At 44.3% G+C, this 72089-nt stretch overlaps 1 protein-coding gene and 3 non-coding genes across 4 annotated transcripts; 2 read left to right on the forward strand and 2 right to left on the reverse strand.

The window, feature by feature from the left end:
- Window positions 1-3330: 3330 nt before the first annotated feature.
- On the reverse strand, window positions 3331-28129 carry LOC138436236 (neuroblastoma breakpoint family member 4-like). Its single transcript, XM_069581921.1, has 12 exons — window positions 27952-28129; window positions 25890-26004; window positions 24613-24827; window positions 23509-23560; window positions 18544-18758; window positions 17544-17595; window positions 16728-16903; window positions 15668-15719; window positions 14751-14917; window positions 10674-10901; window positions 8291-8490; window positions 3331-4462 (listed from the first exon to the last, which is right to left on the reverse strand). The coding sequence occupies exons 1-11, from the start codon at window positions 28127-28129 to the stop codon at window positions 8300-8302; spliced, it is 1641 nt and encodes a 546-aa protein (XP_069438022.1). The 3' UTR covers window positions 3331-4462; window positions 8291-8299.
- Window positions 28130-49072: 20943 nt separating this feature from the next.
- On the forward strand, window positions 49073-49236 carry LOC138431007 (U1 spliceosomal RNA). Its single transcript, XR_011253493.1, has one exon. It is a non-coding gene; the product is annotated as a U1 spliceosomal RNA (small nuclear RNA).
- A 21308-nt stretch (window positions 49237-70544) lies between these two features.
- Window positions 70545-70709, forward strand: LOC138431051 (U1 spliceosomal RNA). Its single transcript, XR_011253514.1, has one exon. It is a non-coding gene; the product is annotated as a U1 spliceosomal RNA (small nuclear RNA).
- Window positions 70710-71468: 759 nt separating this feature from the next.
- On the reverse strand, window positions 71469-71540 carry TRNAC-GCA (transfer RNA cysteine (anticodon GCA)). The gene has a single exon. It is a non-coding gene; the product is annotated as a tRNA-Cys (tRNA).
- Window positions 71541-72089: the final 549 nt, after the last annotated feature.

Raw genomic sequence — 72089 nt, forward strand, 5'->3', positions numbered from 1 at the left:
TTTTCACTGAGGGGAAACATGCTGACATAATTATAGATGAAACATGATGTCTGAGATTTCCTTTAAAAAATATAGGAAATGGTAAATGCATGGATTGTAGTAAGACAAGTTCAGCCATAAGCTGGTCATTGTAGACCATGCCTGACAAAGATGGGCCTGTTCTGTTATGTCTACTTTTGTGTACTATTGAAATTTCAGATTTGAACAAGGATGATAGGAGAACACAGGACCACCGAGAACAATAGCAGCCGAATCTCTCAACATACAATTCCAAGGGGTAGGGACTAAGAGAGAGAGTCAAGGCCACCACTCAGAACCCAGCCCCAAACACCCAGGGCCCAGGGAGGCCTGTGGGCGTGGCTTGGTCTGTACTCAGCTTGGTCTGGCAGCCACACAGCAGCAGAGGATCAACAAGGACCCTGCACACAGAGGAGAGCGCAGCAGAGAGGGCGTACTCCAGACAGAGCTCAGGTAAAGTAACTCACAGAAAGAGCACGTGGATCAACTCAGAGGGTGTCTGCGACATGGTTGGCTCTAGCTCTGGTGACTAGGGAATTGATAGGAAGGGGTTTGACAGTGCACAGGACCGAGGGTGACAGTCTTGAGGAGGCACGATTACTGGGATCAGATGTGAGACTGAGCTGAAGGCAGCATCCTTTGCACACTTGTGGTGATGAAAAAAGAACGGTGCAACTGGCAGAAATGAAATGTCCTACTGGAAGAAATAGAATCCCCAAATCAAGAGACACACCATGCCTTTCCCCCAAGCCTTAGCTCTGCTCGAATAATTGCACAAAAGTTAGGAAGTTAAGTCGCTCAGTCGTGTCTGACTCTTTGCAACCACATGGACTGTAGCCCACCATGATTCTCCATTCATGGGATTCTCCAGGCAAGAATACTGGAGTGGGTTGCCATTTCCTTCTCCAGGCAATCTTTCCGACCCAGGAATTGAACCCAGGTCTCCTGCATTAGAGGCAGACACTTTAACCTCTTAGCCACACAGGAAGAGCCATAATTGCACAAGACAGACCTAAAACAAAGAAATCAAGTAAGCCACTCAAAGCACTAATCCCTTCTGACCTGGAACAACTGTTTGTCATTAAGGTAAACCTAGTCATGTGAAAATGAAAACTATATAGCTGACGTTTCTTCCAAGGTGGCAGAAGAAAAAAGTGTCAAATGAGAGTCAAAAATTTCAGCAAGTGAAAAAGTTGCCTCAAAATCTATCAAAAAACCTTGGGAAATGTAAAATGGCATGCATATTTTGATTTGTTCTGAACAAAGCACTTGTAGATACATGCACATGGAAAAACCTTCAATATTTTATGTAAGAAATACAGAACACGAGATAGAAGTAGACAGGAAAAAAGAAAGGAGAAATTGAAACTGGCAGAGATTTGAAAAATTAAAAGTAAAATTCCTTGAAAACAAAAAAGGCTGAATGAGGGAGAACATATTTATCCCAGGTTATAAGGGACACTGCATTAAAAATGAAAGCATCAAACAGAATAGAAATGAACAAAAGATAGTGAGCAAGGATCAGAGAAAAGTCATAGAGACCTAGTGGAAATAGACCTGGAATGGTCAGTTCTAAGACCTGTCCTAGTAGAGTGAAAGACTTTTTTTAAAAAAGAAAAAATGTGCTGAAGCTCCAGACCACCCTTTGCCCTCAGTGAAGAAAAATCAGGTTACATTCTACATCTCAGCAGAACATACAAAGTAAGATATTATTTTTTTAAAAAAATCAATAGAACTCATTGTGGACAAGTTCTTTATATTTAGCCAAGGTGTCTGTACTGTATCAAAGCAACAGAAAACTAGTATTAAATATATCAAACTTAAGGAGCCCTCAGTCCATCATGAGAAATCTTTAAAGATGAACTCTGCTCATCAAGAATTGACAGGAAACTATGAGTTTCATATATCTGGTCATCACTTAATATATGTGATTGTAAATTTAAGCCACTGTGTCAAGGGCCCTGCTCTGGGGGCAGCCTAGGTACACCCTCAAACTTCTGCAGGGAGGCTGTTGGTACTCCCAGAGTAGGACAGCCATCCTGTGCTACCAGGAGGTCAAAAGGACCCAGTGGGCCCTTCCTCCAGCTCCTACCTCTACCCTACCATTAGCACATTAACAAAAAATGGTAGAAAAAATATAGTATATAAAGGGTATACATTTGATTGGGTTGAAATAATACAATAAGGTAATACTACTATAAGGTAGGTAAAGAGAGAAGAAAAAAGCAGAAAATGTCCTCAAGCATCACAGTACTAAAAAGTTGAAGCTAACAGATAACATTTAAAACATATACATCAAATACTAGAAATAAAGTGAAAGTGAAAGTGAAGTCGCTCAGTCGAGTCCAACTCTTTGCGACCCATGGACTGTAGCCCACCAAGCTCCTCCATCCATGGGATTCTCCAGGCAAGAATACTGGAGCGGGTTGCCATTTCCTTCTCCAGGGGATCTTCCCGACCCAGGGATCGAACCCAGGTCTCCCACACTGCAGGCAGACGCTTTAACCTCTGCACCACCAGTGCTAGAAAGATGACAAAATACTAAAGGACTAACGTGTCAAAAATCTTAGTGCATTAACTAGCTATCTAGGGCTTCCAAAATACCAAGCAAAAGACACACACCCACAAATATGCATTCAAAAAGAAAAAAAAATAACAGAGAAAGAAACACAGAAGATACAATCTACTACAAATGGTAAACATAGATGAAAAGATGTGAGAGGAGTTTAAGATACAAAACTGAACAGGAGAAACAAAGGGGCTTCCCTGGTAGCTCAGCTGGTAAAAAATCTGCCTGTGATTCAGGAGAGCCTGAATCGATTCCTGGTTTTGTAGGATTCCCTGGAGAAGGGATAGGATATTCACTCCAGTATTCTTGGGCTTCCCTGGTGGAATCCGCCTGCAGTGGTGGACACCCGGGTTCGATCCCTGGGTTGGAAAGGTCCCCTGAAGTAGACCATGGCAACCCACTCCAGTATTCTTGCCTGGAGAATCCCCACGCACACAGGAGCCTGGCGGGCTACAGTCCATGGGGTTCAGAGTCGGACACAACAGAGCAACTAAGCACAGCACAGCACATGAGAACAAGAGTATTGATATTAATAAAATCAATCATGTTAATAATGGCTTGTGGATGGGGGAGGGGTGGGAAGGAGGTTCAAGAAGGAGGGGACATTTGTTCTTATGTTTGATTCCCATTGTTGTATGGCAGAAACCAACACTACATTGTAAAGCAGTTAGCCTCTAAATAAACATAAATGCAAGAAAATAGTGGATCATAACACTGAATTTTAAAAAAGCATGAGTCCACAGTGAAACAAAAATATTTTTAATAATATGTTAGGGGTAGGGATTGTCTTTTCCACAGTACAAAGCTGGCAATACCACAGATATGATAATTGACACACATCAGGGATCAATAAAGGATGGTAAAATTTTACAGAAAGAGCATCATAGAATATGATATTCAGAGACTCTCAGAATACCAGTCATCAAATTACTCATTACAGACACGAAAATCTGTCTTTTCAATGAACAGATCTTATAAGCCTCCGCATAACAGTGTTTAATGCTAAAATAATAATAGTGGTGACAGGTAAAGTGGACACTCTTAGCCTCCAAACAGGCTACCCTAGGAAGCACACAGCATGTACTAGATGGTGTTCTTGGCAAAAAGGGTTCACCTGAACTTAATCATGAGGAAATGATCAGACAACTGCAAAATGTAGACCTTGGAGTAGACAATTGACCTCTCCTCTGCAAAGAAGTCAATGTCACGACTATCAAAGACAGCTACAAAAAGATGAGGAGATGCTTGAGTTTCCAAAGGACTAAAGAAATAAAGTAACACAATCTTTTTAGTCCTTTGGAACCTAAAACATCTCTTCTCCTTTTTGTTGTCTTTTTGGTGTAAACATTGACTGTTTGAAGAAAGACAGGCCAGTTTTCTGGTTCAAAGGTCTAAATTCTGCAGTTATCTGATATCTACCTCAATATTAAACACAGGATAAACACTTTCATCAAGAACAATCCATAGTAACTGCTGTCTGCTTTGAGCACAGTCCATCTGGTGGCAAAGAATGACCAGGTTGATATGTTGTCTTCTTCCAATTGTTCCCATGCTGGTTTGTGGAGGATGAATATTTAGAGGAGCAAGAGTTAAGTTCTTTCCAAACTCTGTGTCCATCGAAGCATTGATTACCTTACTGAGGATTACATTCGGAGGCTGATGACTGGGATTACTCCCATCAATTCTGTCCCTTGAAGTGGTCAGAGTGGTTGTTGGTTGGGATGTTCATTCTCAGGAAAGGATCCCTCCAGTGTTGCTGAGGTTTAACTTGAGTTTCTATTGTAGATTTTCTCCCCATCAAATGGAAAAGGTAATTCTATAGTGTGGTTTCTCAAACTGACAATATCTCTTCTGAGTTCCTAAAGTAATTGGTATCTGTGAAAGACAGAGGGAGAGAGAAGAAACATGAGTGTTTGTTAGGTCCTGCTGAGCCTGGAGGGATGGCCACAAGGTGACTGGGGCCAGGGGCAGACAGAGCTCCTGTTGACAGGATGAGCTGAAGGAAGAGCCACAGGCTGGCTGGAGAGAAAAGTGAGATCCATGAGTTAGAAGGAATACCTCCCTAAACTTTCATCCAGCCTGTGGTGCAGCATCTAAGGACCCCTGTCCTCAGCCCACCTTGCTTGGTGATATCTCAGCTCAAAGCTGCTTCTGAGCCTTAACTGGATCCCCATCACTCAACCCTCAATAGTCATTTCACTCTTGAATCCCCTTCATCTGTGTGCTTTCCCACATGTTCAGGGATGCACATGCTGAGCATCCCTCATACACAATTAGAAACAGACTGCTATGGGAGCAGAGGATCCTCAACTGAGAAAGCACCCTCTTCTACCTCTTCATCCCTGCCTTCTGAGGAGGAGAAGCAGGCTACCGGAGAGTCCTGGATTGTGAGCACCGATAGGGACCTCAGAAGGAATCCAAGTCCAGTTCCATAATTTACAGAGGAGGAGCTATGTTTTCAAGGATCTAAGGACTATCCAAAACCACATGACTTGTTACTGACAACCCAGGCCACAGGCCCTTCCTACACATTTGCAGGAAGGGAGAGGACAAGAGGAAAGGTCCAATCTGGAGGAGTCAACAGTTAATAGAGGCTGTTTGGTCATCCTGCTGGACAGGAATAAGGCTTTCCAGGGAAATCCTGCTCCAAAGAGACTGAGGAATGAATGGAAAGGGGGGAAACTCAAAATAAAATTCTCAAAAAGAGAGCAGGGTAGGTAACTATGTCTCAAGCCATTTGCATCCCATGGACACCAAAATGCTATGAAGGTGATTTCATTTCATGCTGAATCTACCTTAAGGCATTTCTAGGAATATCCTTGACATCTACACAAATAAAACTCTGAAGTGATAGAGCATTCAGTTTAGTTATACTAAATTCTCATCACCTTTTTCTCAAACTTTTCTCACAGAAAGAGTCTCTCCTAGTATTTTATGTGAGTGTATAGAAAAACATCTACTTCTGCTTTCTTGCCTAGGCCAAAGCCTTTGACTGTGTGGATCACAACCAACTATGGAAAATACTTAAAGAGATGGGAATACCAGACCACCTTCCCTACCTCCTGAGAAACCTGTATGCAGGTCAAGAAACGTCATTAGAACTGGACATGGAACACAGATGGGTTCCACCTCGAGAAAGGAGTATGTCAAGGCTTTATATTTTCACCTTGATTATTTAGCTTTTATCCAAAGTACATCATGAGAAATGCTGGGCTAGATGAAGCACAGCTGGAATCAAGATTGCCAAGAGATATAGCAATAACTTGAGATATGCAGATGACACCACCCTTATAGCAGAAAGCTTAGAGAAACTAAAGAGCCTCTTGATGAAAGTGAGAGAAGAGTGAAAAGGGTGGCTTAAAACTATGCATTCAAAATAAGGAAATGGGGGATGTCATGAAGATCAAAATCACTGCAGATGGTGACTGCAGCCGTGAAATTAAAAGACGCTTACTCCTTGGAAGAAAAGTTATGATAAACTGAGGCAGCAAATTAAAAAGCAGAGATGTTCCTTTACCAACAAAGGTCCATGTGGTCAAAGTTATGGTTTTTCCAGTTGTCATGTATGGATGTGAGGGTTAGACCAGAAAGAAAACTTTGTGCCAAAGAAGTGGTGCTTTTGGACTGTGGTGTTGGAGAAGACTCTTGAGTCCCTTGGGCTGCAAGGAGATCCAACCAGTCCATCCTAAAGGAAATCAGTCCTGAATATTCATTGGAAGGACTGATGCTGAAGTTGAAACTCCAATACTTTGGCCACCTGATGTGAAGAACTGACTCCTTAGAAAAGATCCTGATGTTGGGAAAAATTGAAGGCAGGAGGACGAGAGGACATCAGAAGATGAGATGGTTGGATGGCATCACCAACTCACTGGACATGAGAGTGAGCAAGCTCTGGGAGATGGTGATGAACAGAGAAGCCTGGTGTGCTGCAGTCTATGGTGTTGCAAAGATTTGGACACAACTGAGCAACTGAACTAAAGTGATAGAAGGGTATGTAAAAGGTTAAATATAGCAGGATAAGGTCTACTATCCATTATGGAGTTTTTGCATAAAGAATATATTCAATGGAAAAAAATTTGTTGAACCTGCTGTTCTGAGCCAGTTAGTAGTCTGTGAAACATGTTTAGTGAATAGCCAACTGCAAGTTGCATTTTAACAGTAGAAAAGGTCATACTAAATTTTATTCTTATGGCAAGGGGAGGGTCAATATTATACTTTGGGGTCTATGTAAATTTTTTTTTAGTCTTCTACTATAAAAATTGTGGGAAATTTTAATCCAAACAGAGAGATTATATATCTAACTTGACTATCCTCATCTCCTTTTTTCCCTTTTATCTTCTGTAGGCTGTATGAATAGTTCTGTTGAGAGAAGAATGCAAATTCCCTTAATTGTTGATATTCAGCTTTTTTTGGAAACAGCCACTCATAGGCCACTGCCATATTGGTTACATACATCCTATCAGATCCACCGTGCTTCTAATCCTTGATGCATATTAGCAGAGCTTTGAAAGATACTGATATCCAAACCTCATCCCCAGAACTTTCAAATCGGAATTTCAGTGGATTGGGTTAAGGCATTCATGTTAGCTCAAAACTCAATCCGTTTTCATTTTACAATAGCATGATTTAGAGCTACTCACTAGACCTACACTATTTCACACCACTCTTTTTATTTTCTCCTTCTAGTCCAACGTGGACATCTCTCCACTGGCTCTAAAGATTTTCTGGTCTTTCTCTGTTACTCGCATATAAATAATTGGCCTTCTCAATTGGACTGTCTGAAGCAATGATTATCTTGTATTCTTGTGTAGCTCGCTGAGTCTTCATAAATGTGGCCCAAATTCAATTCAGTATAATATAGTCCTACATTCCAGACCAGATTTCAACTCCGTTCATTTTTCTGGGTTTTGACTAATATGGAGAAGGAATAATGTGAGTAAAACTGGAGAGGTCTGAATGCCTGTCCATCTCATGCTCTATGTATTTTGAAAACTTGGCTTCTGTATCTCCTTTTCCCCAATGTCCTTGTAGGGAGCCATTTACTGCTCTCCACCTAATGCCAGCTCCAGTGAGTTCCTGGAAGCCCCCTGCACATTAGCAAAGTTCTGCTTATCAGAGGCTGAGGGTAATCATGACTCAGGCCAGTCCAGCACTCCCACCCGTGACCCAGGTTCTTATTTTATTTTAGGAATCAAGGCTTTTTCCTTCAGTTCTGGAATTTCTTATTCAGTGGAAAAGCTGAGGGTTAAGGGCTGTCCTAGGTTCATTTCTCCAGAAGCCAACTCACATGCGAGTGATTCCTTAAGACATGATCCTGGAAGAAAGAGACAGTGGACTTGGAGGCAGGGGCAGGGAAAGTAAGGTGAAGAAACCAAGAATGTGTGTCACTTAAGGCCAGTGCTTTCAGAGGCTTAAATGCTGCTATTCTGATGAGGAGGAGCCTGGATCTGGGCTTCCATGTGGCTAATAGGAAAGGTCAGAGGGAATATGAGGATGGTAGCAGTGGGGAAACAGTAGAGGTCAGAGGGGAAACAGGAGACTGAGAAGGAAGGGCCCTGTAGGGTGGCAGCCCCCATGGAAAAGAGAGGAAAGACCACACAGAGGTAGTGTCAGCTGTCGAGTGAACAAATGAGAAAGAGAAAAGTCAGTGGGAGATTGAGCCATGACAGATCAAGAGCATAAGGAAGAAGTGCATGGGGTTACCTCCGTACCCTACGCTTGCAGGCCAGGGAATCTGCAGGCTAGGCTCCACTTGCCAAACAGCGGTTTTCTTCTGATGCCCTTCTGTCTCAGGACACTTAAGCCCTTAATCTTGTTGCGGACTGGATGCTCATGTGTGCTTGCTGTGGAGCCCTTACCTTCCAGCTTGGGAGGGTTCTTCATGCTGATGGAAGCACCCATCTCTGAAGATAAAACCACAGCCAACAGGATCCATTGTTATTCATGATTTACAAAGACTCACTCCTCCACCCACGAAGGACATCAGGTACAGAAAGTGTTCAGGAAGAAGAAAGGCCATCGGAAAGCCCATGGGAAGGTGAAGACATGGAGATAGTTTTATATTTTCTTTTTTGCTGATTTTCCTTATACTACCCAGCATTGTTAAGTGTGCCACAGGGCAAACATGTTTCCAAATGCCATACATGAGCAAGAAAAATAAAATGGATGACAACAAAGTATTCCTAGGTAGTAAAGACAAAGGCAAGACACTCCCACAGGATGCAGGTTGTACTGTTGGGAGGGAAGAGATGAAGCAAGGTCAAAGCTGAAGGAGAACCTCATGAGAGAAAAGAAGTGGGGAAGTCTAACTTGGAAAACTTGTAAATGTGCATCAATATACACTTCATATAGATGTAAACACACTACATATGATATTACACATGAGTTAAATAAGGCATAGACAATATGATAAAAATGGAAGAAACCTCACAAGTGAGTGTGTTTGTGATGGAATAAATGAATGAAGGATTTGAGCTATTGAATGGATCATTCTATTGGCTTCCTGATGAGTTGACTTTGGAAAAGAAAATAGAAAAATAAGCAGAATGAGAAAGAAACTGTTTGGTGACAGGAACTTGGAGACATGGGAGAGGGGCATGGGTGGGAGTCACACTGTGAAGTGGTGTAAAAGGAAAGGGCATTAAAACTACCATTTGCTGCAAAATCTGCTGTGAAGCCTGGATTCATGCTCAGGTCTCCACGGAAGGCGAGCAGGAAACAGTGACTGAGCCAGTGGGGTTCAGTACTGGCTGGGAATGTGGGAGGCCAAGCACAAGAAAAGGAGAGACGAGAGGGAAGAGAAGACAACAAACAACAGGAGACCTAGGGGCTCTTGTCAGGCTCTGCACCCCTGCCCACCCTGAGCACTTTTCTTGAGACTCTCCATGCTGCCACAAGCGGGCTCCTTCTCATCTCAGCTCCACCTGAGGGCCTGGGTCTCTCCTCATTCCTCAGATGAGGCCACAGCCTGAGGCATGAATGCCAGGTAGCGCTAGGCTCCATGGAGGGTAAGGATGAATATGTCCCAGATGAAATGGATGTAAGAGTCTGGAAGGTCTTTTAAGGAAATGTGAACTGAGGTGGACCCAGAGAACAGGAAAACTAGGAGATGGGCATGGAGATGAGTGGAGAGAATGAATTAAATGGAGTGTCATAAAAGAGACTAATGGGTGCACTTCAAGAATGAGAGTAGCCCTTTATTTTAAAATGAGGCGAAAATGATGAAAAGAAACTGGATATATAAACAAACATGGGACTGAGTTGCAGGTCCAGTGTTTACACTGCTATTGAATGTTGCTAATACACTGTTGCTGAATTCTTCTTGCTGAACAGGACACCTTGCAGGCAGGACACCCGGGTTTGATTCCTGGGTCGGGAAGATCCCCTGGAGAAGGAAATGTCAACCCTCTCCAGTATTCTTGGCTGGAGAATCCCATGGACAGAGGAGCCCTGCAGGCTACAGTCCATGGGGTCACAAGAGTTGGACACGACTTAGTGACTAAACCACCACCAATACACTGTTCCTGAGGGCACCCAACAGGAGTAAACTGCCTTGATGACAGATGTTGAAAGGAGAGGAAACTATTGGCCAAGATACCTTTCTGAGAAAGCAAGGGAAGATGGGGTCTAGAGAAAGTGGAGACTATAAAGCTTATGCTACCGCAGAGGAAAGAACCATTGTGCAGTCGTTTTGTAAGTGTTAAAGCACCAGAAAGACACAATGCTGAGATATTATATATTCATAGTAGTTATCAAACAAAGTGTAGGGAATCAGATGCCCTGGACATTATATTGTTTAAGATTCCCAAGAATATGCAAAGGAGATGGAATTTTTCAAGAGTTCAGATGAGGGACGACAGAGGCGAATACCTAGGAAGATAAATAACTTGGCTCAGTTAAACAAGCAGGAATTTGTAGAACCACTGTCTGAGGCTGAGCTGGCTTAAGTTACCTCACTCTGTTAGAGTGTCAGAGGATTCAAGTGGGCCAACAGCGGGCGTGGGAGAGGCCCTCTGCCTCCTCCACCCACAGCTTTGTGATGACCAGCACACGGACCGGAGCTTCCTAATCCCCTCTTCTATCTTACCTAGACAGAGTGGTCCATGCTTTCCAGAATCAGAGGTGGAGGTTAAGTCCCAGATGGTGGAAGAAAGACCAAGCATGGCTTTGCTATCACCACAGTTGAAACGCTGGGCCAGCTGCCGCTGCAGACAATCAGTCACGTGGGTGCTTTTCTGAAGCTGTGCCTGTGAAGTTGGCACCTCAGACCCTGGGAAACTCACAGGTCCCCGGTAACAGTTCTCCCAGGTGTCACCTGAAACGAAAAGAGGGTTCAGTAGGACCAATGGAAGTTTTTTCTTTATAAGCCCTCCCAGAACACCCATTTCTGCTGTCCTAGCCCATAAGTGAAACCACACAAGAACCCAGACAGCAAAGGCAGACATCAGTGTGAAGACGATATCATATTTATGGCTGTGGCTGGGGTGCTGAGGACTCAGGGGCTAGGCTGCAATTTCTTGAAATGAGAAATCACCCACTTGAGTCTAGAGGGTTTAGGTGACACAAGGGGTCAAGCCTCTTTTCCTGTTATTAGCCTTAGTCTTGTAGCCTAGAGAGAAGGTTCTAGCCAAGCCTCTAGGCATGGGGGAGAAAGAGTTCTTGATATCTACCCACAGGAATAAAAGAACAGGGAGAGACATTTGGCCTGAAGGCTTCAGGAACCACTAGAAGTCGAGCTGAGAACATACAGTACATTCCAGACCCTTTTGAACTTCCTTGCTTGAAATTGTGTCTACCCTTCCACTCACCCATCCATGTAGATATAGAGTCAACTCTATTCCCACATGGGGCAGAGTGGGGATGGATGGTACTAGCGACTAGAACTAGTGGAGGAGAGGGCCGAGACCCTGCTGGAAACACCTTTGTGTCTCTTTAGAGAGGTAATATAGGCACACTCCTTTAACCCACTGGTGCCTGGACAGTGCTGCGAATGAAATCTGCTTCTACTTCTACTGTGAAATGAGTACATATCCTCAGAACGCGGGCTAACCAAAGACGTGAAGTGCCCTCACCGGTCCAGGTCAGGCTCATGTGAGGTCACAGCCGCCAGGGCCTGCTCCACACTGCCGTCTGGGTGGCTCTCCTCTCACCTGCTGCTTAGGCATCCGCAGCCTCAACAAGGTCTGTTTCTGTAACTGTCTCTCATGTTCCTCTTCTCTCTCAGTCTTCCAGAGAGCGTCTGCGCCTGACTCTCATCAGACATTCATCCAACCTCCTTCTAACTGCTTTCTCTGATTCAGTCCTCGCCACACTCTCATACGTCACCTGTCTCATCACCCCCCAATCCTGGTTCATCACATGCTCCTCAGTTGGTGGAAATTCATCCTCCCCTCCCTGCTACACAAATCTAACCTCCTCACCCGCCTTTCCAGTGCTCCTGTCTTCTAGTCCCTCTTTCTTCTGCAGCATCACTTCCCACAGCTCCCACTGCAAATCCTCCTAGGACTCAGGCTGGCCCCTTTCTGCCCCCAGGCCTGTACCAGGAGCCTCTGTGAGCTTCCAGGGCTTTTTCCAGAAGCTCTTCTCTCAGTCTGGTGTGCCCTTCATATTTCCACTAGGCAAAGTTCATTAATCACTAATCATCATATGTTAGGGCACTTAATCGGATTTTATGATAATTCATTTGGGCTGAAGGGTAAATTCTTTTACATTTGGTGGTTGAGAGAACTGTCAAAACCATGTATCCTTTTATTCTCTAATGTTATTTTGAATCAATGTCTAGGATTGTTTTTAATTATCATTGTGTAATTTCATCATCTAATTGTATTTGTCTTTTCTTGAGAATGAGTTTTATTAAAACTATGCTATGAAAATTCTTACATTGACAGAATATAAAATAACCAAAGGAAAAGGAAAGTGAAGTCGCTCAGTTGTGTCTGACTCTTTGAGACCCCATTGACTGTAGCCTATCAGGCTCCTCTGTCCATGGGATTCTCCAGGCAAGAATACTGGAGTGGGTTGCCATTTCCTTCTGCAGGAGATCTTCCCAGTCCAGGAATTGAACCCAGGTCTCCCGCATTGTAGGCAGATGCCTTACCATCTCAGCCACCAAACAAAACATTATATCAAACATCAACAGTACTGCCCAATATTGTTAATGTGGGGAAAAGCTTCCAATAGAAGATCAAGTTGTAATTTAAAAATCAAGTGTTGTGTTGTTTCTGTAGGGTTTCTTCCTGTACAGAGAGGGCGGGGTAGAGCTGACTCCTTGTACCCACAAGGCTGCATAATAGCTATCCACAGTTTCCTCGGGTTATCATGAGAATCAAGACATAGGATGGATCCCTGTATAGATTAGATACTCTGCTCTTTCATCTCAACCCATCTGTCGGGATTGGGCCTTTCCTGGCCCATTGTGAACAATGGACTCCCAGGCCGGGACCATATCACACAAATCTCAGACACATATCTGAGCCTCACTCATGCTCTTCATAGGAACCCACACCTGGCTGTCAGTGTTTCTGAGATAGAACTGCACAGTTTTCTAATGGCTTCAGCACAGCCAAATTCACGGTCTACCTTGACCCGTCGTGACAGCAGGTGACGGGGGCAGGAGGTGGGGAGAGGCATGGACTCTCACCCTGGCTGATTCTCCTGAGAGAGCCCTGTGGAGCTGTGGCTCCATCTGGAGGGGCTGCAGGAGCCACTGTCTCTGCTCTTGGGACAGATTGCACAGTGGGTTTGGGAGCTGGCAGATCTGAGTGAGGGACCACAGGGTTCTCTGCAGCCCTCCGGCAACTTCTGTTGAAGATTAAGATAGTTGCAAATCATTTGGTTCAGGGCAAAGAGGAAACGGGGAGCAACATCCTCTCTTAGTCACTGATGGTCCAACTGCTGAGAGGAGAGGACGCAGCCTGAGCCAGGGAGTCGGGCCCAGGAGAGGTCAGTGTCCCACGTGCCAGTGGCCAGGAATCCAGGGCAAGTGAAGGGACCTCGCTGAGCCTCAGTGCCCTCGGCTGCACCATGAGACACCACAGCTTCCTGAGAGGGTGCCTGGGAGGGCTGGAGGGGCTACAGTGCACGTGGAGCTCGCTTGGTGTGGAGCATGGCAGACAACAGGAGCACAGCAACTGTGTGCCCCCGTTCTGGGTTGTGAACTGCTGTGATCCTGAGAAAGGCTCTGCCTCTCTGCGCCTCAGGGAAGATGGGAAATAAGAAAGAAACTGCTTCCAGTGTGAAAAGGCACCAACTGACTGATGGACAACATTTGTATGCGCAATATCATTTTAAAAGAAGTCAGATATAGTCTGATACATAATGGAGTTTCTCCTTGTTTATCAAGATGATCTTATGAGTCAAAGTCCTAAGAATAAAAATGCATCTCCTGAAGAAAAAGTAAACAAAAAAAAAAAAAATAGCCCCAAAGGATTTCATACTAGGTTTTCATTTCCACACCCTATGAACTGCTACCCAAGGAGACGTGGCCCATAAATTGAGTCAATACTCCTATGAGAGACATGGCTCTCCTACTCTCCTATGGCTTATGGAGAGTTTCCATGAGATTATACCACTGAGATTGTGTGAAACATTGAAACTATAACCCACACATGGAAGACTCCTTTTTGCTGCACAAAGGATGAAACACAGGGGTGTTTCTAGAGGATGGAACAACAGAGACAGATACTTGGCTTCATGGAAATTACAGGGCATAGGCAGATTTGATGTTCCGGATCTAGTATCTAAATTCTTCAGACGGAGGTAGGCAGCCCAGCGGTAAGATCCGGAGCTGGGGAACAATATAACGTGCATTACAAATATGGAGCAGATCGCAATCATGAATGCAGTCAGAGACCTTGCTAGAAACTATTCAAGAAATAAAATTAGCAGCAAAATTTCATGAGTATAAGGATTCTAATCTTGATAAAAAGAGCTCTGTTACACAAATTCCTGCAGGTGAGACAGTGGTAGCTGAGATTCTGCCCTTATCCCACTACTTGCCCTCTCTGGTCTGACTTGATGCCACAAGCCTGTGCTGATGAGTTAAGGTGACAGAGGGCAGCCTGGGGCAAGAAGAAAGCAAAGGCTCGTGATGCCTCGTAAAAATTGAAACTGAGAACATAGTTCTAATCAACCTGAGCCTAAGAAGCTGTCTGGGAGTACTCACCGTTTACATCTAGAGCCAAGCAAACTTCTCTTCTCTCTGTTGGGAAGGAGGCACTTCTGTAAGGATGACAGGAGGCTGCCAGATGATGGCCAACAGAAGCAGCCAGATAACATTCATCCAGTGAGTCTGGCTGGACTTCATTCTCTTCTACCACCAGCTGCTCCACACTGAGATTTGTGGGGTTGGGAGAGCAGATGGTTAAACAAGAGGGATTAAGGGACAGATTGCAAAACACAAATGGGGAGACCCTTAGAGGGAGGTATATCAATCGCCCCCACCCACAGCTCCCATCAGGGGCCTGAAGGCGCTGTCAAAGGGAAAGGGAGAGAGTGAGGGAGAGTGAGCATGAGATGTTCTGAGCACAGAGAAGAAATGACTTCAGTAGGAAGGAGATGAGCCACCCCAGGACACAGAGTCATGTCACACACGTCCTCAGACCATCAAGGGAATTCAAATACAATATAAGTTTTGTGGAAATTTACATGCTGCATACAAATGAACACCAGCACTGGCAGCATCATAGACTCCCAGAAATCTTGCAATTGCAAGACCTATTTTTCAAATATGCAATGTGATATGACATTTTTCCTACTTTCATGCCATGAAATATCTGCCAAGGTTGTAACCCAGAGTGACAGAGGCAGTTAAGCAACGCATGCTTGTTTTAATAAAAAGGAGAAAACAGAGGAGTACAAGAAATCCTGTGGCTAATCAGTAGCCCTGCTTCAACTGACTGCAAGTTACTATCATTGAGAGGGATTCATAAAGGGTGAAAACAGACAACCTTGTTACAGGGACAATTTGTGGTTATCTGAATGGAAGAAATAGGCATGTTCTGATAGCACTTTCTGACTCCCCTGCATGTGAGATGACCAGATGTCACCAGTGATGTTAGACCCAGGTTTCTCCATAGTTACCTCGAAGAGATGATGTCTTGATCTTCCTCGTCCTCAAGATCAGTGAGATTTTCTATGGATAAATTCAGAGAAGTCAAGAAACAATTAGCAGATAACTGTGTAAATTAATAATCCAGTGTCCAATACTGCCACGGGGTCAACAATATCAACAGTGAGATGATAGACAATTTATGAAAGATATTCCAGATGCCTCAAGTGGGATCTCTCAGACTGTTCTTGGTTTGCATTCCTGAGCCATCAGGCAACACCTCCCTGCCCTGGTATATCCTGAGCACAGTATTCTCTTCCAAGTCTGAGTAAAAAGTTAAAGATTCACCTTCCCCACAGAGTCTGGGGAGTAGCCCAACTGCATTCTAGCAGAATACTGTAATACTCAGGCTTTTCTCATCATATGCTGAGTGCTTTAGCAGAATGATGAGTGGAATGAAGAAAACCCCAAATCACATGAATCCTGGTTGTTACACGGAACCTGCAGTCATTCATGGGGTGGGAAAATGCCAGGGCTCTGCCTTGCTTCATGGAAACATACAAGCAAGGTGATGGGAGGGCTCTTTGCATCCTGGGGTCCAGATGATTGGCTTTCTAAGACAATCAATTCAGAGGAGACACACCCTGGGGATGACAGCAGTGACACCAGGGAAGCAACAAATAATTACGGCTGTGAGCACATCTGGAAAGGCACAGAAATTCAAGGGACACTTTGGGTATGAAAATGGGAGCATTGTGGGCAAGAGGAGACACTGCATAGGAATCAGGGAAAAATACAGTCCTCTCCAGACACCTGCACACATACAAGTGAGTCAGTGTGTCACACCAGCCGTGGGTCCATGATCTAACTTGGGGCCTGACCCATAGGCTTCACCTGAATGAAGATGAGAACACAGCTCCCAGACCTACCTGAAATCTGTACTTAAAAGCCTACCACAGAGTCTGATTCAAATTATGTCTACAGAGCTTCCAACAGGGATGACAAATCTCAGCACCCCAGAGGCGAGGAGTACAGAGCATACAGAGTCTACGTGGGCATCCAGGCAGAGGTCTATCACAAGAAAATACTCACTGGTTACATCCCGGGCATAAGAGACATCCACGTCCTCAAGGGAGAAGATGGCATTGCTCCTATAAGGGCTGAAGGAGTCTAAGAGGCCAGGAAGTACCGAGTAAGTCAGATAGTATTCATCCAGAGAGTCCTGTGGGACACCATTCTCTCTCGTCTGTGGCAGCTGTCTGCTGAACCTGGTGGGGGAGGGAGGGCAAAAGACCAAGCCAAGGCTGATGAGAAACTGTATAGTCCTATCTGGTTTTGATGGAATGTTTGAGTGGTGAAGCGCGCCAAGGGTCTGGTCCATTAGAGAGAGAAAACTCTGTTTAGTGCGGGAGACACAGCGAGGTTTTACAGGGCAGAAGAGAGAAAGAGCAGCAGGTGCTCAGTACTCTGGCCAAATAACAGGCTGATGAACACACTGAATTCCCTCTGATGGTACAGCCATGCCTCACACACAGGGACACACAACCCTGGCTTTCACACTTCCATTTGCATTGCACTGACATCACTATGACACAGATGCCAGCACGCTAACACCAAACAGAAAGCAGATATGCATCTCACTCTATAAACCCCACCTGATATAAGAATTGAGTGCAAAAAAATCACTCTTAGTTCACCTGGTCAGCTGACTTGGGATTTAAACTCGACAAGTAAATAAGAAATGGGAAACAATAGAAGTACCACAGGGAAAGCAGAGAACATTATGAAATAGGATAATAGTGGTGGGCAAAACGGACGACACAATATATTCAGCCCGTTCGGTTTTCCCTGGATCAGAGGTCTGCAGTTGTCATCACTGTATTGGAGCCCACAAATATTCAAAATTACCTCGGGGCAACCACCTCTGGTCCTTTCATGTCATCGTGATCATTCTGGTTTTCTGCAAATAAATTAACAGAAGAGTTATATCAGGCAAATGCCTTTCAAAAACGCCCAGGCCTGTGCCTGTCTTCACAATGTGGTAACAGACCATTAAGACAGAAATAATACAGGAGGCCCTGGAAAGAGCCTCATAAGAAGGCACTGGGTTTCCTTTTTGACCCATTGCACAAATTACCATCATATGATATGTCATTGGCAGAGCATCCAGGTCCTGAGTGTGTGCAAACAGCTAAATACATCCTTTTCCCCTCAGTTCCTGGGGAACAACTTAGCTACAACCTCAGCGTGCTATAATACTCAGGCTTTTTTCATCTGAAATGTTGTTTATTAACGGGATAAGTGATTACACACTGAGATATAATCGGAGTGGAATCCACACGCCATCAAGTCAAATGAATCTCAAAGCTGCAAACAGTGGCCATTCATCAGGTTGAGAAGTTCCAGGGCCCTGCCTTACCTCAGAGAAACATCCCAAAGGATGACAGTGTGGCTTACCTTCTGGTTTCAGAAGATCTCGAACAAGACGAGTCAAAGGAAAAGAAAGAGACTACGGGTTGGTAGAAGTGAACCATAGTGACATCTCCAAAGGTATAAGCAAGACTTCCAACAGCCTTGGACAGGTGTAGGAACTCAGGGACATTACCCAGAAATGAAAATTAAAGCATTTCACATGCGATAAGAGGTTCATTCAAAACTGTGAAGCCTGAGAGGTACCTCCTGTGCCACAACTGCTGAGGTACACGTGAGTCTGCCAGGACCGCCTTGGGTAGCGTGGTTTACCACAGGGACCACTATGACAGGAAACTTAGAAAAGTTCCTTCATAGAATGTCTTCTTTTCAATGCATTTTTAGAGTCTGGTTCAAATCAGGCTTCAGTATGTAAGCCCAGGGTCTATCAAAGGGGATAACTCTCCCAGAGTAGACTAGCAGATACACTGAAGACTACCTGGGAGACCAGTTGGAATTTCATCCTCTTCAGCGTGAGAGCAGCCACAGGCTCCATCCATGGCAGATGCCACATTCTCTTCATCAAATGTAAATTCCCCATCACTGTAAGGCTGGTTGCAGGCAGAATCTTCCTGGAGAGTTGAAGGTACTGAAACAGATTCATCCTGGGATTGCTGGAACTCTACCTTCTTTTCATCATCCTGCAAGTTCACGCTGTGCCAGATGGAGAAGGGACGGCAGAAGGTTAAGAGGATTCGACCACGCTATCTGGCTGTTTTTGATGACAGGCATTGGTTGTGGTCACAAAAGGCAAAAGGGCAGCCCCCTTAAGGAGGGAAGGAACTCCTCCTGATGTGGAGTGGAGGGTGGCTGCCATGGGGTTGGAGAGAGACAGCAGGTTCTCTGGGCAATGGGCATACAACCGGTGGTTGAAGGAGCAGATGCCATTTTCCCTGCATGCTAACGTCCTGACCCTCAGCACACACAGAGGACTGGGACAGTGGCTCAAACTTTCCTGCACACATTGTGTTGATCTGGATATCTGCGTGCAATGAACACAGCTTTTATAAGTTACAGACTTGTTTGAGTTTGGACTCTATTCCATTCAACTAACATGTTTATTTGCAAAAATACAGCTTCAAAATCCGTTTTTCAGTGTTGGAGAAAAAGGAGTTATAGATTAGATATTCTGCCTTCAAGAACTATTTTTTCAATATTTTGGTTTAATATGAATATCATTCTATTTTCTTCCCTCATAATCCAATATTTATGAACATGCTGATGCCAAACCAGTGTAAGACCCATAGGATCTCACCCTACTTTAACCACTCAGGAGAAAACAACTGAGTACGGGAACTCCCACGTTTAGTTATTTCACCTGGGTCAACTCACTCTACATTGCTAAACTGAATCATTAAAAAATTGAAATACACAGACTAGAGAAATCTAAGTAGACCACCCTGTGAAAGAGATCATTGCAGTTGAATAAATAGATGAAAGAGTCACACAGGGGACTTTCTATTTGTCTCTGGATCTGAGGTCTCCTGCTGTCAGCACTGGCATTCACAGCCCAGAGATCTTCTAATTACCTGGGAAATGGGAGCTCTTGTCCACTCATTGGCTTGTGATAATTTTCATTGTCTAGTAGGAAATTCAGAGACAGCAGGTCATAATAAGCAAGTCACACCTCAGACATATATACTCAGTAAACACATTTACAACAACGACGTTAATATTCTCATTGTAAGAATATAATTCTTTAGAAAAGATATTCTAGGACACTTAAGTCTTATGAGAATGAGACTGGACTGCATCCTGACCCATCGAGGAAATTTGCTGCTTGATCTGGTTTCTCTCCCAAAATCCTTTGTTCTGAGTCTGTTTAGGCACTTAAAAATGTATTTTCCACAGAGATGCTAGAAAATGAACTGAGTTATTTTCTAGGTTACCTATATAGTACTGCTAAGTCCCATTAGATTATGTGGTTGTTGATGGTTTAGAGGAATTTATACTTGAGACTAGAGTGATGGGGGAATTGTGAAAGCGTTATGCACTCAGTAGTGTCTGTCTCTTTGTGCCCACATGGACTACAGCTCACCAGGCTCCTCTGTCCATGGAATTCTCCACACAAGAATACTAGAGTGGGTGCCATTCTCTTCTCCAGAGGATCTTCATGACGCAGGGATTGAACCTGGGTCTCCTGCATTGCGGGCAGATGCTTTCCCATCTGAGCCAACAGGGAAGCCCCGTGAATTGTATTAACCCGCAAATCAAAAAGAATCTTTGGTGCTACACAGAAACCATGGCATGTGAAGCTGGAGGAACTGCCAGAGCCCAGCCTTGCTTCATGGAAACATCCAAGCATGGCAATGGTTCAGTTGTCTCTGTCTTGGTGTCAGATAACATCTTAGCTAAGACCTGCCAACATCGAGAAAAGGGAGACTGGGGCTGAGAGCAGGAAAACAAAACCTGGAAACCACCTCTCCTTAGAAAGAGGCAAGTCTGTCATCATTTCCGTAGAGGCCAGGAGCACGTACAAAAATTAGATCATTGCAGGGAACAACACACTGGCTCCAAGCTAGTTCTGACAGACACCATCCGCGGATTTCCAGCTGAGGTAGCTGAGAGTTGTCACAAGTGATGTGGGTCAAATGCCTGACACTGGGGTCAGGATGACAGAGACTAGCCCAGAGCAAAAAAAAAAAAAAAGAATGCAAGGTCCCTGACCCACCTGATGTCTGAGTTCCATAATAGACCTTTCTCCTGCTTTCAACTGAGATGTGTCTATGCAACCTGTCCTCAGAAATGACCTTCTTTGATCTACAGAGCTTGTGAGGAGAAATGACATGGGGGCTACCTGAGACGATGGTTGGAATTTCCTCTTCTTTAGCATGAGAGCAACCACAGGCTCCATCCTGACCAAGGTCTGCTTCCAGATCATTAAATTTAAATTTGTCACTACTGTAAGGCTGGAGGCTGTCAGAACTTCGTTGGAGAATTGAAGGCATTAGACCACATTCACCCTTGGATTCTTCAGGCACTTCCCTCTTTTCAACCTCCTGCAGCTCCATGCTGTGTCAGATGGGAAAGGAATGACAGAAAATTAAATGAAGAAGATCTGACCCCAGCCATTCTGGCTGGTTTTGACAGGAGGCATGGGGAGTGGCCACAGAGAGCAAAAGAACAGGCCCCATAAAGAGAGAAGCAACTGTCCTCTCTTCTATGAAGTGGAGTGTGTTTGTCTGGAGATGGGAGAGAGGGACAAGCAGGTACCCTTCATACGGCCACAAACCTCTCATGAGGAAGGACACTCCACCATCCCAGGATGGTCCTGTCAGGAGCAGGAAGCACAAATGAACTTCCACACCAGGTGATTCCCCCAGGTCCTAAGCCATGTTGAATTTAAGATGAAGTAGCCAAGTGAATAAGGGCCTCCCCGGTGGCTCAGTGGTAAAGAATCTGCCTGCCAATGCAGAGATGTGACATTGAACCCTGGGCCAGGAATATCCCTTGAGGAGGAAATGGCAACCCCCATCCAGTATTCTCAATGGGAAAATGCAATGGACAGAGGAGCCTGGCATGCTCCAGTCCATGGGGTCACAAAGATTCAGAAGCAACTGAGCACTGAGCATGCACAGTGAAGTGAATACAGATATTAAAGCTTTATAGACTCTCTGAGATGTTCTACCTTCTCTTTAGGAATTGAAAGGCCTCCAAGGCCTCTTTCACTTACTATTATCACAGACTACAAATTTATTTTTTGACAGTTGCCCTTGTTTTAATTTTTCTAGTTGATTCTTTACTAATGCCATTGCTAGTTACCTTCCTTCCAAAGATCTAAAACAATTGTGTACAAATAGATATTTATCTCACTTGGACTTCCTTTAGAAGAGAACAGATGCTCTCTGTGTGTATACGAAATCCTAAGGGTGCTGCATTCGCCTTGGGTCATTCATACAAGTAACACAGAGACAACAGACAATCAAATACAGGGACATTTCCATGTGGGTTGAGTGTATAAATTATGCCATCTGCAGTTGTGCTTATATTTACTTCTGGCATGTGACTCTTGAGTTACTTATTGTTCTTTTGTGACCCTGTCCATATTTTCCCTACACATTACCAGCTCCTAATAGACAGACTGAAAACCACAATCACAGAAAACTACCCAATCTAATCAGATGGTCCACAGCCTTGTCTCACTCAATGAAACTATGAGCCATGCCATGTAGGGTCATGGTGGAGAGTTCTGACAAAATGTGGGCCACTGGGGAAGGGAATGGTAAACCACTTCAGTATTCTTGCCTTGAGAAACCCATGAACAGTAGGAAAGGCAAAAAGATAAGACACTGAAAGATGAACTATCTGAAAAATACCTACTTATGGTTTATTGACTATGCCAAACTCTTTGACTGTGTGCATTACTACAAACTTTTGAAAGAGATGGGAATAGCAGACCACCTGACCTGCTTCTTGTGAAATCTGTGTGCAGGTCAGGAAGTAGTAGTTAGAACTGGACATGGAACAGACTGTTTCCAAATAAGAAAAGGAGTATGTCAAGGCTGTATATTGTCACTCTGCTTCCTTAACTTACATGCATAGTACATCATGGAAAACGCTAGGCTGGATGAAGCACAAGCTGGAATCAAGATTGCCAGGAGACATATCAATAACCTCACATTTGCATATGACACCACCCTAATGGCAGAAAGTGAAGAAGAAGTGAAGTGCCTCTTGATGAAAGTGAAAGAGGAGACTGAAAAATGTGGCTAAAGGTCAACATTCAGAAAACCACACCATGGCATCTGGTCCCATCACTTCATGGCAAATAGATCGGGAGACAGTGGAACCAGTGGCAGACTTATTTTGGGGGGCTCTAAAATCACTGTAGATGGTGACTGCAGCCATGAAATTAAAAGATCCTTACTCCTTGGAAGAAAAGTTATGACCAAACTAGACAGCATATTGAAAAGCGGAGACATTGTTTTGCCAACAAAGTTCCATGTAGTCAAGGCTATGGTTTTTCCAGTATGGATGTGAGAGTTGGGCTATAAAGAGAGCTGAGCACTGAAGAATTGATGCTTTTGAACTGTGGTGTTGGAGAAGACTCTTGAGAGTCCCTTGGTCTGCAAGGAGATCCAATCAATCCATCCCAAAGGAAATCTGTCCTGAATAGTCATTGGAAGGACTGATGTTGAAGCTGAAACTCCAATACTTTGGCCACCTGAAGCGAAGAGCTGACTCATTTGAAAAGACCCTGATGGTGTGAAAGACTGAAGGAGGGAGGAGAAAGAGACGACAGAGGATGAGATGGTTGGATGGCATCACGGACTCAATGGACATGCATTTGAGTAAACTCTGGGAGTTGGTGATGGACAGGGAGGCCTGGCGTGCTGCAGTCCATGGGGTCACAAAGAGTCGGACATGACTGAGTGACTGAACTGAACTGATAGTTAATTGTTACCTGGGGGTTAGTTTTTCTTGTGCTTGTTCATCGTCGTCATCTTCATAAATTTCTGCAAACAAAGTCAGAAATGTCCAGTCAGCTTCTAGTCACTTCACCCACTACAAACACAGGGACTCATATGGTCACAGAGTCATAAATATCTATGTATGAGTTAGTACTGTATGGAAGTTTTAATGCATTGTCTTTAAACAACTGCCCAAGCATGGATTTCTGATCCAGCAGGCAGTCTGTTTCTGAACTGGGTGACCATCCTCAGGACACCTTCTGCTTGACATTGGGCAAATATTTAAATGTTGTCTTTTCTTCTTTATATCATCTCACATTGTCCACCTTCCATCTCCACTTGCACAGATGTATCATCCATCCTGCCACAAATTCTGCCAAAGACACAGCCTCTATAAGCCTTCTCAGGTGTCACAAGATGCCCTCCTTTCTTTAAGGAGAAGAACCACGTCCCACATCCCTCCATCTGGGAACATCCTGGCTCTTCAAGGTGGCTTTTGCATCTTATCTGGGAAAGTCTCTCTATGGAAAGTGAGTGCTCCAGTTTAAACCATTTTCCCAGTGCCAAGTTCAACTCTGTCAAGTACCTTGTCCAACACCACAAAGTGAAGGGCTTTCTTTTTTCTGCAGTGTATTTGTAAATTTTCCAAAATTTCATCACTCTAGCTACCATCAACAGATTATTTCGTCCATTTTACAGATGAGAACAGTTACTAACATAAGGAGAAGCAACCATTCTCACATAGTGTCATCACAGCACTCAGCCTGGAACCTGGGAACTTCCAAGCTTCGTGTAGGGCTCTATTCACTCTAACAAGCTGCCTCCTGTCCCCTCCTCCTTTCTGTGCCTTAATGCTGGCTGGATGTTGCCTCCTGCCCCAGTGGCCATGGTCCATCAGGGAGGAAGCCAACCGTTGGGATCCGATGACCTCCACCCTGTGCATTTCTCCTCTGTCCTCTTAGACAATCCTGTTCCTACATAGCCCCAAAGAGGACACGAAACAGGAAAGCTGATAAATATTCTTAGTAGAGGTGTTCATCTTATCAAGTGGGGACCTAGGAGACGATCAGTGCTATGAGGGTCTGTGGCCCCCTCACCTGTGCTGAGCTTGCAGGCAATGCGCTCTGCCAGTCGGTATCCCTCAGACAGTCTCTCTCGGAAGCCCTGCCCCTGGTGGCTGCCCTGGTCATTGTGGGTGAGGAGGTCCTTGAGGTGCTGCTTGAGCAGGACAGAGTCATCTTTCCCATGCTGTAGTGTCTGCCGTAACTGGGTCAGCTCTCTTGCCTGACTTCGAATTAGGGTGTCACACGTCCTAGGTGGAACAGAAGATGCAGTTGTAATAGGCAAAGAGTTAAATGAAAGACGGTTAGGGATTTCTGTGAGAAAATCCCCAAGGAGACCTCGAAACAGAATTCTGGCACATATCTGATGACTGGCTCAGTTACTCAGTTGTGTCTGACTCTTGCGACCCCATGGACTGTAGTGCACCAGTCTCCTCTGCCCATCGGGTTATCCTGGCAAGAATACTGGAGTAGGGTGCTATTTCCTACTCTGTATCTGATGACTGGCCTATGTCAAAGAGAAAGAAGGCAAACAAAGGTTTCCTCTCTATCAGAAAGTACTCCTGTAAGATTTCGTGACACTTCATTCATCTTATGCTTCTGTAAAGATAACCTAATGTCGACCCTGGTGGCTCAGTTGGTAAAGAATCTGACTGACAGTTCAGGAAACACAAGAGATGCAGGTTTGATCCCTGAGTCCGGAACATTCCCTGGAGCAGGAAATGGCAACCCATTCCAGTATTCTTGGCTGAAAACTTCATGGACAGAGGAGCCTGGAGGGCTAAGTCCATGGGGTCATAAGGAGTCAGACACGACTGAGGACACATGCTTGTGTCAATGTCTCCCTAAATCTGCATTATGAGGATGTCTCTTCGGTTCCTCACTTGGCCATGCCCATTTTCATTAAAAAACACACAAAGCATTTTCAGTATTTTTAATGCAGCAACACAAAGTACTGTCCAGTGAATGACACACAGCCAGATATAGAGTGTGGACAAGTACCGCGGGTGTGAATTGGAAAGAACGTAAGAATGACAGGGTCAAGAAAGGATTCCAGGATGTCGTCAGTCAGGAGGGGGTTGTGGTTTAAAGGCAAATAAGGTATTGATGGCACATTGTGAATGAGCCAAGTGCCACTGGTTCACTTGAATGTAGTGAATTTCATGATGAGATTCAAGCCAGTAGTTTATTTAAAAGCAAAGTAAATTACTTCCTGAATAACACCTGGAATCCATAATTCACCAACTGGTGTTCTCCACCTATTTGATAATATTGTGCCCTGTGCTCGCTGTGATCATCCCTGCCCTCCTTACCTCAGCCTTTCATCAAGCGTTGGCTTCTCTGCCAGCTTCTCTGCTGACCTCCGCACCTCAAACAGCAGCTTCTCCCCCAGCACGGATTCAACGATGTCCTTACATGCCTCACACTCTGAGGAAAGAGAGACACGGCCTCAGGGAAAGCTGGCCTTGCTGCTGTGCTCACTGCCTTCAAGAAGGAGGACGGGCCACCTCAGTGGTGGATGTAACTCCTTCTTCAGTCTCAATGGAGTGGTTTCCACATCAGATTTTCAGCATCTGGACCGAGGTTACTCCCCATTGTAGAGGTGAGGAAAGAGAAGCTCCTAGGCACAGACAGGATGAACTGCCATTGGACAAAGTCAGAATTCACATCCCCTGAGACTGACCCTGAACCCTGGGCCACTGAACCAGGACCTGCAGCCTCTTAGGTGAGACACTGAGCAGGGCCTGGGGTGGCGATTCCTGTGTGGTCGGGAAGGCCCCCAGGACTGCAGGACTGCTGGTTCCCTCCTGCCGGGATTTCAGTAACGAACAAGTGTCTCAAGGTATAAAACTTGCCGGGACACACTTGTGTGAAATAGAATACATGAAACCATATGGACCTGAAGGAGATATGCCAAACACTGAGAAAGTCTGTGTTATTAGGCACAGTAGAGCTAGGAACTAAGTGTATTTACACCAAGCCGGGCACTACAGTCAGGGCTTTGTCAGATTTACTCAGCATTCACTACAACGCAAACAATAGTTACTAATACAGCACCACACAGACACAGGAGGAAACAGAGACACAGGAAGTTTCCCAACAGGGATGTGAGCCCAGGAAGCCTGGCCCGGAGTCCACGTCTTTCCACTGTGCTGAGGTGACCTCCACACCAGGGTCCCGGTGAGACATTTCTTCTTCACCAGCCTCACAATTTCATTCCTAGAATTGTTACTATCATAAGGAGCAGTGTAACTAATACTTAGCTTGCCCTTCCCCCAAAGCTCATCATTTCACTTTCTTAAATAGGAGGCTTGACCTCTTCCTTGTCCGTCATTTTTCATTGACTCCCTCATTGCTTCACTGAAAATGACTGTAGGAAAGTGAGACAGACACAAGTTGTCAAGATTCCTCTCGTCCCCTTGTTGTGCATGTACCCTGGTCTTGACTTCTTTCCTTACTCCAGGCCCCTCTTACTGAACAGGCAAAAATGATTCCAATCACCAGGCTGACTGTGGGTGCAAAGGGCTCCTCAAACTCTGCCTGGGTTTTTCCTGGGGTTGGTGATCTCCCCCCACTTACCATCAATCTCATGTTGGTCACCCATCTTGTAGCACAGACTCAGGTTTCCCCAGACTCCTGGTCAACCTGTATCACCAAAGTTTCACCAGGTCAAGTGGGGAGAGGGCGGAAAGTGCAGATTGTCTGATTTCACCAGAAACACCTTCAGTCTTGCCACAGAGTCACATAGATTTCCTAGACTCAGGAAGGAGAACCTGCACACTCAGAAAACTCAGCTTACTTCTCACCAGGGAGCCTCTGTCTTGATGGCAGAAACCATGGCAGAAACCATGGTTTCAATGAGAAGCAGACTCATCCTTAACCTCCTTTAAATCATATCCCCTCCTTCTTACAGTGTCTAACCACATGTTACCCCAGTGTAACTAGCACAGGGCTTTGCCAATTGAACCTCAGAGAACCTTGAACTGAAGTAGTTCATTAGTCCCAGATGTTCAGCCAGGAGTCATGCAGGATCAGATATAGAACAGAAAAGATTCCAGTCAACACAGCTTAGTTTGCTCCTGAGAGACACAGGCACTCCTGTGCCTGCACCAGGAATCACTGTCTGGAATTTTAACTCTAATCTCACCCTGCACATCACTGCAAACTTGGAAAAGGCCACACTCCTTGTGCCTCAGTTTTTCTAGCCGCAGGACACTGAAGGCAAAAGAGTCACTACTACCTTTCCTGGACTGTGGTCAGGATGGAATTCAAAATGTCCAAGGGAAAAGGAGACCAATCCTGGAGACTTGCAGTTTCTTAGAGGGAAGACAGTGATCGTTCATTGCTTTGGTGACCATGACCTCAAAGACTTACTGTATTTCTGTAGCTGGTTAGCCAGGGAGTAAGCAGTAGCTTGGGATATGAGGAATTTCTCTGTGAGGTCTCTGAAGTCCTGCTTGTACTTTGCCAGCTGCAACCGAAGCTCCTGGTTGATTTCCGTGAGGGTACGTTCTGCCCTCAGATCCGATAAAGACGGAAGACATACTGCCATGGTGACATGTGGTAGAAGGGGTAGAAGCCAGAGGTGGGGAGGAGATACCCAATATATGGGGGATTAAAGACAACCAAAATCACATTGGTTTAATGGGCACTGAGGGATGACAAAAACTGGAATTCCTGACTTACTGTTGGGAACAACTAGAGGGTTCTCAACCACAAAAAGAAGTTGAAGTTGCCAGAGCTCAGAACCAAAGGTGCTGTGTGAAGCTCAGACTCAGAGAGAAGTGAAGGAGGGGGACCCAGCGTGCTAGGTAACCATCTGCAGTTGCCACAACAGAACTGGTAGGGGGAGGGGTTCATGGAATCTTGGGGGCCCCTACCTTCCAGGTGCCTATGCCATGACCGTTTGTGAACATTACCACTGCTGGCACCCAAGCCCTCAGCAGCCACTCTGATGTTGACTACATATATCCCGATACGACTGATCTATCTCCTTCCAAACACTATCTAAGCTGAGTTCTCATTGTTCATTCTTCTGTGTATAACAATATTCATGGGAGAAATACTTTGCCAGCAGGTCTTAATTCATGTCAGGCTATCATAAGGTCACCTCAGTTCACTTCAGTTCATTTCAGTCGCTCAGTCATGTCCGACTCTTTGCAACTCCATGGACTGCAGCACACCAGGCCTCCCTGTCCATCACCAACACCTGGAGTTCACGGAAATTCAAATCCAGTAAGTTGATGATGCCATTCACCATCTCATCCTCTGATGTCCCCTTCTCCTCCCACCTTCAATCTTCCCCAGCATCAGGGTCTTTTTCAATGAGTCAGTTCTTTGCATCAGGTGGCCATAGTATTGGAGTTTCAGCCTCAGCATCAGTCCTCCCAATGAATATTCAGTATTGATTTCCTTCAGGGTGGGCTGGTTGGATCTCCTTGTAGTCCAAGGGACTCTCAAGAGTCTTCTCAACACCTCAGTTCAAAAGTATTAATTCTTTGACACCCACTTTCTTTATAGTCCAACTCTCACATGCATACATGACTACTGGAAAAACCATATCACCTCATATTTTCTTTAATAGATCTTCAGGCTTTTCTACAAGTGAAGGATGTCACACTCATAGACTGTCATGAACTTCTTCTCTGGGTCTTCTCCAGTTTAGTCTGTGTCCTAAAAACTGTAGGATAAAAATCAGAGTACAATACTAAGTGAATAAATAATTTAAAAAATATTTTCTGTCCCATCTCAGTATTCTTTTGCTGCATCCTGTTGTTATCTCAATTTCTTCTCTTTACTGGGCAGCATGTTGGCTTCAGAAGAAAGTTAAATTTGACATCCTTACTTTCTAAATTCTTCCTCTGGGTCTAGGTTGTTCTATTTGATCTTTTTTAAATGTTGCTAAACACCACATTTCATATTTCATTTATGTATTTCATTATAGCCTCACAAGAGCTCTTTCCAAGCCGTCAAAGTGACTAAAAGGGTTCATGTGTTCATCCTTGAAAACACGGTGTGCTTGTGCTCAGTCACCTCATTCTTGTCTGACTCTTTGCGATCCCAGGACTGTAGCCCATCAGGCTGCTCTGTCTATGGGGATTCTCCAGGCAAGAATACTGGAGTGGGTTGCTATGTCCTCTTCCAGGGGATCTTCCTGACCCAGGGATGCAACTTGCACCTCCTGTGTCTCCGGCATTGCAGGCTGCTTCTTTACCACTGAGCCACTGAGTCCATGGGGTGCCTATCTGTTTAGGAAAGGTGTGACAGCCTCGTGCTATTGTTCTGTGTTCATGCAGGTCACCCACCTATTGAACAGACCAGGGTTCCAGAGCAGTGTTTGTGGCACACAGTTGGATCCATCTCTTTGAGTTTTCCTCATGCCATTGACCTGTGGTTGTATTCCAAAAACAGAGCACGGTTAAGTTCAAGCTCATAAGTCAGGGATCATGATGATCCAAAGTGAACATAAGCATTGTGTTCAGTGATATAGAAGCTGAGTTTGAGGGAAGAGAGACAGGCAGGCCCTCAGATAGTGATGGTCTGAACCAACTCCTCACTTCCTCAGCATCTCTTCCTACCCGGGTCTTGTGAGTCTGAGACTTAGGGAAGCCCTATAGCATCCGTCTCTTCAGTTTAGCTGTGGGTCTAACCTGGATGGAGGGTGAAATGGGTGTGACAACAGGCCGCTGAGATTTGTTCATGTTAAGGTGAAAGATACAAATCTGGAACAACTACTTAGAAAGCTTGTCTTCCCCACATCCCCACACAGTTCTCCAACTACAATGCTTAATGATAGTTGGTGTGTGAGATTCAGCAAAGAATTTAAGGAAATCTATTTTCTGGTTGCTGTGAGGCCTGACATTCTGTGGGGGAAAGAAAAATGAGTCAAATGTCTTCATTTTAAATATGATGAAACCAGAAAAGCTCACAAAAGTTATCTGACTTGAAGTCCAACAGGGATGAATTTTGCCATGCTAACAGAAGTATATAACAGGTATAGTTCACTGACTGATACCGTGCCAGGCATTTCACACATATTATGATACATTCTTTCTTCATAATCATTCAAGGTAACATCATTGTAGAAGAGGTACATTAAAAAATTTATTTGACCGAAGTTAAAACAAAAAAACACTTAAGAAAAATAAGCTATTGCTTTGCATTTTGTAGGTAAGAGAAACCTATAGTTTTTATCCTGCCTTTGTCCCATTTCATACTTCTCTGTGACCTGACTTTGTTCCTTGAGCTCAACCTTTTCTCAACTAAACCATTTCTATGCACTGAGCAATTGCAGAAGTGATGGCTGGGCCCTTCTAAAGGGTTCCTGACTGCTTATGTGTTTCAGGACACCAGACGCCAACTGGAGGCAAGAGCAGCCCGTCTGTTAGAATGCGTGCTGTGCTAAGTTGCTTCTGTCGTGTCCCACTCTTTGTGATCCTATGGACTGTAGCCCTCCAGCCTCCTCTGTTCATGGAATTTCCCAGGCAAGAAGACTGGAGTGGATTGCCATTTCTTCCTCCAGGGAATCTTCCTGGCCCAGGGATCAAAACCAGGTCTATTGTATAGCAGGTGGGTTCTTTACCACTAGCGCCCCCTGAGAATCCCATCTGTTAGAATGGGCAGCTGCTTTCCTAGTCCACTGAAGTCAGCAGGACGTCCCAGGACAGACAGGATCACTTCCCTTCAACTCAAGGAATCTTTTCTCTCAGTGACTGTGCTCTATCCCTGAAATTGAATGCTCTTGCTAACTTTCTGGTTTCTTGTTAGGTGGCTTGAGTGTTTATAACATTTTCTAACAAACATCTTTGCTGAAATTTGCATTTATAGCAATATGATTTATTTTTTAGAAAGTGGCAGCTTGGAGAAGATTGGTCCCATCAACAAGCCAAGAAGGGTGAATTTAGCTTTCACTCAAACCAGACTGAATTTAAAATTAGGGCTCTCACTTTCCTTGAGGCTGATAGTCAGGTGCCACAGGCGTGTGTCCCCAAGGACTTGTGTCTCAGCTGTACACTGGACAAGAGTAAAATGGGGTCAGATGGGCCTAGTCCTTCAATGCTAGAGTCTTCCAATAGTTCTCTGCTTTAGTCACTGGATTGGAAATACCCTTGTTCTTCTGCTCTGACCTCCTTCTGTGTTTGGGGTAAAAGGTATGCAGCTCAGTTGTTCTGTCCCCAAGCTGATCACTGTAAGATTCACCTGGGAGAGTTAGTACCCAAACAAGTGCACAGTCCTCACTGTAGCAGCTGTGATTCAGCAAGTTCAGGTGGGACCTGGAATCTATTTGTTAAAGGTACTCAGGTGTGTGCTTAGTCTTACCCACTAATTTCTTTGACCTCCTTCATGATTCGAGGGGATGATTATTTCATTTATGGTACTTCTAGTGTTCAAAATTGACTGGTGCCAAAAACATAACTTTCTGCTGCTTTGCAGATGATGAAACTGAGGCACAGAGAGGGTCTCTAACGGGCCAAGACCCCCCCATGCTGTAAGGGCTGGAGCCACACCCGGGTCGCGTCCCTTCTACTCCGAAACCCCATTCCATATTTTCCAGTTCACTGTTGTGTCAGATTCTTCCAAGTAGCTGTGTCCTTCACCTATACTGTATTTCTACCAAAAACTTCCCAAATGTATTAATAATTTCTCACTTGATCCTGTTTTTCACAACAGATAATTTGCAGAAAAGTCTATCATTACCCCGTGATGCATACTGGTGACCTTATTAAAAAACTGAATATGGATGTGGATAACTTTCCACACACAAAACTCTTTGGTTGGAGTTTGCTCTTTCCTCTTCATTCATCGATTTGTGTTCTGTTTACTGAAACCAGTATATTGTCTTAATCACTGTGTTTTAACCTGAGTTTTGAAACCTAGTAGAGTAAATCCTCCAACTTAATTCTCCTTCAGTGTGTCTTGGCTAATTGAGATACTTTTATTTCCATTGACATGTTATAATTAGCCTACAAAATATACCTCCCCCGAAATGCCAGGTGCAATACTATTGAGAATAACAAGGATTTGACATTCTAAAATATTGTCTTCCAATCTATGAATATAACATACATTTCTATTTATTTAGGTCTTCTTTAAATCTCTCAGCAGTAGTTTTCAGGAGTCATTAGTCTGTATTCTTAAGCATTAAATGATCATGGATGTTTATCTCTATTACGTTTTATTGAATTTCATTTCCTAATACTGCTGGTATGGAGAAATGTGGTAGATTTTTATATGAATCCTCTTGACTGCACCATTTAAAAATATACAACTAAATGCATTTTGATAGATGTATACGATATGGAAACCACAACTACAATCAAGATGCAGGGTGTTTCCATCGGTCACAACTTTCCTTGTTCCCCTTTGCAGTGCATCACTCCCTCAACGCTTAGCCCCAAGCAACCAGTTTAGATGAATTTCCCTTTTTAACACATTTATATAATGAAACAGTATACATATTCTTCCTTGTCTGCAAATTAAGCACTCAACACATTGTTAAGAGAGGATGTATGTAAAGCTTCAAAATTGTAAATGCAGAAGAATATTATTACCATCTCTGCTTCAGAAATGAGTCCCATTATCCTGTTCCCTGATAAGAATGAAGATCTCTAATTTTTCTCCAAACACCATTTATCCACCTTATTGCACCCTTACTTGGAGGACATCCACGTGTAGGCACTTCCAAGTTTCAGGCTGGGGGTCTAGTGCAGAGGCTCAAGGTCCCATCGTCTACCTCCTGGAATTTGTGCTCCCAGCAGTATAAACCTCATCCTCCTCCTGGGACTGGTGCTCCCAGCAGTATAAACCAACTGGATCCATCGTGTGGATCTCCTTGGCAGGTGCACAAGTTCGCTGTGGATTAAGTTACTCTCCTGGTCATTCCTGCTCAGCTCAGGTTGCTCCTTGAGAACTTAGATGATGCTATGCATTCCTCAATTCCTATTGAACTTTCCAGGCTCAACTTGTGCTTGTCCTCGCCTCCCTTGGCAAACAGCTCCTTGACCATTACCTTGCTTTTCTTTGGGTTTTCGCATTCTCCGAACCTGTTGATTTCCCCTCTTCCATCCCCTCTCTCCTTTCTGTGCTTCCAGTGTGTGGGCCCAGTTGAGGCTCCTATTGGAGACACACAGAGAAGGAACCAAGGTCAGGTCTTGGCTCCAGATCCCAGTGCACATTTAACACGCACCTCAGTCTCTCATGCACTCAGAGAAAAACTCAGCAGGAAAGGAATTTGGAGGATTTGAATAACCTTATCTTACAGATGAGGAAACTGAGGCCAGGAGAGATATGGAGATTTCACCGAAATTCCCACACCCTTATGCAGCAGAGCTGCCACACAAACCTTGACTACAAGTGTTTGTATCCTAAAGCACCAGGAACCCATGGCTAAATTTCAGGGGACATTTGATCAAACTTATTTCTTATTTCCCTTCCTAAAATAAAAATACCTGACGGACATTTCCCTCCAAAAATTTCATCTCTGTCAGTAGTCCTATATTTAGACTCGGCATTCCTTTCTCCAGGGTATCTTCCTGACCCAGGGACTGAACTCAGGTCTCCTGCATTGCAGGTGGATTCTTTACCATCTGAGTCACCAGGGAAGCCCAATCTCTTTCCAATAGTCCTATATTTATACTCTGTTTTCCCCCTTGGTGGACACAATGGGACCAAGAAATGCATGAATATTAACTACATCACAGTCTTTATTTAAAAATTAGCTGTGATTCTCTATAAAACATCTGGCTCCTGTGCTAGAGGCCATATTCCTGAGAGCCAGGCACCCTCTGTGCCTCAGTCAACCCTCCTCCCCAGAGCCTCTTCAAAGCCTGCCACATAGAACATTCACTAAATACTTGTCAAGTAGATCGATACTAGTCACCAGGAATCACTAACTCTTACTGATGTCTTCTACTCCCTACCCTATTTCCATCGATCCTACCCTGCGTCTATGTGAAAACAATGAAAGAACAGCTCTGGTGACAGAAGTTCAAGATGCAAATTCCAACTCCACCAAAATACCAGGTCTGCTTTACATGGTGATTTCATTGCCCTCTCTGAGCACATGGATCTCATGTATAGTGGAGAAGAATGTAGCATGTATAATAGAGAAAGTAGTATTAACCTTGGATGATTGTGTTATCATACAAGAGAGAGGCCCCAATCCCTGGGTGCTGGCTGCACAGTATAGAAAACCTACACCAGAGACAATACAGGGCCTGTTATAAGGCCCTTGGGGATAAGGCTCAAGAAATGCATTTTAGACAAAAATTCCAGGGAGATGCTCATGAAGGAAAAATCTCCAACATTAAACAAATGGCCTAGAAGAAGACCTTGAAATCCTAGCAGCAACAAGCATGACTCAGCTTAAATAAAGCAAGTCCCTTGTCAAGGTGGCTTCTCAAGGGGAATTGTCTCCTTTGCAGGATGGTGCCCAACCCTGCCCAGCCCCACTCTCTTCCAGGACAGAACTGGGCAGCAGTGGCCAGGGGTACGTGATGAGACCTCAGGAAGTGAGCATAACTGGACACCTATCCTCAGGCTCCCCCATGTGCCAGCTTCACTCCAAACCCACAGGTAAACACAAAGCTGGGTAGGTCAGCCTGTGAAATGAAGTCTCATTTAGGACCCACCTCTTTTCTACCAGGGCATCCTCTTCCCTTTCTCCTCTAGTCCCTGCTCACAGAGTGAGGTAAAGCAAAGGCCCTAGCAGTGCCAAGTCCTTCCAAGTGCACCCGTCATCCTCCCCACCCTGGGCCTCAGGGTGGAGCAGGGGTGTGAGAGAGTCAGTGACTACCTCTGTGCTCTCACAGTCACATCCTTCTCCGTCCCTGTACCCTGGTCCCCTTGCAGCCCACTCTCAGACCCTTCCAGAATGCCAGGTGCCAACATTTGCAGAACATCCTTCCATCATCAAGAGTAATTACCGAAAGTGGGATTGTTGCTACACACATCCTCACCCCGTAAATGTGCCCTGTGTACAAACCCAATGCACACTCTCCTTATAACTCCTAGCTCCCTGGTCTCCACCTGGTGGAGAGCTGCAGCCACACAGGTGAATGCTGGGCTGCAGCCCAGTTCGAGCAGGAGAGAATTGGGATTCTCAGAAAAAGGCTGTGTCCAGGCAAAATGAGGCATTTGATGGAGTCGGTCATCAGCACCCCACCCACTGCTCTTTCCTGCATCTTATTTTCTTTTCTTTGCGGTGTTTTTTCCAACTCTCTAATCAGCTGTCGGATTCCTACTTCAGTGCCATACAGACAAAGATAATGTCATACTAGAGATGTTTTTATGCAAACCCAGGTGCAGCCATTTATGGAGTAGTAGATAATTGTGACTGAGACTGAACTGGCATTTCCAAATCAGGGTTAGTTACTATGTTGGAGGAAGAAGAGCTAAGAAAAGGCATTTTAAGGTCCGTTTGCAAATAACAGGACATAGAATAGGCCAATCTCCTTTGGGAAAAGCAAATTCACCTGGATTACCTGCTGGAAGGACTGGAGATGGCAAATATTCAAACCTTTAGCAACCAAAGGCAATGGCCTTGATGAGGCAAGGGCTGGTTAGTTGAAACATTAAACAGCAGACATCAGTACAATCATTTTTGCTCCTCTCAAAGACCACATCACAGATCTCTTTGGAAAAGTTGAGTGAGCTTTCTTCCTTCCATTATAAAAGTGATTTGAGGGAATTGTTGAATACCAGTCATTAACCACACAGGATGAGTTGACATGAGGTACTAACTTTTTAAATGTTATTTATGTATGTATTATTTTTGGCTGTGCTGGGTCTTCATTGCTATGCAGGAACTTCCTCTAGTTGCAGCAAGTGGAGGTTACTCTCTAGTTACCGTGCACAGGCTTCTCATTGTGGTGCCCTCTTTTGTTAGGGAGCCAGGACCCTAGAGCATGTGAGCTTCGCTAGCTGTGATGAGCCCACGGGCTTTGTTGCCCTGCAGCATGTGGAATGTTCCTGGTACAGGTATCAAACTCATGTCCCCTGCATTGGCAGGCATATTCTTAATCCTGGGCCACCAGGGAAGTCCATGAGATACCCACTTTTACTTTAGGCCTTCTCTCTAAGGGTGGAGGAAGGGCATTGTTCCTTGCTAAGGAATGTTCAGTCAAGGGTCAGTGCAAGGAGAGGTATTAAGGTTAATTGAGCTCCTCCCTAGTACCCTCAAGTCAACTCAGGCAAAGGTCACACCTGTCTAGGGTCTATACCGAGTTCCAGAAGCTTCAGTTATTTTTCTAGACAGGGGGAAACCCCTTACACCTACCAGCTGCCCAGGTAACTGTACATATATTACAACTCCCTTACATATACCCCTGTATGGGAGGAGGCCACTGGGGCTTGCTTAGCATCACCTGTCCTGTGTTTGAAGCCAGTATGCTCTTCAAGCAAGCTCACGTAAATTTCTGGATATCTGTGTGAGAGAGGATGGTGATAGTTAGGGATTTTGCTGGCTGAGCCCCACCCCCAATGCGGGCCCCACTAGTGACCAGGGTGCTCCATCTCCACCTCCTCCTGTCCTGCTAGGTGGCTGCAGGGGCTGACCTGCTAGAGGAGCATCTTGGTGAAATCTGGAACCTGCGCCAGAGCCTGGAGGAGTCCATCTGCATTAACGACCACCTGCGGGAGCAGCTGGAACACAGGCTCAGCTCCACTGAAGCAGGAGGAAAGGCCCAGAGCCTATTTCTGGCCTATTTAGGGAGAATCTGAAGGTTGCCCTTCGAAGAACTTTGCAGATTTCAAAACACTGTGGTAGGCTTTCCGCTACGAGCTTTTTACAGTCAGCAAGTCAGGGGGCAAGGACCATTCCCCTCCCTTTGTGGCGGTATCTGAGCTCAGAGAGTAACTCTCCTCACTGCAGATCTAATCAGGTCTGGTCCCCTGAATCCTGACTTCTCATCCATCCTAAATCTGCTCATTTTCTGCCTGCTGACTTCTGTGTCCTAGTCCTGTGATTGGCAAGTGGTGGAGCCAGGTCTGTAGGGCCACTCCCAGCCACTCACTATGGTGGCCTTTCTGCCCACACTCTCCCCCCAGGCTGCTGACACTGGGGGGGTCAGCCTTCCCCACGCCCTTGTCCTACCCACGCCACAGCAACAGGAGCTATTTAGGGAATAGAGCCTCCTGAACACCTCACCCAGGGCATGCGAAATGCACACAAAGAACCCACACGGAGAAGATACAGGGCCCACAGGGTTTTACATTCAGGACTTGAGGGCCTCACAGTCTTCTGCTGGGTTGGGCAAGATGTTTGGAGATACAGAATGAGCCGAGAGCCTCTGTTACTCAAATGTGTGACTTGCCTGCCTGCATTTCCCAGGACAGGCTCCACCTTTTACTGCTACAGTCCAGGCCTGGAGTCCACACCTCAGCTCTGCCATGAGAACCGAGTTCTTAGAGAAGAACACCAGAGGCTTCAGGCTCAGTTCAGTCACATTTCCATGGGTAGGAGGGCACTCCCAGGCCCCTTTCCTCCCTGACCACACCATTCACCAATTAGAGAAGCAAAGAGAGAAGGTGGAGAGAACAGAGTTAATCAGACCCACCAACCCAAACTTCTATAGCTATTCTCAGTCTAGAAAACATTCTCTACTTCCTACGGAAGATCATGTCTGTATGCACACGTTTCCCCTAGGGAATGACAAAAGCCATCCTCTTTCTCTCAAGTGAACTGGAGAGTGAGCTGGCTGTGAGCAGAGATCTGACCAGATGATGTGGGAAGGTTTCCCTCTAACCTGCTGGCACCAGCTGCTCCTCCAGACCTCAGCGCCTCCCTTCAGCTCATCCTGACAGGCTCTCACCACGATCCTGGCTTCTGTCACCACTCAGCCCCCTCCAACCTCAGTTAGCCACCAGCAGGACCTGATAATGGACTCTGTGTCACTTTGGTCTCCAGGTGAAATCCCTAAGGGCCCTGCCATGCACTCCAGTCCTGTGCCCCTTGCCTTCCAGGAGACGGAATGGCAAGAGGAAGCAGAAGTGAAGCCACCATGGGTCCTTAAACAGCAGGAAGGATGGGCCTGTGCCCCTTCTTCACAGCACCCTCTCTGCTGAGGAGGATCTGGGCCCTCTTCCACACCTACTGGAGGGTCTGGAAGGAGTCAGAGATATGGCCTCATGGGCAGGGTGAAAGGCAGAGGGCCTTTCCTGCACTTGAGGAATAACAAGGCAGGGTGTCCGTGGCTCAGCTCTAAGGAAAACAGGCCTAGTTACTAGAGGACCTTGTGACACTGCTTCTGAACACGCTGGGGGCATGGGAGCCAGCAACAGACATTTCTTGCCTCATCACCTGTCCTCAGAGGGTCAGCTCAGGGGAAACAGGACCTGCTTCCCAAAATGCAGCATGTGGTCCCCACATTGGAGCTCCTCAGCATATCTGAAAGCACAAGACTGCACAGCGGTGCCCTGCAGGACAGTGTGGGCAGGGGTGCCTGACTGCCTGACTTGGGGTCGTCAGAGCTGGGTTACCGTCAGGCTGGACATCAGTCTACACTGCAGCACCTGAGTTCTCTGAATCCATGTGGTGGGAGTGGTGACTCCCATATGCCATCTCATGCTTAGCCTAGACCTCCTGTTCCTATTGTTGTTCAGTCGCTCAGTCATGTCCAACTCCTTGTGACCCTGTGGTCTTCAGCACATCTCCTGGAGCTTGCTCAAACTCATGTCCATTGAGTCGGTGACGCTATCTAACCATTTCATCCTCTGTCGTCCCCTTCTCCTCCTATTTCTATTAAGATCTCCAAAAAGTGTACTGACATCACTCTTAAATATGCTTTCCTATTTGGTCATCCTAACTTCACTCTGAGATTTGGGAACTAAAGGCCACAGCAAGCCTACTGAAAGTCTTGTGTAAAGCAAATCAGTGATCATTTTAAAGTGATACGTAAGCAGCCCCCAGCTGTGTTAAAGCCTTGTCTGTGTCTTCACAGTGCTTTAGAAAGTATATATATATGAACAAATGTAGAATATTTACTCATACACATTGCTCTAAGGATATGTTGAAGACTAACATAACTGGTGGACAGGGTTGGTGAGAGGAAATGAAATAGTCTTTTTGATGGCCATTAAAGCAAAAAAAAAAAAATATATATATATATATATATACATATATATATATATATATGTGTAAAGAAATAAGCTTTTCTTCCCCTACTTCATTTCTAATTTCAGCACCAGTGTCAGGGCTGAGTGGGGAAGAACAGGGAAAACAAACTGTCACCAAGAGCTCACCTCACTAACACTTAAAGTCTAAGTTTAAAAGCATGATTTACTGTCTTGCCTTTTTATCTCCTATTTAAAAATATTAAGAAGTGGTTCTTAAATTTAGAGAATCTTAGAATGAGCTGTTGTGATTTAAAAAGCTACTTCCTGGCTTCCATTTCCCAGAGATTTAGTTGGTGTGGAGTCCTCGAGTCTGAATTTTTCACATAGGCACAACCATATGTTTCTGATGTGGGTGTGCTGTAGATCACAGTTTAAGACCTATTGTTCTATAACACTGATTCAAACCTATATATATAGGTTTGTTCTCTTTTAATTAAAAATCTTTAATTAAAAAGTAGATTAGTTGAACCACAAATTAACATGAAGATCTTCAACCATTCCTTGGAAAATGTCCTTAGTTACATTCTTTTGCCTTCGAGAATTAAAATATTACAAGCACTCATTCCACAATTATTTCCTAGTAACAGTTGAAAAATAAAACAAGTAACAACATGAACCAAAAAACTCACCACCACTACCACCAATTACAAAACGATCCTTCAGAAGACTCAGCCCTGAGGTAGAGAGACATGCCCCCTTTTTGAAGTAGATGGAATGACCTCAACTTCTGCTTTTTACACTTGGCTAATTACATATTTTCCATCAGCACCTCTGGCTGTCTCTATAGAGGAACTCACTGGCAGAATCAGCAGAATGGGTGAAAAGTCAGCCAAGCTATGAACTATTACTTTAAGATACAGTAGTAAAATTTGAGTATCTTTTGCTGTGTGGTGATTCAAGCATCCCAGAAATTTTTCCTTCATCCCAGTGTTGCTGTGGCTTCTAGGAATTGATCATATAATCAGTAATTAATGGAGGACTCAAGTAATGCTTTTACAAAACTTCATTTTGTGGACAAAGCTTTTACGAAAACAACAGCATATGAATCATGTAAATTTCAGACCTGGTCAGGATCAAATCACAAATTACTTTTGGGGAAAATTCCTAAAAGCTATTTTGTGTTTCACCCTTTGAAAGGTAGTTCTTCACCCTAAGGAAAAAAAAAGTTGCAAAAAAGTGTATCTTGAAGATGGAGTATTCTACAATATTTAACTTTTCACAAATTATATTATTTCCCTCCACATGTTAGAACCCATTCTAAAACAAATGAAATCAACCTGTGTCATCAACAATGTCTTCCAATTTGCTGTAAATGAGAACCATGTTGGGTACAACTGTTTAGGAAATAGGGTGAGAGTCCTTGAGGGGAAAAAAATGGAAAGGAAAAAAGACACCTAATGAAACGCTTCAAACATGTACTAGTATTGCTTGACCTGTCAGCAGACAACGTGCAGATCCATACAGGGTTCATTATGTTCCCCATCTTACAGCTTCTAAAGTGAATGTAACAGACACATTGAATTGATGCTCTATGTCTGTTGTAATAAGTGACCATGAGTTTAGCCTCTTAAAATAACACACTTTTATTATCTTAAAAGAACACACTTTCATTATCTCCCACTTTGTTGGAGGCCAACAAAGTTCTCATTAGACTAAAATCAAAATGTCAACAGGACTGCCTTACCTTCTGAAGGCTCTAAGGGATAATATGTTTCCTTGTCAATTCTAAAGTAGGAGGAGGGGAAAACAGAGGCAGAGGAAGGAGGAGGATGACCAGAGCCTGAATGGCAAAGAAGGTTCTAGTCTCTGGTCCCAGAATGGCAGCTGCTCTCTCTTGAACTTCTCCTGACCTCATGGTGGACAGTTATACATGCCCAACCACCTCTTTCATCCTCCAACCCCCTTGATTCCCATAAGAGCAGCCTCTTATCACATCCCCCTCCAACCCCCTTACATGCTCTGATTCTAGGGATTGTTTTTCTTTTTTGCCTAGGTCTCTCTAGAGCTAGCCACGGATTCCTCACTAGCACCCAAACCCTGGTCTGTGGCTCTGGAGAGTCCAAACCACAGAAATCTCCCAGAAGAAGAGGAAATGCAGGCCACATGGGCTCATGGGGTCACTCTGCAAAAATCTCAATCTGGCTGCTCGAGACATGCCAGGTTGATATTTGGGAAGATGTAAAGACTGTTTACCAAAACAACAACAAGAAAAAACCAACTCCTTTGTGCAGGTTATTGTTACATGGAATAACTTACACTATAAAATCCTAAACGAGGTGATCAATTCTCATTCTAAAGTCACAAATAAGCCTGAACAAGGGAAAGCAGGCTGTGAGTACTAATTACAGGAAATGAACAAAACTGGGGCAGACCCCACAAAGGCCCAGGTAGGAAAAGATGCTTAGGCCAATGGCTAAGTAACCTCCTATATTAGTCAGCTCAGGCAAGCCATACAAAATTACCATAGATTGGGTGGCTTAACCATCAGTCTGTTTTCACACATTCTGGAGGCTGGTTGTCCAAGATAAAGATTCATGTCATGTTCATGTCATGTCATGTCAATTCAATTTATGATGCGAACACTCTTCCTGGCTTGCAAATGTTATAGAAGATTTCTTACTGGGTCCTCTCCAGCATTCTTCTTTGTGGTTGAGCTGGGGTAGGATAGGAGCCCAAACTCTCTTGTTTCTTTTCTCACAAGGACACTAATCCTATCAGATCAGGACCCCAAGGCTATGGCCTCATTTAATCTTAATTACTTCCTTAAAGATAGAAGGCAGGAGGAGAAGGGGACAACAGAGGACAAGATGGTTGGATGGCATCACCAACTCAGTGAATATGAGTTTGAGCAAACTCCAGATGTGAAGGACATGGAAGCCTGGCGTGCTGAAGACCACGGGGGTCGCAAAGAGTTGGACATGACTGAACAACATCTTCCTTAAAATGCTTTCTCCAAATACAGCCCCACAGGGATTAGGGTTCAACATATGAATTAGGTGGGGGTGGGTGGTGGTGGTGGTGACATACATTCAGTTCCTAACACCCTCCCCAGCCTTCTCCTCCCATGAAGGCATTTGCAGCTCTCAGCTCTAGTTCCTAGGAACTTCCCAGGCACTGGCTGCTCAGATTCCTCTCCCCACAGACTTTCTCCTTCTCTCTCTCTGACTCTAGTGCCTGAGCTCAGGGCACAGCTATTGACTGGCTGACACTAGGAAGCAGTGCACTGACTTGCTTTCACCCGGATGACTTTCAGAAGGGAGCAGAAATGTGGTCACTGAGGAGGCTGGCTGTGGTGGCAGGCTAATGCTTCCCCAAAGATGTCACATCTGGGTCTCTGGAATCTGTGATTATGTTACTTGACATGGCAAAAGAGACTTTGCGCTGTGATTAAATTAAAGATCTTGAGATGGGCACCCCATGGAATCACAAAGGTCCATACAGGGGGAGGAAAGAGAGTTGGTGTCAGAATAATGTGTTGTGAGAATAACTTATCAGTTGTAACTAGCTTTGAAGATGAAAGTTGCCTATGAGAGCAGAATGTGGGCATCTTCTAGAGGCTGGACAAGGCAAACAGATTTCTCCCCTAGCATCTCCAAGAAGAACCACAACCCAACTGTCACATTGATTTTAGCCCAGGGAGATGCATCTTGAACTTCTGATCTCCAGAATCATAAGATAAGAAATGTGTGTTGTTTTAAGCCACTACGTATGTAGTAACATGTAACAGTAGCAATAGGAAACTCCTACAGTGGACCTCGGTGAATAAGGAATATTTAAAACCAGTTATGGTGGGAATTTGTTACCGTAGCTTTAGACCAATTACTCTATCCCCAGAAATGCAAACTTTCAAACTGTTTAATTCTCAGTGTAGAAAATGTAAATAATACCGGATGAGGTACCAACCATCCCCATATAAGAGGCTGAAACCTCGCTTGCACTCAGGCATAAACGTCTAGTATGTTCCAAGACAGGATTGTGCATGCCTGGTCTATTTGACACAGGGTTGCAGGGGCTGGGGCACTGAATTTATAATGTTCTTCACTGGGCTAGCTACAGGGCGGTTCTTCATTATATCTTGATCAACTACTATCTGAAGCCCCGTTTCCCTTGATGAGGAATTTCCCATATTCTGCAACTTCTGAGGATCACACACTGACTTAGTTTTCTGAGGGGCTAAGATGTGGATCTATTACCAGAAACTGGCCACTCCCTATGAGTAACAACTACTCCAGCATTTAATAGGTGAGAGACACAAGGAGCAGGCCCTGGGAAAATTCTTTCTGGCCACGGCCACAGAATTCCCCCACAAGATCTTCAGTTTAACACCAACCAGGTACAGCAGAAGGCACAGAGCCATGGCTGGTGTCCAGTGCCCAGACCCAATAGGGTCTGCGCTGCAAAGCTATAGAGTTTGTCACTCAGCAGAAGACACCAGTGTCCTTTCCATTTGGTTTGTAGGCTCGCTTTCATCAGCCTTTTTTAATTCCTCCCAGTTTGTATAAATTCATTCTCCAGTTTTCTGGAGATTCTCTAAGGTATTACTAGCCCTGGATTAAAGTTTATGTCAGATGAAAAGAGCCAGAGTCTATTTCTGATGGTCACAGAGAGAGAAATGGCGGGTGGGGGCTGTGGGTGGGGAACGGAGGAAGAAAGCAAGATTCTTCCTGGAAGTTAACTGTGTGCTGAGTTCCTTTGCTGTTCTCCCCAAGATTTTCCAGAAGTCACCTTCCCCTTCAAGCCAAAGGCACCTCAAGGATCAAGTTACTCCATTTCCCCTTGCTCTCTCATCAGAAAACACAAATTGGCTGTCTTCTCCAGCCTCCCACTTCTCTGCCCTCAGGTCTAACCCAGTCTTATGCAGTTCAGTTCAGTTCAGTCGCTCAGTCATGTCCAACTCTTTGCCAGCCCATGAATCGCAGCAAGCCAAGCCTCCCTGTCCATCACCAACTCCCAGAGTTCACTCAAACTCACACCCATCGAGTTGGTGATGCCATCCAGCCATCTCATCCTCTGTCGTCCCCTTCTCCTCCTGCCCTCAATCTCTCCCAGCATGAGAGTCTTTTCCAATGAGTCAACTCTTCGCATGAGGTGGCCAAAGTACTGGAGTTTCAGCCTCAGCATCATTCCTTCCAAAGAAATCGCATGGCTGATCTCCTTCAGAATTGACTGGTTGGATCTCCTTGCACTCCAAGGGACTCTCAAGAGTCTTCTCTAACACCACAGTTCAAAAGCATCAATTCTTCTGTGCTCAGCTTTCTTCACATTCCAACTCTCACATCCATACATGACCACAAGAAAAACCATAGTCTTGACTAGATGGACCGTTGTTGGCAAAGTAATGTCTCTGCTTTTCATATGCTATCTAGGTTGCTCATAACTTTTCTTCCAAGGAGTAAGCATCTTTTAATTTCATGGCTGCAATCACCATCTGCAGTGATTTTGGAGCCCAGAAAAATAAAGTCTGACACTGTTTCCACTGTTTCCTCATCTATTTCCCATGAAGTGATGGGACCAGATGCCATTATCTTCGTTTTCTAAATGTTGAGCTTTAAGCCAACTTTTTCACTCTCCACTTTCACTTTCATCAAGAGGCTTTTTAGTTCCTCTTCAATTTCTGCCATAAGGGTGGTGTCATCTGCATGTCTGAGGTTATTGATATTTTTCCCGGCAATCTTAATTCCAGCTTGTGCTTCTTCCAGCCCAGCGTTTCTCATGATGTACTTTGCATGTAAGTTAAATAAGCAGGGTGACAATATACAGCCTTGACCTACTCCTTTTCCTATTTGGAACCAGTCTGTTGTTCCATGTCCAGTTCTAACTGTTGCTTCCTGACCTGCATATAGCTTTCTCAAGAGGCAGGTCAGGTGGTCTGGTATTCCCATCTCTTTCAGAATTTTCCACAGTTTATTGTGATCCACACAGTCAAAGGCTTTGGCATAGTCAATAAAGCAGAAATAGATGTTTTTCTAGCACTCTCTTGCTTTTTCCATGATCCAGGGGATGTTGGCAATTTGATCTCTGGTTCCTCTGCCTTTTCTGAAATGAGCTTGAACATCTGGAAGTTCACGGTTCACGTATTGCTGAAGCCTGGCTTGGAGAATTTTGAGCATTACTTTACTAGCGTGGGAGTTGAGTGCAATTGTGCAGTAGTCTCAGCATTCTTTGGCATTGCCTTTCTTTGGGATTGGAATGAAAACTAACCTTTTCCAGGCCTGCGGCCACTGCTGAGTTTTCCAAATGTGCTGGCATATTGACTGCAGCACTTTCACAGCATCATCTTTCAGGATTTGAAATAGCTCAACTGGAATTCCATCACCTCCACTAGCTTTGTTCGTAGTGATGCTTTCTAAGGCACACTTGACTTCACATTCCAGGATGTCTGGCTCTAGGTGAGTGATCACACCATTGTTATTATCTGGGTTGTGAAGATCTTTTTTGTACAGTTCTTCTATGTATTCTTGCCACCTCTTCTTAATATCTTCTTTTCTGTTAGGTCCATACCATTTCTGTCCTTTATCGAGCCCATTTTGCATGAAATGTTCCCTTGGTATCTCTAATTTTCTTGAAGAGATCTCTAGTCTTTCCCATTCCGTTGTTTTCCTCTATTTCTTGGCATTGATCACTGAGGAAGGCTTTCTTATCTCTTCTTGCTATTTGGAACTCTGCATTCAAATGGGAATATCTTTCCTTTTCTCCTTTGCTTTTCGCTTCTCTTCTTTTCACAGCTATTTGTAAGGACTCCCAGACAGCCATTTTGCTTTTTTGCATTTCTTTTCCATGGGGATGGTCTTGATCCCTGTCTCATGTACAATGTAACGAACCTTTGTCCATAGTTTTACATGCACTTTATCTATCAGATCTAGTCCCTTAAATCTATTTCTCAGTTCCACTGTATAATCATAAAGGATTTGATTTAGGTCATACCTGAATGGTCTATTGGTTTTCCCTACTTTCTTCCATTTAAGTCTGAATTTTGCAATAAGGAGCTCATGATCTGAGCTACCGTCAGCTCCCGGTCTTGTTTTTGGTGACTCTATAGAGCTTCTCCATCTTTGGCTGCAAATAATGTAATCAATCTAATTTCGGTGTTGACCATCTGGTGATGTCCATGTGTACAGTCTTCTCTTGTGTTGTTGGAAGAGGGTGTTGCTATGACCAGTGTGTTCTCTTGGCAAAACTCTATCAGACTTTGCCCTGCTTCATTCTGTACTCCAAGGCTAAATTTGCCTATTACGCCAGGTGTTTCTTGACTTCCTACTTTTGCATTCCAGTCCCCTATAATGAAAAGGACATCTTTTTTGGGTGTTAGTTCTAAAAGGTCTCATAGGTCTTCATGCTACTGCTGCTGCTAAGTCTCTTCAGTCGTGTCTGACTCCGTGCGACCCCATAAATGGCAGCCCACCAGGCTCCCCCGTCCCTGGGATTCTCCAGGCAAGAACACTGGAGTGGGTTGCCATTTCCTTCTCCAATGCAGGAAAGCGAAAAGTGAAAGTGAAGTCGCTCAGTCATATCCAACTCTTCACGATCCCATGGACTGCAGCCTACCAGGCTCCTCCATCCATGGGATTTTCCAGGCAAGAGTACTGGAGTGGGGTGCCATTGCCTTCTCCGGTAGGTCTTCATAGAACAGTTCAACTTCAGCTTCTTCAGCGTTACTGGTTGGGGCATAGACTTGGGTTCTGGGATATTGAATGGTTTGCCTTGGAAACGAACAGAGATCATTCTGTCGTTTTTTAGATTGCATCCAAGTACTGCATTTTGGACTCTTTTGTTGACCATGATGGCTACTCGATTTCTTCTCAGGGATTCCTGCCTGCAGTAGTAGATATAATGGTCATCTGAGTTAAACTCACTCATTCCAGTCCATTTTAGTTCGCTGATTCCTAGAATATAGACGTTCACTCTTGCCATCTCCTGTTTGACCACTTCCAATTTGCCTTAATTCATGGACCTGACATTCCAGGTTCCTATGCAATATTGCTCTTTACAGCATCAGACCTTGCTTCTATCAGCAGTCACATCCACAGCTGGGTATTGTTTTTGCTTTGGCTCCATCCCTTCATTCTTTCTGGAGTTATTTCTCCACTGATCTCCAGTAGCGTGTTGGGCACCTACTGACCTGGGGAGTTCCTCTTTCAGTATCCTATCATTTTGCCTTTTCATACTGTTCATGGGATTCTCAAGGCAAGAATACTGAAGTGGCTTGCCATTCCCTTCTCCAGTCTTATGCAGTAAGAGAAAACAAACAAACCTCACTCTTCAAGCAAACACATCATCTTTCTCGCCCTTATTTTAGTCATCAGTTTCTATTTCAGAATCCTCATTTCTTGTATTCTGCATGGTAAGCAAAGGAGAAGCATGGTCCTTGGGATATCGTGAGAATGAAACAGGAAGAATCTGCCCAGAAAATAAGTCTACCTAGTAGCACTTTGAGATGTAACCCTAAATCCGTATGTTTATTCACATGAAATATACATATGCTCTTAGTTTGTCTCAATACTATTTCTATTCACTGTTTTACAACTTATTTATTACTTAAAAGCTTTTGCATCAGCGTAACACACCATCCCTAAATTTCTCTCCTTGGCGTGCAATCCAGCATGAAAGGTCAGACTCCGAGGAGGCTGGCAAAATCCGTCTGTATCTCCATATATGTATGGCTGAGTCCCTTCGCTGTTCACCTGAAACTACGACATTGTTAACTGGCTATACCCAAATAAAAAATAAAAATTTTAAAGTGAGAAGAAATAAAACCCGTCTATGTCTCACTTAAAGAGTGAAAGTTATATCACTCAGTCGTGCCCGACTCTGCAACCCCATGGACTGTAGCCTACCAGGATCCATATATGGGATTTTCCAGCCAAGTGTACTGGAGTGGGTCACTAATTCCTCCTCCAGGGGATCCTCCCAACCTAGGAATGGAACCCGGGTCCCATATTGTAGGCAGACGTTTTACCGTCCGAGCCACCAATGAAGTCCGAGGTCCCTTCTATCGTTGTAAGCAGGTCGATCGCTAAGGTTGACGAAATCATGACGTCACTTCGTTGTCACAGGGGACTCGCCTTTGGTCATCTCGACTGGGGTGGGGCCGAGCTGGGACTGAAAGAGAGGCGCTGCCCTAGAGGTCCTGAATGGGGTTGGCTTATGTAAATCTTGCAGCAAAGTGGTTCTGTTCCCGGCGAGCCACTTTCCCGGTTACGGAAAATTTCCTGAGATTTTGTTGGATTTTTTTTTTTAGAAGAGTTATTTGGAGGGCCTGAGAGGGGTGGAAAAGGAGAGGGTGTGGAGGATAGTGGAAGAGTTGCGGGGAAACGGCAAAGTCAGCGTCTGTGTACAGTGAGCATGTCTAAGGCTGTGCGCGGGGGCGGGGGAACGTCAACTCATACTTACCTGGCAGAGAAGACACCATGCTCAAGAAGGTGGTTCTTCCAGAGCGAGACTCACTTATTGTACTCTGGGTGTGTTGACCTCTGCGATTTCTTCAAACAGAGGAAACTCGTTTGCATAATTTGTGGTAGTGGGGGACTGCATGCACGCTTTCCCCTGATTATTAAGTAATAACTGTAGACTCAATCTATGTTTCCTCGCTGGTGGTTTAGTCATTAAATCATATCCGACTCTGACTTCGTGGACTGTAGTTCGTTAGTAGGTTTCTGTGTCTATGATACCTTTCAAGGCAAGAATACTGGATTTCTTCTTCAGGGAATATTTTTTGACCCAAAAATCACACTCGGATCTCTTCCGTGTATGCCTCTTGCTTTTACCATGATTCAGAGGATGTTGGCAATTTGATCTCTGGTTCCTCCTCTGCTTTTTCTGAAACCAGCTTGAACATCAGGAAGTTCACGGTTCACCTATTGCTTGAATCCTGGCTTGGAGAATTTTGAGCATTACTTTACTAGCGTGTGAGATGAGTGCAATTGTGCGGTAGTTTGAGCATTCTTTGGCATTGCCTTTCTTTGGGATTGGAATGAAAACTGACCTTTTCCAGTCCTGTGGCCACTGCTGAGTTTTCGAAATTTGCTTAACTGCTGAAACAACAAAGTCAGACTGGGGACATTAAACAAAGATTTTCAGGAGACTTGGCATCAGGTGAAGGACAGGGAGTGATCCCTGAGAGATGGGAAACAATGGCTCCAACTTATTGCATAGAGAGTTCCCAAGCGAGGCACCAGGAGCAAACTGAAAACCAGCCCAGTGGACCTTGCTGAGCTGAGAACACAAATTCCTGGATGCCAAGGGAGCTAGAGTCCATAGGACAAACTCCCAGGGAGGAGAGAGATGCTGAAGGTAATCAGGGGAGCCCTGCAAAGGAGACTCCTGCAGTGGGCAGCAAAGTACTGATCAGTGCAGCCCTGGGAGAAAACCCCAAAGCCAGGGGGAAATCTTTGATAGGGTCAGAGAAAACAGAAAGCCTGGATAATCCCATGGACAGAGAAGCCTAGAAGGCTACAGTCCATAGGGTCGACAAGAGTCGAACACTGAAGTGACTTGGCACGCATGCTTGCATATCCTGAAATTGAATGCTCTTTTTAACTTTCTGATTTCTTGTTAGGTGGCCTGAGTATTTATAAAATTTTCTAACAACCATTTTTGTTGAAGCTTACATTTATAGCAATATGATTTTTTTGGCAATATAATTTATTTTTATAAAGTGGCAACTTGGAAAAGACTGGTCCCTTCAATGAGCAAACAAGGGTAAATGCAATTTTATCTCAAAGTCAGCTTGAATATGAAACTATGGATCTCACTTTCCTCAAGGTGAATGGTCAGATGCCTCAGGCATTTGTCCCCAAGGGCTTGGATCTCTGCTATAAATGGGACAAGGGTAAAATGGGGTCAGATGGGCCTGGTCTTCAATTCTAGAGTCCTCCAATTGTGCTCCTCTGCATTAGTCACTGGAGCGGAAACATGCATGTTCTTCTGCTCTTTCCTACTTCTGTATTTGGGGTCAAAGTTATACAGCTCTGTGTGTTCTACCCCTCAAGCTGATCGTTTTAAGAATCACCCGGGAGAGTTGGTACCATACAAGTCATAGTCCTCACGTGCAGCAATTCTGACTCAGCAAGTTGAAGTGGGAACTAAAATCTATTTGATAAAAGTACTCGATGTGCACTTAATTTTACCCACTGCCTAAAACAAAATGCACAAAATTGAAGAGCACAAATCAATGAATTCAACATACGTATGCATTGTATAATCACCATGCAAATCAAGATATAGAACATCGTCCTCCACTCCCCAAAGTTCTGCCATGTTACTTGCTAGTCAATCCCCATCAGCTGGAGATAAATATGTTCTGAATCCTCTCATCATAGATTAATCTTCCTTATTCTTGCACTTCATATGAATGAATGATGCTGTATGTTGTCTTTTTTTTTCCTCTGTTCTTTCATTCAGTTTTGAGGTTCAGTCTTAACTGGTCATGTCAATAATTTGGCTTTATTTTTATGCTAAGAAATACCCTGTTTTATGATTACAGCACAACTGGATTTTCCATTTTTCTCATGATGAACAGATCTCTTTTTGTTTATTAGGCACAAAGTAAGTATGAATAACTGTACACAAGTTATTTTGTCTAGATATCCATTTGGGTACATATACCTAAGTTGAGAATTGCTTGATCATTAGGTAGAAACTGACCCAGACTTTGCAAAGCAGTTGTGTCATTTTACATTTCCTCTCAAATATAAGCTTGATCCAGTTTCTGTACATTCCCACAAACTTAGTATTGTCAATCTTTTAAATTTTAGCCATTCTGGTGTCTGTAGCAGTTTCTAATTTTGGTTTCCAAAAGTTAATTTGTCATTTGGATATCTGCTACTATAAAGTGCCACTTCAAATATTCAGCTCATTAATAAACTATATTATTTGTAATTTTCTTTGTGATTTGTTTAATTTTTTATATATTTTGAGAAGTCTCTTGTCAGATATACATACTGCAAGTAATACATATGGTCTATGACTCGCCTTTTCACTTTTTAAGAATATAATTGCTTTACAATGTTGCATTAGATTCTGCTGTACAATGAAGAGGATTGGCTAAATGCATATATATACATCCTCTACCTCTTGGACTTCCCTTCAACCCCCACTCCCATCCTACCCATCTAGGTCCTCACAGAGCACAGAACTAAGCCACTTGTGCTATACAGCAGCTTCCCACTTGATCTCTATTTTATACATGGTAGTGTATATAAATAGCAAATTATGTTAAGTTTAAAGATTTAATATTTCATGAAATTCAGTTTAATTTTTTCAATCTATGGCAAGTGCCTTGGCATTATGTATAAGTAATTTTTGTTTTTGCCTTAGTTAAGAAAGGGATTCTCTGATAGTTCAGCTGGTAAAGAATCCGCCTGCAATGCGGGAGACCCTGGTTCAGTCCTTGGGTCAGGAAGATCAGGAGACCCTGGTTCAATCCCCAGGTCAGGAAGATCCACTGGAGAAGGGACAGGCTACTCACTTCAGGATTCTGTGTAGTCCATGGGGTCACAAAGAGTTGGACATGACTGAGCAACTTTCACTTTCACTTTAGTCAAGAAAACATTTCTATTATCCTTTTAAAAGCACTGTAATTTAAAAACAATGTTTCTAATTAACTTTATGGAGAGAAGTGCATTTAATATTAAATTATTTATAAATGAACAGTCATTTGTCGTAGCATATTTTGCAGAAAAATAATTTATTATCCCCCTACACATATTGGTGACTTTATTTTGAAAGATCAAATAATTGGAGATGTGTAAACTTTTTACTCTGTACTCTTTCACATTCATATATTTGTGTTTATTTACACTAGTATTATAGCATTTTAATTGTTGTTCAGTCACTAAGTTGTCAGACTCTTTGCAACCTCATGTACTACAATGTGCCAGGCTTCCCTGTCCCTCACTATCTTCTGGAGTTTGCTCATGTCCATTGAGTTGGTGATATCATCCAACCATCTCATCCTCTGTTGCCCCCTCCTCCTCCTGCCCTCAATCTTTCCCAGAATCAGGATCTTTTCCAGTGAGTCAGCTCTTTGAATCAGTATCAGCAAAGTATTGGAGTTTCGCTTTTGCATCAATCCTTCCAATAAATATTCAAGGTTGATTTCCTTTAGGATTGACTGGTTTGATCTCCTTGCAGTCCAAGAGACTCTCAAGAGTCTTCTCCAGCACCACAATTCAAAAGCATCAGTTCTTTGGCACTCAACCTTCTTTATGGACCAACTCTCACATCTGTACATAAATGCTGGAAAAAACATAGCTTTGACTATACAGACCTTTGTCAGAGAAGTGGTGTCTCCACTTTTTAATACACTGTAAGGTTTGTCAAAGCTTTTCTTCCAAGGAGTAAGTGTCTTTTAATTTCATGGATACAGTCACCAGAGTCCACTGTGAAGGAAACAGCAACCCACTCCAGTATTCTTGCCTGGAGAGCCCCATTGACAGTATGAAAAGAGCATCCTATTGTCTCAATGTAAACTAGGAATTTGCTTTCCCCCTTTTTTACTTTAGTTACTTGCTCCAAAATTAGGAATAAAACACCAAGTTCTATAATTCTGGGAATAAGATCGATATAGAAATAATTTTTTATATGGAGAAAGTCTGGAAAGTAGCTTATAAGAGAGGAAACCATTAATCATGAATCATTATGACAAGCATGAACCTATAAGACAAATGCAACTTGCCTCCTTATCTCTCCAGCTGGCCAAGACATCATCAGTAGCTACCGATACTAGCAGTTTTCTCTAGAGACTGTGGCAGAGCTGACTGCTTTGAGCCAACATGGAGCCCAGGTGCTAGCTGTATCCTGAAAGGCTCAAATCTGGCTGAGAACCAGGATTTGGGGGCCAGGAGAGACATACAATTGTTGGGAAAATGAGAAAGGGGACCAGACCACCCACGTGGTCATGGTAGCCAGCACTGATCATCTCTTCCAGTGAACCCACCATCCACTACACCTCTCATGATTTTGTTGTTATTAGATGGAGAACTCCATGAAATTGGGGATAATATTTCATCCATCACTGTGTGCATGACTCCTGGCACTGATTCACACACTGACGAGGCTCTCAGAAACATTTGTTCACTGACTGGATAAACATGGTTACAAGTCTTCACTCATCTCAGTTACGTTCCTGTACAACTGTGCAATCAGGGATGCTCTACTTTCTCCCAGGATGTAGCAATCCCCTTCCTTAGAGAAAAGCCTGACTATACTATCCTTGCCCTAGGACACTCACCTGAGCTGACTCTGAAAATACGACTGTCCTCAGGGATTCTTCTCAACGGTTCACACTGTCATTAGGAACAGATGTCCTTAGCATAGCCTCCCATCCTCTGGTGGCCATGATATCCCACCTGAGGAGAGCCACCACATTTGGTTGACACTATGTACTTGTATTCATCCTCTCATTGTTTAAACTCCTCGTGGATATAACTGATATTTGAACTCTAAGTTGTTAACACAGCATAAGGCAAATTAAACATTCAACATATAGTGAACAGATGCTGTGTGTAAAGCCCCCAAACTATAAATCCAGAAGAATATTATTACCATTTCTGCTTCAGAAACAGGGTCCCATTAATCTGGCCCCTGGTATGAATACATATCTCTAATTCTTCTCCAAACATCATTTATCCACCTTATTGCACACTTCCTTGGAGGACATCCACTGTGTAGCCACTTCCAAGTTTGAGGCTGGGGGTCTAGGGCAGAGCCTCAAGGTGCCATTGTCCTCCTCCTGGAACTGGTGCTCCCAGCACTATAAACCAACACTGATCCAGCGTGTGGATCTCCTTGGCAGGTGCACAAGCTCACAGTGGACTAAGTTACTCTCTGGGTCCTTCCTGCTCAGCTCAGGCTGCTCCTTGAGGACTTGGATGATACTGTGCATTCCTCACTTCCTCTTGAATTTTCAAAGCTCAACTTGTCTTTATCCTCACCTCCCTTGGCAAACAGCTCCTCGACCATTACTTTGCTTTTCTTTGGGGTTTCTCATCCTCCAATACCGTTGATTTCCTTTCTTCCATCTCCTGAGTTCTGTGTTTCCAGTGTGTGGGCTCAGTTGAGGCTCCTGCAGGAGACACACAGAGAAGGGACCAAGGTCAGGTCTTGGCTGCAGGTTCCAACACATACTTAACATGCATCTCAGTCTCTCATGCACGCAGAAAAAAATCTCAGAAGGAAGGGAATTTGGAGAATTTGAATGACCTCATCTTACTGATGAAGAAACTGAGGCCCAGAGATTGGAGATTTCCCCTAAATTCCACCACCACTTGCCACTGTAGAGCCACCACAAAAACTCTGGGCACAAGTTTTTCTGTCCAAAAGCACTAGGAATCCAAGGTTGAATTTCAGGGGGCATTAGATAAAGCATACGTACTTCCACTCTTAAAAATAGCTGAAGGATATTTCCCCCCAAAAAAACGTTGATCTCTGTTCAATAGTCCTATATTTATACTGTCTTCCATCTTGGCTGACACACTAGGACCAAGGAATATATGATTATTAAATACATCACTGTCATTTGGGCTTCCCTGGGAGCTCAGCTGGTAAAGAATCTGCCTGCAATGCAGGAGACCTCAGTTCGATTCCTGGGTCGGCAAGATCCCTTGGAGAAGGGATAGACTACCCACTCCAGTATTCATGGGCTTCCCTGGTGGCTCAGATGGTAAAGAACCCGCCTGCCATGGGGGAGACCTGGTTTTGATCCCTGGACTGGGATCATATATTTAATAATATATGATTATGAAATACATCACAGTCATTATTAAAAATACATATGTGGAGATTCCCTGGTGGCTGAGCGGTGAAGAATTCGCCTGCCAATGCAGGAGACATGGGTTCCACCCCTGATCCGGGAAGATCCCACATGCCACAGACCAGCTAGGCCTATGGGCCACAACTACTGAGCCTGTGCCCTAGGGCCTGGGAGCCACGACTGCTGAGCCCACGTGCTGAGCCCGGGACCCACAACAAGAGAAGCTACGGCAATAAGAAGCCCCCACACCACAACTGGAGAGGAGCCCCAGGTCTCCACAACTAGAGAAAAGCGCACAGAGCAACAGCGACCCAGCACAGCCAAAAATAAAACAAAATTAAAATAATAATGATATATATGTGATTCACTGTGAAACAACTGACTCTTGTGCTCATGGTCATCTTCCTGAGAGCAGGTGCTCTGTGTACCTTGTTCCCCCAGGGCCTCCCCAAGAGCCTGCCTGATACAAGATTCAGCAAATACTTGTCAAGCAGATCAATACAAATCATCAGGAATCACTAACTCTTACTGATGTCTTCTCTTCCCTACCCTATTTCCATCAGATGCAAATACCAATTCCATCATGTACCAAGTTTGCTTTACATGGTGATTTCATTACCCTCTTTGAGCATATGGATCTCGTATATGATAGAAAAGAATGTAGCATGTAAAATAAAGAAAGTGGTACTAACCTTGGATGATTAACTATGATATCATAAAGGAGACAGGCCCTAATCCTCAGACACTGGCTGAACAGTATAGAAAATCTACACCACAGACACTACAGGGCCTGTTATAAACTTGGGGGTGAGGCTCAAGAAACTGTATTTCAGACAAAAATTCCAGGGAGATTCTCATGCAAGGAAAAAGCCCCAACATTAAACAAATGGCCTAGAATTGAGACACCCTCAAAACCTAGTGGCAACAAGAATGACTCAGCTTAAGTACAGCAAGTCCCTTATCAAGAGGGACTCTCAAGGGGAAATGTCTCCTTGTCCAGGATGGGTGCATAACCCTGCCTAGCCCCACTCTCCTCTAGGACAGAACTGAGCAGCAGTGGCCAGGGGTACGTGATGAGACCTCAGGAAGGGAGCATAATTGGGGACCTATCCTCAGGCTCCTCCATGTACCAGCTTCACCCCAAACCCTCAGGTAAACACAAACCCAAGTAGGTCAGCCTGTGAAATGAAGTCTCATTTAGGATCTACCCTTTTCCTACCAGGGCAGCATTTTCCATGTCTCCTCTAGTCCCTGCTCACAGAGTAGGAATAAAGGAAGCGGCCCTGGCAGTGCTGAGTCCTTCCAGGCACATCATTTTCCCCACCCTGGGCCTCGGGGTGGAGCAGGGCTGTGAGAGAGTCAGTGACCTCTGTGCTCTCACACTTGTGTCCTTCTTAGTCCCTGCTCCCTGGTCCTGTCCCAGCCCACTCTCAGACCCTTCCAGAATGCCCGGCGCCAACATTCACAGAACATCTTCCATTAACAAGAGTTATTACAGAAAGAGGGGTTGTTTCTACACAGATCCTCACCCCATAAACATATCCTGTGTACAAACCCAATTCAAACTCTCCTCTGACTTCTAGCTCCCTGGTCTCCACCTGGTGGAGAGGTGCAGCCACACAGGGGAATGCTGGGATGCAGCCCAGTTCCAACAGAAGAGAACTGGGATTCTCAGAAAAAGGCTGCATCCAGGCAAAATGAGGCTTTTGATGGGGTTGGTCATTAGCACCCGTCCCACTGCTCTTTTGTACATCTTTTTTCTTTTCTTGGAGGTATTTTTTCCAACTCTCTAATCAGCTGTCAGACCCTACTTAGTGCCATACTGACAAGGATGAAGTCACACAGGAGATATTATGCAAACACAGATGCAGCCATTCATGTAGTAGATAATAGTGCTGAGATTTAAGCGGCATTTCCAAATCAGGGTTAGCTGCCATGCTGGAGGAAGAAGAGCTGGAGAAAACGCGTTAATGCTGCTCGCAAATTAGCACGAAACAGAACAACCCATGACACCCTCTGAGATGGGATGTCCACTTGAGTTACCAGCTTGAAGGGTCAAAACCGGCAAGTATTCAAAACTTTAGCAACCAGAGGCAATGGCCCTTATGAGATAATGGAATGGGTAGTTGAACCTTTAACAAGCAGACAGTAACACCATCACTTCTCCTCTGAAAGAAGACCATATCCCAGATCCCTCTGAAAACAGGGGAGCTTTCTTCCTTTCCTATTAAAAGTGATCCAAGGGAAGCACTGAATACCAGCCATTAACCACTTAGGATGAATTGACCTGATGCCTTCTTCAGCAATCAATGCAAAGAAATAGAGGAAAACAACGGAATGGGAAAGACTAGAGATCTCTTCAAGAAAATTAGAGATACCAAGGGAACATTTCATGCAAAGATGGTCTCGATAAAGGACAGAAATGGTATGGACCTAACAGAAACAGAAGATATTAAGAAGAGATGGAAAGAATACACAGAAGAACTGTACCAAAAGGATCTTCACAACCCGGATAATCACGATGGTGTGATCACTCATCTAGAGCCAGACATCTTGGAATGTGAAGTCAAGTGTGCCTTAGAAAGCATCACTATGAACAAAGCTGTGGAGGTGATGGAATTCCAGTAGAGCTATTTCAAATCCTGAAAGATGATGCTGTGAAAGTGCTGCACTCAATATGCCAGCACATTTGGAAAACTCAGCAGAGGCCACAGGACTGGAAAAGGTCAGTTTTCATTCCAATCCCAAAGAAAGGCGATGCCAAAGAATGCTCAAACTACCATACAATTGCACTCATCTCACACGCTAGTAAAGTAATGCTCAAAATTCTCCAAGCCAGGCTTCAGCAATACGTGAACCGTGAACTTCCATATGTTCAAGCTGGTTTTAGAAAAGGCAGAGGAACCAGAGATCAAATTGCCAACATCCGCTGGATCATCGAAAAAGCAAGAGAGTGCCAGAAAAACATCTATTTCTACTTTATTGACTATGCCAAAGCCTTTGACTGTGTGGATCACAATAAACTGTGGAAAATTCTGAAAGAGATGGGAATACCAGACCACCTAACCTGCCTTTTGAGAAATCTGTATGCAGGCCAGGAAGCAACAGTTAGAACTGGACATGGAACAACAGACTGGTTCCAAATAGGAAAAGGAGTAGGTCAAGGCTGTATATTGTCACCCTGCTCATTTAACTTCTATGCAGAGTACATCATGAGAAACGCTGGACTGGAAGAAGCACAAGCTGGAATCAAGATTGCCGGGAGAAATATCAATAACCTCAGATATGCAGATGACACCACCCTTATGGCAGAAAGTGAAGAGGAGCTAAAAAGCCTCTTGATGAAAGTAAAAGAGGAGAGTGAAAAAGTTGGCTCAAGGATCAACATTCAGAAAACGAAGATCATGGCATCTGGTCCCATCACTCCATGGGAAATAGATGGAGAAAACAGTAAAAAGAGTGTCAGACTTTATTTTGGGGGGCTCCAAAATCACTGCAGATGGTGACTGCAGCCATGAAATTAAAAGACGCTTACTCCTTGGAAGAAAAGTTATGACCAACCTAGACAGTATATTCAAAAGCAGAAATATTACTTTGCCAACTAAGGTCCGTCTAGTCAAGGCTATGGTTTTTCCTGTGGTCATGTATGGATATGAGAGTTGGACTGTGAAGAAGGCTGAGCGCCAAAGAATTGATGCTTTTGAACTGTGGTGTTAGAGAAGACTCTTGAGAGTCCCTTGGACTGCAAGGAGGTCCAACCAGTCCATTCTGAAGGAGATCAACCCTGGGATTTCTTTGGAAGGAATGATGCTGAGGCTGAAACTCCGGTACTTTGGCCACCTCATGCGAAAAGTTGACTTATTGGAAAAGACTTTGATGCTGGGAGGGATTGGAGGCAGGAGGAGAAGGGGATGACCGAGGATGAGATGGCTGGATGGCATCACTGACTCAATGAACGGGAGTCTGAGTGAACTCCGGGAGTGGTGATGGACAGGGAGGCTTGGCGTGCTGTGATTCATGGGGTCGCAAAGAGTTGGACACGACTGAGAGACTGAACTGAACTGACGCAATTTTACCTCAGGCCTTCGCACCATGTGTGGAGGAAGGGCTTTGTTCCTTGCTAAGGAAAGTTCAGTCAAGCCTTAGTAAAAGGAAAAGTATTAGGTCAGAGTGAGATCTTCCCTGTGACACTCAAAGTCAGTGCAGGAAATAGCCACACCTGTCTAGATGTTAAGCCAAAGACCACAGACTGCAGTTATTTTTCTAAGCCATGTGAAATCTTTTACACTTACTAGTTACCATGGTAACTGTGTATATATATATATATGTATATATAACTGTGTATATACACACAGCTATATATATATACAACAATATATATATTTACAACTCTCTTATACACACCCCAGTATGGCCACTGGGGCTTGCTTAGCATCACCTGTCCTGTTTTTGAAACCAATTCACTCTTTAAACAAGTTCACCTAAACTCCTGATGTCTATATGAGAGATGACAGTGATATTTAGGGATCTTGCTGGCCAAGCCACATCCCCAACCCACGTGGGCCCCACTAGTGACCAAGATGTTCCACCTCCACCTCCTCCTCTCCTGCTTGGCGGCTGCAGGGGCTGACCTGCTAGAGGAGCATTTTGGTGAAATCTAGAACCTGCGCCATCGCCTAGAGGAGTCCATCTGCATTAACAACTGCCTACGGGAGCAGCTGGAACACAGGCTCAGCTCCACTGCCCGAGGAAGCAGTAGGAGAGGCCCAGGGCTTCCTATTTCTGGTCCATTTAGGGAGAATCTGAAGGTTGCCCTTGAGAAGAGCTTCACAGATTTCAAAGCACTGTGGTCTGCTTTCCTCCACTTGCTCCTTACAGTCAGCAAGGCTGCAGGGCGTGGGGGTGGGGGGAGCATGGGCAAGTCCCATTCCCCGCTCTTTGTTGCTGTATCTGAGCTCAGAGAGTAACTCTCCTCACTGCAGATATAACCAAGTCTGGTCCCCAGAATCCTGATTTCTCATCCATCTTAATCTGTTCATTTGCTGCCTGCTGACTTCTGTGCCCTGGTCCTGTGATTGGCAAGTGGTGGAGCCAGGTCTGCAGGGCCTCCCCGAGCCCTCACGAAGGTTTACCACCCTCTCCTCCAGGCTCTGACACTGAGGAGCCGGCCCTTCCCCATGTCCTTGTCCTACCCACACAGTAGCAGCAGCAGCTATTTAGGAGAAAGAGCCTCCTGAATAGCTCACCCAGGGCATATGAAATGCACACAAAGAACCCACACAAAGGAGCTGCAGGAAAGCCAGGCATTCTACCTACCAGGCCTTATGCCCAGGACATGAGTCCTCAGGGTTTTCTGCTGGGTTGGGACAGTGTCTTTGGAGACAGAGAAACAGTAACACAGAAAGCCTCTGTCACTCAAAGGTGTAACTTACCTGCTTGCACTTCCCAGGACAGGCTCTACCTCTAACTTCTATAGTCCAGGCCCGGAGTCCACACCTCAGCTCTGCAATGAGAACAGAGTCCTTAGGGAATAGGTCACTCTCAGGCCCCTTTTCTCCCTAGCCACACCAATCTCCAATTTTAGAAGCAAAGAGAGAAGGTGGAGAGAACAGATCTATACAGACCCACGGACCCAAATTTCTATAGCTATTCTCAGTCTAGAAAACATCCTCTCCTTCCTGCAGAAGACCATGTCTGTATGCACATGCTTCATACCAAGCACTTCTTTTCCTAGAAAATCACAAAAGCCATCCTTTTGCTCCCAAGTGAATTGGAGAGTGAACTGACCCTTGAAGAGGAAGTGGTAGGTCTGGCTACCTGGTGTGCAGTGGCTAAAAACTGTGGTTCTTAAATTTAGAGTGCCTTAGAATCAGCTGTGGAGATTATAGAAGCTACTTCCTGGGTTTCAATTCTGAGATTTAGTTGGTATGGAGTCCTAGAGTCTGAATTTTTCACATAAGCATAACCATAAGTTTCTGATGCAGGTGAGCTGCATATCACAGTTTAAAACCTATTGTTCTGTAACACTAATTCAGCCCTATAAATAAGTTTGTTTTCCTTTGAGAATTTTTAATTGAAAAGTGGATAAGTCACACCACAAATTAACATAAAGATCTTAAATCATTCCCTAGAAAAAGTTCCTAGTTACATTCTTTCACCTTCCAGAATTAAAATCAAGTGCTCAATCCACAATTACTTCCTAATAACAGCTGAAAAAGTAAAACAAACAACAAACAAACATTCCACCACCACCATCAATAACAAAAAGTTCCATCAAAAGACTCATGCCTGAGACTTCCCTCGTGGTCCAGTGGCTCAGACTCTGCGCTCCCAATGCAGGGGGCCTGGGTTTGATCCCTGGTCAGGAAACTAGATCCCACATGTCACAACTAAGATCCAGCACAGCTAAATATTAAAAAAAAAAAAAAAAGACTCATGTGTGAGGTAGACCATGCCCCAGTTTTATAGTAGATGAAGTGATATCAACTTCTGTTACACTTGTTTAAGTATTTTCCATAAGTGCTTTTGGCCATCACCACTGAGGAACTCATTGGCAGAAGCAGCAAAATGGGTGAGAAGTCAGCTAAACTATGAAGTAATTAGTTAAAGACAAAGTAGGAAAATTCGAGGACCTCTATCCCTGTGGTGAGTCAAGCATCCCAGCAACTCTTCCTTCATCCCTGTGCTGCCGTGGCTGCTAGGAATTGATAATATAATCAGTAATCAATGGTGAACTCAAGCAACGCTTTTAAGAACTTCATTTCATGGACATAACATTTATGAAAACAACAGCATATGAATAAAGTAAATCTCAGACTGGTCAAAATCCAGTCACAAATTACTTTGGGGGAAAATTTCTAAAAGCCTTTCTTGTGTTTCACACATTGAAAAGTAGTTTTTGGCTGTAAAAAATGCAAAACAAGCAAACAAACAAACAAGTATCTTTGAAATGGAGAATTCTGCAAAATTTAACTTTTCATGAAGTGTATTCTTTCCTTCTATATGTTGGAATCCATTCTTAAAGGCAAATGAGATCAATCTGTGTCACCACCACTGTCTTCCAGTTTGCTGTAATTCAAATGACAAACATGATCGCTTCTCGGCCTTTTGGCTAAGATCAAGTGCAAATGACAAACATGCTGAGTATACCTGCATAGGAAATAGGGTGAGAGTCCTTGAGGGAAAAAAAAAAAAAAGAAAAGTAAAAAAGACACCTAATGTAATGCTTCAAACATGTAACAATATCTCTTGACCTTCAACCTAAAACAGACAGATAACTTAAAGATTCATACAGGGTTCATTATATCCCCCATCTTATTACTGCTAAAGTGAATATGCTAGACACATTGAATTGGGGTTCTATGTCTGTTGTAACGAGTGACCATGAGTTTAGCATCTTAAAAGAACACACTTTTATCATCTTAGAGTTCTGTAGATTAGGGGTCCAACAAAGATCTCATTGGACTAAAATCAAAATGTTGACAGGACTGCCTTATCTTCTGGAGGCTCTAAGAGATAGCCTGTTAACTTGCATTGTCTAAAAAGATTTTAGAGCCCTCCCACATTCCTTGGCTTCTGCCCTCTTCATCCATCTTCTAAACTAGAAACTCAAAGTGAGGTAGAGTCCTCACTTTGCCTCATTCTGACCTGAAGGCCCTGTGTAATTACAGGGTATCCATCTGAATAGTCCAGGGTCATCTCCTCGTCTCAAAGTCTGTGTCCTAACCACAACTGCAAAGTTTCTTTTTCTAATATATTCACAGGTTTTGAGAATTACAGCAGGGACAATCTAGAGGGGCAGTATTCTGCCACTGACAATGGTGTTAACTAAGGTGCTAATTAATATTGAAACTAAGAATAAAAATTGTTTACTTTCAACAAAGTTTAGTAAAATTAAGACGATATATGAAGGTGCAATGCAGAACAGTAAAGACAAAGTCAAATCAGAACCCTAGAAGTGCTCCATTGATGACCATTATATTACACAAGGGCTAGTCATTTTAGGTTCCTTTTCTCAGATGGTGATTACCCTGCCTCCCAGATTGAGTTTGAGGATATAAATTTCATCTGAGCCTAAAAGCCTGTGATGGAGAAAGTGAAGGTGGTGATGGAGAAAGTGAAGGTGGTGATGGAGTCGCTAAACCTAGCACCCTACTCTCCTTTGACTATGAAATTTCAGTTGATCTCCATGGAACAGATGGGACGATTTTCTCAGACTTAGCCTTGCATGAACACAGGAGACTCTGGTCGATCCCTGGATTAGGATGATCCCCTAGAGGAGGAAATGGCAACTCTTTCCAGTATTCTTGCCTGAAAAATCCTATGGACAGAGGAGCCTGGCGAATTGCAGTCCAAAGGGTCACAAAGAGTTGGACATGACAGAGCACACACCCACAAACTTGTTTTAAAAAAAGAAAGCAAACTCTAAGAAGACCTTTGGTGCAAGTCACTGTTACATGGAATAACTTACACTATGAAATCCTAAACCAGGTGACCAAACGTCATTCTAAAGTCACAGATCATCCTTAGCAAGAGAAAGCGGGCTGTAAGTACTATGTACAGGAACAAAACTGAGACAGATCCCACCAAGGCCCAGGCAGGAGAATATGCTTAGGCCAATGGTTAAGTAACCTCCTGTATTAGTCAGCTTGGGCTGCCATACAAAATTACTGTCGACTGGCTGGCTTAACCATCAACCTGTTTTCACACATTCTGGAGGCTAGATGTCCAAATCAAGATTGATGGTTGTGCCAATTCAGTTTCTGATGCAAGCACTCTTCCTGGCTTGCAGATAGCAGATGCCTCGATGGCTCCTCACAGGCCTTTTCTTATTGGTTGAGCTGGGGTAGGGCACCTCTTAATAAAGGTGAAAGAGAAGAGTGTAAAAGCTGGCTTAAAACTCAACATTCAGAAAACTAAGATCATGGTCCCATCACTTCATGGTAAATAGATGAGGAAACTGGAAACTGTGACAGACTTTATTTTCTTAGTCTCCAAAATCACTGCAGATGGTGACTGCAGCCATGAAATTCAAAGATGCTTGCTCCTTGGAAGAAAAGCAATGGACAAACCTAGACAGTGTATTGAAAAGCAGAGACATTACTTTGCTGATGAAGGTCTGTCTAGTCAAAGCTATGGTTTTTCAAGTAGTCATGTATGGATATGAGAGCTGGACAATAAAAAAAGGCTGAGTGTAGAAGGACTGATGCCTTCAAACTGTGGTACTGGAGAGACTCTTGAGAGTCTCTTGGATTGCAAGGAGATCAAACCAATCATTCTTAAAGGAAATCAGGACTGAGTATTCATTGGAAGGACTGATGCTGAAGCTCCAATACTTTGGCCACCTGATGTGAAGAGCTGACTCACTGGAAAAGATCCTGATGCTGGGAAAGATTGAAGGCGGAAGGAGAAAGGGATGACAGAGGATGAGATGGTTGGATGGATCACCGACTCTATGGAGATGAGTTTGAGTAGACTCTGGGAGATGGTGACGGACAGGGAAGCCTGGCGTGCTGCTGCAATCCATGGGGTCGCAAAGAGTCAGACGCGACTGAGTGACTGAACAACAACAACAAGGGCAGGAGCCTAAGCTCTCCAGTATCTTTTCTCATAAGAACACTAATCCTATTCGATCAGGACCCCAAGACTATGGTCTCATTTAATCTTAATTACTTCCTTAAAATGCCTTCTCCAAATACAGCCCCACAGGGATTAGAGTTCAAGATATGAATTAGGTGTGGGGTGGGGGGGCACATGCATTCAGTTCCTAACATCCTCCCCAGCCTCCTCCCCACATGAAGGCATTTGCAGCTCTCAGCTCTGGTCCCTGGGAACTGCCCAAGCACTGGGTCCTCAGATTCCTCTCCCCACAGACTTTCTCCCCTCTCTGTGACTCCAATGCCTCAACACGGGGCTCAGCTGTTGACTGGCTGACACTCAGAAGCAGTGGACTGACTTGCTTTCACCTGATCACTTTCAGAAGAGAGTTTATACTTGCAGAAATGTGTTCACTGAGGAGACTGGCTGTGGTGGCAGAATAACGCTTCCCCAAAGATTTTCACATCCTGATCCCTGGAATTTGTGATTATGTTACTTGACATAGCAGAAGAAACTTTGCTGGTGTGATTAAATTAAGGACCTTGAGATGGGGGGCTCATGAAATCACAAAGATCCATATAGAGGGAGGATGGAGAGTTGGTATCAGAATAATGTGTTGTGAGAATAATTTGATCAGTTGTGACTGGTTTGAAGATGGAAAGGAGCTATGAGAGTGAAATGTGGGCATCTTCTAGAGGCTGGACAATGCAAAGAAATAGATTCTCCCCTAGAGCTTCCAGGAAGAAACTCAACCCAATTGTCACATTGATTGTAGCCCAGGGAGGTGCATCTTGGACTTCTGATCTCCAGAACCATAAAATAATAAACGTGTGATAAGACACTAAGTGTGTGGTAATGTGTTACAGTAGCAATAGGAAACTCCTATAGTAGAAATTGGTGGATAAAGAATATTTAAAACCAGTTCTGGTGGGAATTTGTTACCATGGCTTTAGACCAATTACTGTATCCCCAGAAATGCAAACTTTCAAACTGTTCAGTTCTCAGTGTAGATAATGTAAATAATACTGGATGAAGTACCAGCCATCCCCATATAAAAGGTTGAAACCCTCACTGGCACTCAGGGATAAACATCTAATATGCTCCAAGACAGGGCTGTGCATGCCTGGTCTATTTGAGATAGGGTTGCAGGGACTGGGACACTGGATTTATAATGTTCTCCACTGGGCTAGCTGCAGGGGCCTGGGCTGCAGGGGATTCTTCTGTCATATCCAGGTAGTCTAGTATCTGAATGCCCTTCCCTTCAATGATGAACTTCCCACATCTGCAACTTTTAAGGATCACATACCTGCTTTCTTAGTTTCCTAGGGGCTAAGTTGTGGGTCTGTTATCAACAACTGTCCAATCTTTATCAGTAACAACTACTCCAGAATCTGACAGGAGTTGAGAGACACAAGAATGCTTCCATGGTGACTCAGTAATAAAGAATCTGCCTGCAATGCAGGAGACACGAGTTAGAGAATCAGTTTCAACCCCTGGGTCGGGAAGATCCCCTGGAGGAGGAAATGGTAACCTACTCCATGGATTTCCCTACTCTTGCCTGGAAAAATCATGGACAGAGGAGTCTGGTGGGTACAGTCCATGGGGCTGCAAAGAGCTGGACTCAACTGAGTGGCTGAGCACACACGCAAGAGACACAGGAGTAGGCTCTGGGGAATTTCTTTTCATCCCTGCAGTGGAAGAACCCCTCATCTCAAGATCCCTAGTTTAATACAGGCCAGGTGCCGCAGAAGTCATGGAGCCATGGGTGGTGTCCAGTGTGCAGGGCCAGTAGTGTCACTTGTGGAGAGCTACAGGGTTTGTCACTCATCAAGGGGCACCAGTGCCCTTCCCATTTGGCCTGTGTGCTCATTTCCATTGGCCTTTCTTATTCCTCCCAGTTTGTAAAGCCTGGTTCTCCAGTTTGCAGGAGATTCTCTGAGCTATTAGTTTGGGGTTGGCCTAAAATTTCCTTCAATTTTTTAAGTAAAAAATAAAAGATAGATTTTGCATTTTCACGGAGAACTTTATTAAACAACACAGTCACCATATCGTTTCACAACCTTGTCATTCTTCAGGCAACCTCACAATTCCATCCTCCCCAAATATTTTTATCTTTTTGGCAAAGAACTGTTTCAGGTGCCTTTTATAGTCTCCCAAGAAATTGAAATTTTTTCCATTAAGAGAATTTTGTAAAGACCAAAATAAATAAAAATCCAAAGTCTGGTGAATAAGGCAGATGAATCAGAACTCCCAGCCAAGCTGTAACAGTTTTTGCCTGGTCATCAAAGAAACATGTACTCTTGTGTTATCCTGATGGAACAGTATGCACTTTCTGTTGACTAATTCTGGACACTTTTTGTTGAGACTGACTTTCAGTTGGTCTAATTCGAAGCACTGAAGTGAAGTGAAAGTCACTCAGTCGTGTCCAACTCTTTGAGATCCCATGGACTATACAGTCCATGGAATTCTCTAGGCCACAATACTGGAGTGGGTAGCCTTTCCCTTCTCCAGGGGATCTTCCCAACCCACGGATCGAACCCAGGTCTTCCACATTGCAGGCAGATTCTTTACCAGCTGAGCCACAAGGGAAGCCCAATGGGAAGCAGTACCTTTGGGAATTAATCATTTGATTTTCCAGAGGGGCTCATAATAGAGGACTCCATTTTAATCCCACCCCATATACACAACAGCACCTTTGTGGATTAAGACAGGCCTTTGGTGTGGTTGGTAGTGGTTCATTTTGCTTGCCCCACCATCCCTTCGATTCCACATTATTGTCCAGTATACACTTTTCATCGCCCATGATCATTTGTTTTAAAAATGGAAAGTTTCTGTTACATTTAAGTAGAGAATCATGTGCGGAAATATGGTCAGGAAAGTTTTTTCCACTTATGTGGAGGGGCTTCCCTGGTGGCTCAGACAGTAAAGAATCTGCCCACAGTGCAGGAGACCCAGGTTCGATCCCTGAGTCAGAAAGATCCCCTGAAGAAGGAAATGGCAACACATTCCAGTATTCTTGTCTGGAAAATCCCATGGACAGAGTAGCCTGTTGGGCTACAGTCCAGGGGGTCACAAAGAGTCAGACACGCCTAAGCGACTAATACTTTCCATTCCTTTTAAGTGGTCTGCCTGACTGGGGAGCATACTCCAGTGAGAAATCTCTGGCACAAAATTATGCAAACCACTTTGGACATGTTCTATGAGTCATAGCACCTTCTCCATACAATGCACAAATCTTTATGTGTGTGTGTGTGTTTCAGTTGCATTTTGACCTTTCTTAACATAATAAAGCATAATATGCTGAAGATGTTGCTTTTTCCCCTTCCATTTTCAATATTAAAATGGCTACACAAAAATTATCAACTTTGATCACATTTTTAACTGCATGCTGATATGACAGTGTGTGACAGCTGTCACATAATAATCAAACAAACTAGTTTTGAATGATGTTAAAGACACTAAGTGCTACTAGAGCCACCTTATGGTAAAAACCAAATGAACCATTTGGCCAACCTAGTAGCTCTTGAATAAAGTATATTTCAGATAAAATTAGCCACAATCTATTTCTGATGGCTGCAGAGGAAATAAAGCAAAAGGGGAAAGAAGGGAGGAAGGAAGGAAAGTTCTTTCTAGAAGTTAGCTAGGTGCTGAGTTTCTTTGTGTTTAACTCCAGGATTCTCTTCCTCCAAGCTAGTCACCTTCCCCCTTAAGCCAATGTCACCCTCAAGGATCAAGTTACTGCATTCCTTGCTCTCTATTCTGAAACCACAAGTTGGCTGTCTTCTCCCTCCTCCCCTCTCTGGGCCCTGGAGTCTAACCCAATCATATCCAGTGAGAAAACAAACCAACCAACAAATTAACCATACTCTTCAAGCAAGCACATCATCTTTCTAGCCCTTATTTTAGTCATCAACTTCTTTTTCAGAATCTTCATTTCTTGTATTCTAAATGGTGAGTGAAGGAAAAGCTTGGTCCCTGGGATATCATGAGAATGGAGTAGGAAGGATGTGAGCAGTGAATATGCACACTGAGTATCACTTTGAGATGTAATTCTGAATCTATTTGGCTGGAGAAGACTCTTGAGAGTCCCTTGGACAGCAAGGAAGTCAAATCAGTCAATCCTAAAGGAAATCAACCCTGACTATTCATTGGAAGGACTGATGCTGAAACTCCAACACTTTGGCCACCTGATGTGAAGAGCTGATTCACTAGAAAAGGCCATGATGCTGGGAAAGACTGGGGGCAGGAGGAGGAGACTGCAGAGGTTGCCATGGTTGGATGGCATCAATGGACATGAGTTTGGGAAAACTCTGGAAGATAGTGAAGGACAGGGAAGTCTGGCCTGTTGCAGTCCATGAGGTTGCAAAGCCTTGGACACGACTGAGCAACTGAATAACAAATACACATGACCCATACATATGCTTTTATTTTATACATTGTGGTGATTTGGTCGCTAAGTCGTCTCTGACTGTTGCGAGTCCATGGACTGAAGCCTGCCTGGCTCCTCTGACCATGGAATTCTCCAGGCAAGAATACTGGAGTGGGTTGCCATTTCCTGCTCCAGGGGATCTTCCTGACCCAGGAATGAAACCCAGGTCTCCTGCATTGAAGGCAGATTTTTTACCGACTGAGGTACGAGGGAAGCTTTTTTTTTTTTAATACTTGTATAAATAAATAAATAAATATGTGTGTGTGCGTGTGTGTGTGTGTGTGTGTGCATACACTGTTTTACAGCTTCTTTATTACTTAAAGTCTTTTTGCATCAGCGTAACACACAACCTCAGAATTCCTGTTCTCCGCGTGTGAACCAGGACAAAAAGCAAGAATTTGAAGAGACTGGCAAAATTCGCCGTATCTCACCTAAGTGACAAGATGTTTCTTAGCACAGGATTGGTACGGTCCACGAGGCGGGAGAATCATGACGTCACGTCCCCTTCAGTAGCCGACCCGCCATTGGTCATCTTGGCAGTGGTGGGAGGGGAGATGAGGGCCGGGCGTGGGCTGGAGGAGAGGAGCGGCCTTAGAGGTCGTGAATGGGGTTGGCTTATGTAAATCTTGGGCTTCCCTGGTGGCTCAGAGGTTAAAACGTCTGTCTGGAACGAGGGAGAACCAGGTTCGATCCCTGGGTTGGGAAGATCCCCTGGAGAAGGAAATGGCAACACACTCCTGGAAAATCCCATGGAAGGAGGAGCCTGGTAGGCTAAAGTCCATGGGGTCTCAAAGAATCGGACACGACTGAGCGGCTTTACTTTCACTTTCACTATGTAAATCTTGCTGCGAAATGGTACAGTGCCCGGCGAGGCACTTCCCCAGTTATGGAAGTTTTCCTGTGATTTTGTTGGATTTTTTAGAAGAGTTGTTTGGAGGGCCTCAGAGACATGGAAAAGAGGGGTGAGGAGGGTAGCGGAAGGGATGTGGGGAAATGGCAAAATGAGCGTGTCTAGACAGTGAACGTGTCTAAGGCTGTGCGGGGGCGGGGGTGGGGAGGCAGGCTAAAGATCAACTCATACTTATCTGGCAGAGACACCATGATCCTGAAAGTGGGTCTCCCAGAGCAAGGGTTGTCCTTTGCATTTTGGATTTGTTGATCTCTGTGATTTCCTCAAGTGTGGGAAACCACATTGTAGTAACTTGTGGTAGTTGGGGGGCAGCATGTGCGTTCTGCTTCCTTAACTAGTGATAAAAATGCAGTTAGTGACATGATGGTAAAAACTTACTTGGCCTCTTTATTTTCCCAATTATTAACTGTTTTTTTTTTTTTTTCTTTTCTTGGCATTCTTTGACAGTGCCAGGCCTCTGTCAGTTCAGATCATTCGCTCAGCTGTACCGGAGTCTTTGAATATTAGGCCTTATCCTGCTCTATTTATCCTTTTACATACCCTTCTATCAGTTCAGTTAAGTTGCTCAGTTGTGTCTGAATATTTGCGACCTGGTGGACTGCAGCAGGCTTTCCTGTCCTATCATCAACTTCTGGAGCTTGCTCAAACTCGTCCATCAAGTTGGTGATGCCATCCGACAAGCTCATCCTCTGTCCTCCCATTCTCCTCCTGCTTTCAATCTTTCCCAGCATCAGGGTCTTTTCCATTGAGTCAGTTCTTTGCATCAGGTGGCCAAAGCATTGGAGCATCAGCTTCAACATCGGTCCTTCCAATGAATATTCAGGACTGATTTTCTTTAGGATGGACTGGTATGATCTCCTTGCAGTCCCAGTGAAGTCGCTCAGTTGTGTCCAATCCCCATGGACTGTAGCCTACCAGGTTCTACCATCCATGGGATTTTTCAGGCAAGAATACTGGAGTGGGTTGCCATTTCCTTCTCCAGAAGATCTTCCTGACCCAGGGATTGAACCTGAGTCTCCCGCATGATAGGCATTGTAGGCAGACGTTTTACCTTCTGAGCCACTAGGGGAGATCCAAAATCTAGGCCTTAAAGGGGGCACCCGGACTTGAACCAGGGACCTCTTGATCTGCAGTCAAATGCTCTACCACTGAGCTATACCCCCATGCAGTTCAAGGAACTCTCAAAAGTCTTCTCCAACACCAGAGTTCAAAAGCATCAATTCTTTGGCGCTCAGCTCTCTTTAGAGTTCAAATATCACATCTATAACTGACTACTGGAAAAACCATAGAGGGACTTTTGACTAGACGGACCTTTGCTGGCAAAGTAATGTCTCTGCCTTTTATATGCTGTCTAGATTTGTCATAGTTTTTCTTCCAAGGAGCATGCATCTTTGAATTTCATGGCTGCAGTCACCATCTGAAGTGATTTTGGAGACTGAAAAACAAAGTCCGTCACTGTTTCCATTGTTTTCCCATCTATTTGCCATGAAGTGATGGGACCAAGTGCCATGAGCTTAGTTTTCTGAATGTTGAGTTTTAAGCCAAATTTTTCACTTTCATCAAGCAGCTCTTTAGTTCCTCTTTGCTATCTGCCATAAGGGTGGTGTCATCTGCCTATATGAAGTTACTGATATTTCTCCCAGCAATCTTGATTCCAGCTTGTGCTTCATCCAGCCCATCATTTAGCATGATGTACTCTGCATATAAGTTCA

The sequence above is a fragment of the Ovis canadensis genome, chromosome 1, assembly GCF_042477335.2.
Source record: "Ovis canadensis isolate MfBH-ARS-UI-01 breed Bighorn chromosome 1, ARS-UI_OviCan_v2, whole genome shotgun sequence".
In the NCBI taxonomy this organism is placed as follows: domain Eukaryota; kingdom Metazoa; phylum Chordata; class Mammalia; order Artiodactyla; family Bovidae; genus Ovis; species Ovis canadensis.

What these genes read in the sequence shown, in the direction of transcription:
- LOC138436236 (XM_069581921.1), bottom strand. Translation starts at nt 28,129, where the DNA reads ATGGCAGTATGTCTTCCGTCTTTATCGGATCTGAGGGCAGAACGTACC. An exon ending in AATTCCAACTGGTCTCCCAG is followed by an intron (nt 17,596 to 18,543) that starts GTAGTCTTCAGT and finishes ATTTATTTGCAG; the next exon opens with AAAACCAGAATGATCACGAT. An exon ending in CTTGGCTCTAGATGTAAACG is followed by an intron (nt 10,902 to 14,750) that starts GTGAGTACTCCC and finishes TTTTCGTTTCAG; the next exon opens with GTGACACCTGGGAGAACTGT.